Source organism: Sardina pilchardus, chromosome 16 (assembly GCF_963854185.1).
Source record: "Sardina pilchardus chromosome 16, fSarPil1.1, whole genome shotgun sequence".
Lineage (NCBI taxonomy): Eukaryota > Metazoa > Chordata > Actinopteri > Clupeiformes > Clupeidae > Sardina > Sardina pilchardus.
Genome location: NC_085009.1, coordinates 11793609 through 11863799, shown reverse-complemented (window position 1 = coordinate 11863799; position 70191 = coordinate 11793609). Strand labels below are relative to the sequence as shown.

General features: G+C 45.0%; 4 protein-coding genes across 9 annotated transcripts; 3 read left to right on the top strand and 1 right to left on the bottom strand.

Moving 5' to 3' along the window:
• Positions 1–36: 36 nt before the first annotated feature.
• fam81b (family with sequence similarity 81 member B) lies at positions 37–12304 on the top strand. The gene is made up of 7 exons (XM_062517263.1): positions 37–237; positions 1837–1955; positions 4285–4414; positions 7111–7217; positions 9813–9948; positions 10888–11086; positions 12171–12304. Exons 1-7 carry the CDS (start codon positions 37–39, stop codon positions 12302–12304), a joined length of 1026 nt encoding a protein of 341 aa, XP_062373247.1.
• A 9356-nt stretch (positions 12305–21660) lies between these two features.
• cert1a (ceramide transporter 1a) lies at positions 21661–53379 on the top strand. Of its 4 annotated transcripts, XM_062516345.1 has the most exons (20): positions 21661–21738; positions 21992–22089; positions 22301–22432; positions 23205–23339; positions 29221–29337; positions 37878–37985; positions 38945–39080; positions 39451–39531; positions 40137–40297; positions 44573–44665; positions 44821–44907; positions 45032–45127; positions 46036–46113; positions 48115–48210; positions 49096–49228; positions 49687–49757; positions 50212–50340; positions 50529–50658; positions 50954–51090; positions 51319–53379. In XM_062516345.1, exons 3-19 carry the CDS (start codon positions 22340–22342, stop codon positions 51079–51081), a joined length of 1872 nt encoding a protein of 623 aa, XP_062372329.1. In that variant the 5' UTR covers positions 21661–21738; positions 21992–22089; positions 22301–22339; the 3' UTR covers positions 51082–51090; positions 51319–53379. The 4 variants fall into 4 exon arrangements, with proteins under 4 accessions (XP_062372329.1, XP_062372330.1, XP_062372328.1 ...); XM_062516346.1 differs by having other exon boundaries at positions 21675–22089; positions 38948–39080; XM_062516344.1 differs by having other exon boundaries at positions 21676–22089; positions 51316–53379.
• A 757-nt stretch (positions 53380–54136) lies between these two features.
• LOC134060212 (uncharacterized) lies at positions 54137–55787 on the top strand. Of its 3 annotated transcripts, XR_009935144.1 has the most exons (4): positions 54137–54441; positions 54559–54581; positions 54803–55635; positions 55741–55787. XR_009935144.1 is itself a non-coding variant. In XM_062516839.1 (3 exons), exons 1-3 carry the CDS (start codon positions 54247–54249, stop codon positions 55545–55547), a joined length of 963 nt encoding a protein of 320 aa, XP_062372823.1. In that variant the 5' UTR covers positions 54137–54246; the 3' UTR covers positions 55548–55723. The 3 variants fall into 3 exon arrangements, 2 of the variants coding, with proteins under 2 accessions (XP_062372823.1, XP_062372824.1); XM_062516839.1 differs by lacking the exon at positions 55741–55787 and having other exon boundaries at positions 54803–55723; XM_062516840.1 differs by lacking the exons at positions 54559–54581; positions 55741–55787 and having other exon boundaries at positions 54137–54281; positions 54803–55723.
• Positions 55788–58375: 2588 nt separating this feature from the next.
• hmgcra (3-hydroxy-3-methylglutaryl-CoA reductase a) lies at positions 58376–69833 on the bottom strand. The gene is made up of 20 exons (XM_062515959.1): positions 69613–69833; positions 68648–68827; positions 68157–68268; positions 67935–68022; positions 67759–67843; positions 67515–67620; positions 67273–67379; positions 66871–66990; positions 66474–66634; positions 66050–66294; positions 65632–65813; positions 63824–64018; positions 63391–63549; positions 62967–63124; positions 62085–62190; positions 61623–61793; positions 61323–61463; positions 60665–60823; positions 60077–60231; positions 58376–59565 (listed from the first exon to the last, which is right to left on the bottom strand). Exons 2-20 carry the CDS (start codon positions 68810–68812, stop codon positions 59511–59513), a joined length of 2670 nt encoding a protein of 889 aa, XP_062371943.1. The 5' UTR covers positions 68813–68827; positions 69613–69833; the 3' UTR covers positions 58376–59510.
• Positions 69834–70191: the final 358 nt, after the last annotated feature.

Below are 70191 nucleotides of genomic sequence, written 5' to 3'. Positions count from 1 at the left end.
TCTATCTATCTATCTATCTATCCATCTAGGCCGGTCATGCTGGAGGGTCGCTTGTCCAACCAGGAGCGGACGTTGGCAGCTCTGCTCCAGCAGGCGCTGCAGATAAAGGAGGAGATGGCGTCCAGCCTGCGGTCCACTCACGGCTCCCTGTTGGCCGAGTGCTCGTCCCGGCGGCTCCTGGAGAACCACATCCACACCATCACTCACATCGTCAAGCAGCTCAGCGCTGACATTCAGGCACAGTAGCATTTCCTTAATCAAACAACTCGGCAGTAATGTAGGTTCCTTCACCGTGAGTTACACCGTCAGATATTTACAAAGATACAAGGAGGTTTATTTGTCACATGCATATGATTACTAAGTTAAGAATGCAGGAAAATGGTCAGTTGTGCATTTAAAGTGCATGGGGTGGGGGGTAAGAGTAAGAGCTGCTGGAGGTGAATTTAGCACCGATGCAGATATGGTCCCAACACTGTTGACATTGTAAAATGCACAGATATCCAGTCCCTGGTGTAAGAGCACTGCATAATTCACATGTGTAGCTATTCCAGTCAAAGCCACACATACAACACAGCTATACTGAGACAAAAGGGACCCATATGCCAGCTCCCACAATAAGTGATTAAATGTTTGTTACAAGTCGTTCTTTCAACAAAGGCATATTTTGAATTCCAATCAAATAACAATAACTTGTTCAGGAGATAGCCTATACAGCCAAATCTACTTCATTGCCAAGAGCAACCGAGCCTGAAAATCACTTTCGCTCTAAGCAGAAAGTATCCCTCCCCATAATGTTCCGGGGCAATGTTAAGGTATCTCTCACTGTCAAGGAGAGACAGGGCGGCCAAATGGGATTGTTGTGAGAGTGGGGCACAGGCTCATAGCACTGTGTGCTTGGTGTGCTTTCACATTGCTCACATGTAAGCAGGGGGGGAAAAAAAAAGAAAAAAAAACGTTTTAATGGAGGCCAACAAATGCCAGGAGATGGAGTCCATGCCAGTGAGACCATTTAAGCTGAAGGAAATACATTAGTCAAGCGAGTGGGCATAAAGTAGATTAAATCATTAAATCAACGCAGAGGCTCATAACTGGAGGAGCAGCCCTCTGCCTCAGCAGAATGATGACATAACTGGCAGATTATTGGGCTCAGGAGCGGAGGAGTCATGAGTATGCTAATTTCTGCTAATTCTCCCCTCTCTCCCCCTTTCTCTCTATTTGAAATGTGTAAAACTGTACCCGTGACAGCCCTCACATACTGTTTGGCATGTTAAACTCCGAGGTCATTCACAACGAGAACAGCAAATATCAAGCTTATGAAAGGATGGCATAAAAGGTCCCAGCTCAGAAACTGCAGACGCAACTGTTCATTGAACTACTGTGAAGTACACTCGATTGTGTAATATCAAAGACTTTCGAATGAGGAGACACAGCACCCAAAGAAATGCATGGGGTTAGTCTGCAGCACAGTACCACAGCAGTAAACACATATCCCACCCTTTCCTGTAGGCCTCCCCATTCACTTGAGTAGGAAAATAGCTGTGATAACTGCCCAAAGTGCATCACCAAGATGGCCACCGAGTGGGGGCACTTGCCTAAGGACTTAGCTTGAAATCCCTGCACTAGGATAGCATAGCATAGAATAGCAGTGTGTGTCTCTGTAAAGATAGATAGATTGGGCCCAAAGTGCATGTTGGGAGTATTCACCAGAGTAGCTGTGTGTGTGTGTGTGTGTGCGTGTGCGTGTGCGTGTGCGTGCGTGCGTGTGTGCGTGCGTGCGTGCGTGCGTGCGTGCGTGCGTGTGTGTGTGTGTGTGTGTGTCTGTTCTGCCCACCTCAGGTGCTTGAGACTCAGATCGGCCAGAGAGACACGGTGGCGTCGGGCACGTCCGTCACCGTCCAGAATCTGGACCAGAAGAACCTGGTCGGCATCGGAGACCTCAGGGGCAGAGTGGCCAGGTACCGTTAATGTCACTAAACCCACTATGTGTCCCCCAGGTCACCGAGTTCACAGAGAATGGTAATGTTCTTTAGTCTGGCTAACACCAGACCAAGTTCATTTTGAGATTGAACATTAGTCTAGGAGTCTGCTCTGTATTTTCTACTGTACAAGAGGCATGATCAATGGGCATAGTTCAAATGACTGTACACATTTGGATAGCCTAGTCCTTCAACCAATCTTCAACCCAACGATCTGGGTTCGCGACGTGGATAAGCCAGTTTGTGATTGGTCCCCACAAATTTGTAACAGAAGCAGGATAGAACGATTTTGGAGATTTCCAGCCTGAGCTGCAGAGTGAAATCAAATCACCCTGCAGATCGAGCTGGGTTTACCCAGTCTAAATGTTATTCTGATTGACTGTTTTAGTCTGCATAATGTATGAGCATGTTGACAAAAGGCTTAGCAAGAGACATTCCGACAACGTAATAATAAGTGAATCGAACGCAAACGGTGAAACATCACTTACAGTTCACTTTCACAATATAACATAAGTATCTCTGTGTATGGCGAATTACCAATGGGTAAAACAATGCATAGAGGAGTGATGATACTTAAAGAAGTGGGTCATTGTCCATACAGTATTGGTACACATTGAAAAATGCAGAAATTGAAATATGAGAAAGCATAATGAGTGAGTAGTATGCGACACTTGCAACCAGCAAAGTCCAACATTTGTTTGCCAAAATTCATTGGCAAAGATGTCTGGATTCGAACACACAATCCAAAAAGCAAATGGGGAACTTTGTTTATTGGAAATAAATAAGGTATTGGGGATGTTGATCTTCTCTGGAGGACCTAATGAGAACGGCCTGACAGCTGTAAGATTAAGTAGCATTTCCTTTCTTCAATACAAAAGAAATCTATTCGGTAGCGTGGAGACATCAGCAGGGAAATCCATACTATGAATCATTCTGGTGTCAGAGTGTATGGGCATGAGTCCTCAGCATTAGCTTCCTCCATGACCAAGCATTGATCAAGCAGGAACAGCAGTGTGGCTGTGTCTCTGTATGCATTTGTGTCTGTGTCTGTGTCTGTGTTTGTGTCTGTCTCAGTGTCTGTCTGTCTCTGTGTTTGTTTCTATGTCTGTGTCTGTGATTGTGTTTGTGTTTGTGTTTGTGTTTGTGTTTGTGTTTGTGTCTGTGTCAAAACAGAGGCAGAAGGTCATCAGACATCAGTCGCGTTAGTGACGTTAGACCAATTCACAGCCACGGGCGCCAGCAACAGGTCTTATTTGAGCTTCCCCCTTGCCGATGAAAATATCATGAGTCAGAGGATTAAACACATCAGATAAGTTGTATTTCATTCATAGACTGTACAAACACTACTGTTAAGTGACTTAGCTGGCAGCAAGATGTAACCGTTAACTAGCATAATAGCTAGCTAACTAGCCAGCCTCTCCTTTGCTAGTTGGTGGCTCAGTTGGTGACGTGCATCGTTTGAGACGAGAAAATTGTAGTCCACTGAACGGATTCGCACAAAACTTAGATAACTTTTAAAGTCTAATGAAAAACAGAACTTTATTAATGTGAAAAATTATCTTTTAAATTCCCACACATCATATGTGAAATGCACGGTCCAACTCGAACGGGACCAAAAAATAATTGTTATCTCTCTATTGACTCCCATGCATAAACAATCGTAAAATAGGTCCCATAGACCGGAAGTAGAAGGGCATGACTTCGGCTCTCTATAGTTCTCTCTCACTCACACAGACACACATAAACACAAACCTTGTTTCAGCTTTTGTTTACAATTCTCATTGTTGTGAATAACATCCTCACTGATTCGCAATTACCTGTGGCGTCTGGTGTCATCAGTCAATAGGCCTACTGCAAATCTGGTCACGAAAGGCAATTTTGCGGACAATAAAAGGCTATAGGCTAATTTAACTGGCCTTACATTACAGTAATTTACTGAGCAATATTTGACAATCCTCCTTTTGGATGAATGTTTATGTTATAATTTTATTACAGCAGTCAAGCACTGGGACATAATAGATGTTGTTTATGCTCCTCAAGCTATTTTTCAGATGGACTGACAAGAGCTGAAATGTGATAAAAAGCCGCCATGGTGTAGCCCATTTTTCGCCAAGAGCTTTTGAATCAAAGTAGAATCCGTTCCGTTATTTCACCGTGATGAAGGGTCTACAGCTGTGGTCAGTTCAGACTCACAGAGTCACTGCAGTGAGTGCCATAGGCTGTGTGTGTGATGTGTGGTGGTGATTACGCAACGGGGGGCTCACCCCCCTCCTGCTGAGTCACGATGACATGCTTGACATGCCTTCAGGTGTGACGCCAGCATCGCTAAGCTCTCGGGGGACGTGAGCGCCGGTTCCAAGGACGCCCTGCGCCTGCAACAGGAGATCCGGGAGATCCGCTCGACTCTCGAGCTTCGCCTGAAGGACACGGAGCTGAAGGTGAGGTGATACGACACACGAGTGGAGAAGGACGCAACACAAGGCTGACTTGTCTTTAGGTCAACAACCGCTGGTGCTCTATACAGCCGTCATTCGAGAGATGGACCCCCTCCTCCCCTCTCTCCTAGGACTAGGGGACTGGACCCACACACACACACACACACCCTTGTCTGTCATGTTCTCCCTTTGTCTTGTCTTGCTTGTCTTATATGTTGTGCGTCTTACAGTATGTGTCGCTATGCCTGCAAGGAGAAATTGCCCCCTCGGGGATAAATAAAGTTTTTTTTAATTGAATTGAATTGAATAAAGGCCACCATCAGTGCCTTGCCTGTTCCATCAGCAAAGACTTGAACTCACCATCAAGGTCATTTTTATGTTTCCTTCAGCTGAGTAGGGTGCGCGTGCCAAAAACGATAAGCATCTCCTCCTCTCTGCTGATTAATTTGAGGATTTGTGGGAAATTGCCCATCAGCATTTCACACTGTGTGCTGCATCGTCCAGTTTACAGAGACATAATTAAGGGAGCTGAAAGAGGTACAGTTGCAAAAACAGATGTACAGTGCATTATTAATATATATATATATACAGTGAGGAGCACATGTATTTGATACCCTGCTAAAACAGGAATATAAAATCATCATTTGACAATTGATCTTAATGCCTTAACTCAAAAAATTAGTACAAATCAAACCGCCAAGGACACCAGTTTTCTTTGTGATTGAAGAATGTATCGTAAATAGATAAATGTTTTCCTTAAATGCTAGGGGAAGGAAGTATTTGACCCCCTATGTAACCCTATGGGAATTTAACACATAGGGTTAACATAGGGGCAGGCAGATTTTTATTTTTAAAGGCCAGCTATTTCATGGATCTAGGATATTATGCATCCCGATAAATTTCCCTTGGCCTTTGAAATTAAAATAGCCCCACATCATCACATACCCTTCACCATAGCTAGAGATTGGCATGGTGCTTTTTCCAGTAGGCCTATTAGCCTGTTTGATTTGCATTGAGCTCAATGAGCATCAAACAGGCTAATAGGCCTACTGGAAAAAGCACCATGCCAATCTCTAGCTATGGTGAAAGGTATGTAATGATGTGGGGCTATCTTAATTCCAACGGCCAAGGGAACTTTATCAGGATGCATAATATCCTGAATCCATAAAATAGCTGGCCTTAAAAAATAAAAATCTGCCCGCCCCTATGTTAACCCTATGTGTTGAATTCCCATAGGGTTACATTGGGGGTCAAATACTTACTTCCCCCTAGCATTTAGGAAGAACATTTATTTATTTACGAAACATTCTTCCATCACAAAGAAAATTGGCGTACTTAGCGGTTTTATTTTTACTCAATTTTTGAATTAAGACATTAAGATCAATTGTCAAATGACGATTTTCTATTCCTCTTTTTAGGCAACTTTAGCATGGTATCAAATACATTTTCTCCTCACTGTATATATATATATATATATATATAATCTCTGTGGGGCATAGATTAAATAATTTGATTATTTCAGGGGCTGTATAGATTGGCCAGCAGTGGACTGACGGTAGCACCAATTCATTTCCTCGTTCTAACTTGTTCCACTCACGTGTTACTCTAAAGTAATTCCCCCCACTGTCTGCCCCTTGTCCTCTGTCCGGCAGATAAATCACACTGATAGGAATACATTATGTCTAGGGGAGGACGCCGGTGGGGGCTCCCATAAAGGTAATTGCAAGTGCAATTGAAGTGCAAGTGAAACTGGGTCATTTGAGATGAGCATCTCCCCCAAAAGGGTAGGACCACTTACCCAGACCAACATGGAGGACAGAAATATGTCACAATGTGTGTCTATTACACACAAAGTATAATAGATGAGAAAAGAAAACGGCACGCAGAGGCTGATGCTCAAAATTTGTGTTGTGTTAAAATAAGCTTTTCGCAAAAGTAAGAGAGTACAGCCTGTACAGGCGCTTTGAATGAGTATACTGCAGATGCAGCTATTTTTGAAAAGCAACTTGGGAGAAGGAGGAAAGAGAAACGCAATACTGCATCCTTCACAGTACATCCAATTTACTGAAATGAAGTTTCGATCAGTCAGACCTACAGCATTAGCCGAAACATGGAGAGTAGTGTCCTTAAATGTGTGTGAGTGTGTGATATTAACATGACATAACATGACAAAAACATGACAACAATAAGAGCAGGGATTTGTACAAAATCAGTTGCATGGATGTATGAAAGCAGAACTATTTGTTCAAAATAGGGAGAAACTTCTTTCTGTATGATGATAATTATGATTTTGTACCAGTGGGATATAATCCTGAAAGTTATATGTCCTGTTGGGGGGTAAAGAACTTTGAAAATCAATAGAATTGTGAAAAAAAAAAAATGGGGAGAAACTGCTTCAATGATGTGCGCAAGTGATAAGATGATATGGAGTTTGAACAAACAGTTTTGAGAATTACCATTCTGATCTGAGAAACGTGGCAAAGCAACTGAGAAGAACTGTAATTTCAGACATGAAGAACATCAGTGAAGAAAACGATTTGTTGTAAGAATGTTGTAAGAACAGTGGGGTTGCATTTCTGTTGACGCTGTGCTGTGCTGTGCTGTGCTGTACTGTACTGTGCTGTGCTGTGCTGTGCTGTGCTGTGTTGAAACGTGTCGTTTTATGGTGGAACATGACTCTTCTCCCTTTCTTGTCCCAGTTGTCTGAGGCCATGACGAGATTAGAGAGCACACAAGCAGAGCATCTACTCATGCAGAAGAACACCAGTGGAGACCTAACCAGGGAGATCCAGCGCTTGGATGGGAAGTAGGTTAACTTCATCCACTAACACTCTTCAGTGTCAAATGAAATCATTGCCCAAGAACTACTGAACTCCTCCCAAAATTGCTCTTGGCCCATCAAAACACATCATCGTACTGTAGCCTACTTAGTTTTGCAAGAAAAGGCCGTTATTTAACATGGGATACGGTTCTCTATTGTAGATCTTAAACGGAAGTTTGCCCACAGTAGCACATTCTTCCTCCACTTCCTGTTGGATACACTGTAGCTGCAGTGCAGACAGGAAATCAATAGCAATTATTAGTGGTTGCAGCACTCAATGCGGCTAAACGCATTAACATATAGTCTTACACCTTGATAATACAGCATGCTTTTACCTTCCCAGTCTTAACCATTTTAAAACACAGAAAGTTTTAAACACAGAAAGTTTTAATGGGCGCTGACGTTTCTGGGTGCAGACGGAAGATGAGAGGTCGGGTCCGAGTTAAAAGAAGGGGAAAAACAGCACCCTTTGATGGATGGGGTCCATTCATGTATTCACACCTTATTGGCCAGTTCACGGTGCAGGTTATGAAATGGCAGGTTGGTGTGGGGGTGGGGTGGCATGATCTCTCCCCATCTGCAGTCCGAGCACGTCTCACTTCCTGCGTCTCTTGGAGGAGAGCGAGACAAGCGTGAGAAAAAAGGAGAAAAAGAGGACAAATCGAGGGGAGAGTAATGGGGCCTATACAACAGAGAGGAAGGGAGCAGGAAAAAAAGAATAATGTGCTGAAAAGAGCACTTGAGAGTCTGTTCTGTCAAGGGAGCGCTGGTACTCCCAGTGACAGAGCAGCGGTGGAGCAGGAGAGATGCTGTTGGGAGCCACCTGGTATTTCCCACAAGAGACATACCCTCAGAAGAGCCAGCAGCACTTTGGCGATCCACGTGCACTTGGCAAATTGTCCCAACAAAGACGAATTGAGGAGCTGACGCGTGTGACAGCCGATCTCGAAGGTCCCGTCGGAAAGGGGATGAGGCCCAGCGACTTTTGACTGTCTGAGTGGTGGGAACAGATGGCACCTCTCCGCCGTTAAATGCCAGCCAGCCAACCGACCTGATGATGTAGCCAAAGGGAGCATGACAGAGCAGAAAAACGACACAAGAATGCTGTCAATTAAAGGAGCGGATTCCAAGCGCACTGTCTGGCTAAAAGACAGCTGTTAATGTCTTGCGTTGCCAGCAGTGATATACACACATCTCCAGTACGCCACAACAAAATTATAAAAATGGATAGATAGATAGATAGATAGATAGATAGCCTAGTTAGATAGATAGATAGATAGATAGATACTTTATTGATCCCCAAGGGGAAATTCAAGATGGGTTTATTGTTTAAAAATGGGTTTATTGGCCTAATATAATATATCACTGCTTGCGACATTCACGGATGAGTGTGGCAGCTAGTGCAATCAGTCAGACCACTGAGAAAAGAAGCAAACAGTACAGGAAGTCCAAATGTTACAAAGGATAACTGAGGAGCTGATGGCATAGTCTTGGTATAGTCTTACGCAAACATGTTTGGGTTTTGATGTCGGCCATTCATCTTGCCATAATAACACTGCTCAATGTGTAGCATTTAGTGCTTTTTAAAACATTTTTGGGGCTTTTTATGTCTTTAATGTGACAGTGAAGAACGACAGGAAGTGAATGGGAGAGAGAGTAGGGGTGGGATCCAGAAAGGACCACGGGGCGGGAATCGAACCCGGGTCGACAACATACAGTGCAGGTGCCCCAACCATCCGTGTCACAGCTGGGGCCAGCATTTAGTGCTTTTGCATTCACTGTGGTCACCTGTATATATTGATGTTGTTAGGAAGTCATAGTCTGGCCACAAGTTCAGAACAGAACCAGAGTCCCTAGGTGTGTGCAATTACGATAGTGTAAGGTGACCAGATGTCCGAGACCAAAATCGGGGACATAATCCCAAAATGTGGGGAAAACTATCAATCTGATTGAAATATACAAGTTTTATCTTCAAAAACCGGGGACACAGGTAGTTTTTCTGGTCACCTTCAGTCAGTGTGTACGATCTAATAGTGGATGAAATGAAGGAAGGCGCCAGCTTACTGTACCTCGGTGTCTTGGACCAGCCCACACATTGTTCCCTCGAAGATCATCAGACCGCACGCAACATCGTACCATCAACATTCACAAAATGTGGGGGAAACTAAACACAGAATAAATTCACTGGTGAGAGGTCAAATCCAACAAAAGGGTTCAGGGCTGAATCATAATCATCATTGAAGGAAGGAAGGAAGTTTATATTCAGAGCAACGACGCTGCACAGAGCAAATGACATGGGCCCACTTTGGAACCCACGGACAGTGCCATATTGGACCCATATGGGCCACACAATGTGAGGACCACTCGTTATATTAAGGAGTTGGTGTCACGTATGAGCATTTACCCATGTGACTCTTGGCAGTGTTGGGAATTGGACACTTTTCAAAAGTATTCCTCTGCAGATTACACAACACATGCCCCAAAAATGTATTTTGTAATGTATATATATATTGTATTCTGATAGATTACTATGTATTCTGATGTACAGTATGTAATGTATTCTGAACACTGTGTGTCCAGAGCCTGCGAGGATGTGCGGGAGCTGCAGCTGGAGGTGGTCAGACTGAGGAGGTGGACGGAGCAGCAGCTGCAGACGACAGCGCAGACGCACACACGTGGCGCCCAGCAGCTCCGCTCACTCATGCAGGACCGGCTGGTAAATCAGAATCAGAATCAGAATCAGAATCAGCTTTATTGGACAGGTTGGCGTAAACAAACAAGGAATTTGACTCCGGTTAATCTTTGCTCTCACAGTCCAACACTCAAACAAATAAGTTAACGCATAAAATAATAAAAAAAAAACAGAACAGTACAAATATAATGAAGGGCAGTAATAATTGGAAATCCTTAGAATGGGCAGAAGAGAGGGAAAAGGAAAAGATGCATCTACACTGCAGAATTTCTTTTATCTGACCAAGTGTTATTTATCTTATATAAGATGAAAAAAAATCTGTATGGTATTGTGGTATAGGAAAAGACTTACCTAGCACTCTCTCAAAAGATAATTTTGACTTAATTGGCTGGTACAGTAAATCCAGAGAGGTAGAGGGAAATATAGATGCACCAACAGTGTGTGCCTGTTCCTCGTCCCTGCCCAGTAAAACACAGTGTAGCATCAAAACATAGCCTCTAATGACCTTTAGAATGAGCCAATCATTCTTCAATATGAGAGTATAACGTTCAGGCACATATTCTGATTGGCTGGAAGTGAAGCTCTGTTATTCAACTGGCTCGTTGCCACTCCTGTGAAGAACGACTAGAATACCTCCATAAATCAGATGGCAGCGTACCAAGCTTGGCATAACATATATCTCAGTGAAACGGATAGTCATAGTGTGAAGTGGCCCGTGTGGAAATCAACAGAAGCAACAACAGACAGAAGACCATTTTATTGTGCGAGTTTTTGACCTCATAAGCAGTCCACTGTAGACCCATTTGTTCTCAAGAGTGATTGGAATCTAAATCTTCTCTCTCTTACTTTCACTCTTTCCCTCTCTCTCTCCCTCTCTCTCCCTCTTTCTCTCTCTCTCTCTCTCTCTCTCTCTCTCTCTCTCTCTCTCTTGATCTGTCTCTCTCTGATGAATGTGTTCCCCAGGGGGATGTAGAAGAGAGGTGCAACAAGCAGCTCTCCCTCCTCTCCGCTCGGCTGGAGGCTGTGGAGACCAGGCTGGAGCTGGAGTCCTCCTCCGCCAAGCAGCTCAGGCGCTCAGAGAGCAAGCACACGACGCGTCTGGTCGGCCTGGAGACGGACCTGAGGCAGGAGCTGGACGACATCAGGAGCGAGTACCGGTCCGGTGAGCCTGACCAAAGCAGCCCGCAGCCCTAGAATGTAGTTTTAGGATTTATTCTTTTAGGATTTATTCATTTATTTATTTATTTTGTGGACAAAAGAGGATAGGAGAGGGGTTAGAAACAGCTAATGGGTATATACATATGCAGCTAGTGTTGTGTCATATATAAGGGGACAGGTGGAACAGTGTGAGTTTTGTTTACTAGACTCTCAGTCGCCCAGTGGGAATGTCTGCCCTCTGCCACCCATCCAATGCCAGTTTCCTGCCAACCGCACCCACAGCAATGGCCCTGGCACAGAGGTCACGTGGACGACTAGAGCTTAGGGTCTATTTGCTCACACCCACATTAACTAACTTGAATCGGCGCACAAACACCCACTCCTACTGCTGCTTAGCTTGGCTTATTTGTCAGCTATAGCTAGCTGATGCACATGGAGAGATGTTTGAGTCAGTCGTGAAGTGATGCATAGTTGCCAAAGTTGCCAAAATTCCAATTTACGCACCTGCCAGACAATCAAACACACAGACAGACAGATAACACAGAGACAGACAGACAGGCAGGTAGGCAGGCAGATTCTCAGAGAGAGTAATGAGACCAGCCATAAAACACACTTCAAACACTTTTCAAAAAGAGATTTACTGTAAAGCCGTCCTTCTACATCGAGCATTGGATGTCCATGAGAGTCTAGTGGGTGTAAAGGATATAATATTGAGGGGAAAGGTATTGAGTATTGCATTATTGATGAGTCACAAATTACACGGCACACATGGCACAAAAGCAATCACCCTGAGTGGTGAAAACGCTATAATTCAAAGTCTCTTCCCTGTGTCTGTGTGTGTGTGTGTGTGTGTGTGTGTGTGTGTGTGTGTATGTGTGCGTGCATTTCTGTGTGCGTGTGTGTGTGTGTGTGTGTGTGTGTGTGTGTGTGTGTGTGTGTGTGTGTGTGTGTGTGTGTGTGTGTGTGTGTGTGTGTATGTGTGTGTGTGTGTATGTGTGTGTGTATGTGTGCGTGCATTTCTGTGTGCGTGTGTGTGTGTGTGCGTGTGTGTGTGTGTGTGTGTGTGTGTGTTTCCCTCGGATGACCAGGATTCCAATCGATCCACGACTCCATCAACTCCCTTAAGCATATCGGGAGCACCAAGGCTGAGCTGGACAAGGAGACGCTGCAGCGGGACCTCAAGCAGATCCGCAGGAAGATGGCGGGACTGAGAGACGTTTAGGATCCAACACCGAGAGCTGCAGCCTATTCAGACCTCAAACTCTTCCTATAGATCCTATACGACTGCATCCTATAGCTGTGGCCTAAATGGGTCTGAAGCACATTCCATTTATATCTGCCACTTTTATGACTGCATCTGATCATGCATAGCTACTGCTATACGGCTGTATCTCAAACCGCCTACTTGAATACTTCACATACTTAGATTAAGTATACCTGTGTAGTGCAGATATTGGGACAATAACTAACCATTGAAAAGTGTGCAGAACGGATGTCAGCGCTCAGTGCACACTAGCAGTATACTGAGTGAAGTATGCGATTGGAGACAAAACCTGCTACTACGACTGCTTAAATTGTCCTGAATCACTGCATGAACTCCAGGTAATTCTCTTTTTCACATTTGTCTATCAGCAGCCATTGTTTTCGGTCATCATAACCATAAAATAGTCCACTGGCCATGGTGCAGTGTAGAGATATTGATCTGTGGTTAGGCTGGGTGAGACAGGAAGGTTGTGGTCAGTGATTACAGGCTTTTTATGTGGCGAATGGCCCCATGCAAAAGCTGAGAGTAGGAAACAACATTACACTCCGTCTCTCATGCTGTAGTGGGAGGTGTATTGATGTATTCTGAAATAAATTGCTCTGAGTGATTTCTGACATTTTTATCTAAGAGGAAATAATGCAATGATATTTCAGATTAACCAAAAGTTAACAGACAGGGACAATTTAAATCATACACTTGCTATTAAACCCCAAATCAGCATCTGTTTGATTACCAATGGACCGCATGGTCTCAATGAGCAATCAATAGAAATGGGAGAGCATATGATTTTTTTTTTTTTAAATAGATGCATTAACTTACAAAATTGCACAAGTGCATTATTTAATCTTCATAAACAGCAGTGTAAATCAATGAAAACAATACATTTGTTGGATGCTTCATTTTCAGGATGCTTCATTTTTCGCAGTTCCATATCAACCATTTTATTGTTCATGTGTCATAATAGATCACTGTTTCTTGTGTTGTCACTAACAAAAGCATGTCTTTGATGCATTCTTTACAATTCCAGTGGTTGTTGCTGTAATAGTGTGACAAAGATGATTGGGTTGGAAGTAGCCTGTGCTTGATGTTTTTGAAACCTCTTCCAGCAATGTTTTTTTTTTTTTTACATTATTCCCTGTTCTCTCTCACACACTCACATGATTGAACTCACACACACACACACACACACACACACACACACACACACACACACACACACACACACACACACACACACACACACACACACATTCAGGGACATGGAACATAACCTCTGACCTAGCGTGCATGTTTTAGCCTGCAACAATTTGCATGTTTGTTCTGCTTTATAGCATCATTAGCAGATGCCTCTGTCCTAAACAAAGTGCATTATATTTTAACCAAGGACCAAACGAAACACATCAGAGAGGTAGCTCACCCCTCCATTCAGTATACACATAAAATTCACACAGGGTTTTGTTTTTGTTTGGGGGGAAGGTTGCCCCTACTACTTTGTTTGGATCCAGTTTTTGGCGCCTGGGCCAAAAATGACAATCACTTGAAGTACACAGTGCACTATGACATGCTCCCACCAGCAATAGTATGTTTGTCCACATCTCTAAGACCAGTTGAAGCAGTTTCATGTCTCTGTTGCTAATGTAGCCTAGTTTCTGGCGTCAGGCAAAATTGCCTATGGCTATTTGAACCAGAAAAAAGATTTCCATATTACAAACCATCATCTATTCACACCTTTCACATACTTCCTTGTTTTTCACGTACAAGGAAATAAATATGATCTCCCATTTCCTCTAATTATCTCATGACCTCCCCTCTATCTCATGTTCTCCATTCTCATCTAATCTGATCTCACAACTGCAATCTTACACTGCTATTTCCCTCTCACTAAGTGGATATTATGGTAAATCCGTCTAAAGTTGTGGAAATGCCAATACAACATGTCATGAGTTGTCGTGGCACCAAATCAGGCCAAGGTTTGGTGACTGCACTCTCTTCACCACATGGTTCCTTCACTGGAATGGAACTGAGAGTATGTTAGTGAGGGAATGAACGTCAGTATTACAGTAATATGAGAAATTGTCCAAATGTCGTACGTGTCACCTGATTTCAACAGCACACCATTTTTATCTAAGAGGGAAATTATATAATTTAGTTCACACCTTTCGTGCTTACTTGTTTTGCAGGTGCAAGATAGTATGATCCTGAAATACGGGGTGCATCCCAAGCTCTTTTTGGGCGATACGCATGGAAAGACAAGAGCATCCAGCGATTCCAGTTGGAATTGTGCGATCATTGGTCCAAGCTGAGGTGGAAAGCTCCCTCCCACGTCTGTCACCTTTGGGATTCAAAGAAGTTCGTAGCAATTTATTAGCTACAATAAATGAGTAGATAGACCCCAAAAAAATCCTTTAAGTCTCAAGAACTATCAAACATTCCCTAATTATCAGACTGAATAAGTGGGAATAGTCCATGTTCATATGATATTTGGTATAAGTTCATATTCTCTGCAAGTTGTGTGTAAAATAGTCTGTTTATTCTAGCTGAAGAGATGATGCATTAGCATCATCAGTAATGAATGTCTCTATAAAGTGATGCGTGAGCGAGCATGACATCTCATTTCTCAAATCGGCCTCTCCTTGATGCTTCCATCCTTCTTACATTCCTTCCTTGTTTACTTCACAAAATGATTTAGGAGGTTAGGACAGGAGGAAGAAGGAGGGAAGGAAGGAAGGAAGGGATGGAGGATAGGCTGGGTGAACCCTGCCTGAACTTCCACATCTATCTTTTCTGTTCCCTGCCAGAACCTTTGAGCTCCAATCAGAAAATAGCTTATCCAAAAGACGCATCGGATCGTTAGTCTGATTGGTTGAAGGACTATCCAAGCATACAGAGTCATTTGAACGATGCCCATTGATCACGCCTCTTGTGCAGTAGAAACAAAGCGCAGCCTCCCCATACTAATGTTCAATCTTAAAAGATTGAGCTTAGTATGGTGATAGCCAGACTAGATGGAGGATGGACAAATAGTGAGATGATCAGCATCCATGATGTCCCATTTCCTCTAATTATGGCCACTCCTATGTTCTCAATTCTCAAATCTCAGCTCACAACTGCTCTCTCACGTCTTAAAGGTATGCATGGCATGATATTGGGCAGCTATTTTGAAGTGAATGGGCAGGCCTACAGGGTGGGATATGTGTCTGTCTACTGATCATTGTCTGAAACTTGAGACAGAGACTTTCTATAATGAGGAGACACAGACAGCACCAAAGAATCCTCCACAGAAATGCATGGGGTTAGTTTGCAGCGCCAGTACAACAGCAGTCAACACATACCGTAATTTCCCGACTATTAGCCACGGCTTATATATTGATTTTGCAAAATAATTCTTCCACTATGAGGTTAATACAGGGGGGCAGTTAATATGGTGTTAATATGGTTTTGTTTCTTTTAACTTGCATAAAACACTGTCCTGTGGCTTATACGCGGGAAATTAATGTATCCCACCCTTTCCTGTAGGCCTCCCCATTCACTTGAATAGGATAGCTGCCTGATAACTGCCCAAAGGGCATCACCAAGATGGCTGCCGAGTGGCGTGACTTGGTTAAGGACAAACTGATAGGACAGGTTGTGTCTCTGTAAGCATCACAGACAAAAGGCAGAAGAATTTATGAAGATCACAGGAGTTTAATTGTCAGATTATGTTGCATGAAACAACTTGGGAATCACAACCATGGGTTCCATCATGAAGGGGAAGGTCAAAGTTAGAAACCAGGTGTTAAAGAATGTATGGCAGTAGTATGCATGTGGCCAGGCCACTGTTTAGGAGTGGGAGGTGTGCGGTGGAGTTAGATAGATAGATAGATAGATACTGTAGATACTTTATTAATACCGAGGGAAATTTTAGGCGTCTAGTTAGCTTATACAACCACAACACAACACAACACAACACAACACAACACAACACAACACAACACAACACAACACAACACAACACAACACAACACAGACCCTGTGATGTATTGACCATAATAAGGTGATATGAGAGTGTATGCAATGTGGTAGTGCACTGTGAGTGTGTCTTTGTGTGTCCGTCTGAGAAAGGTTCTCGGATACCATGAATGACCCACACGCTTGGGTGAATCTTATGGATTTTCAGTCACACAAACGTAGAGACAAAGCTGATATTTACCACAGTGTGAGTGCTCAAAGAGGCTGGCAGAAGTTAGAAGCTGGCAGAAGAATAGCATAGTGACAAAATACTTAAAATATTACAAGGAATGGAATTGAGCTCAGTGAATTTAATCACAGAATGGGCTGGAACTGTTGTTCTAATGTAATTTGGAAACCAAGCTTTAGCCAGAGTCAGCTTTAAAAGAAATCAGCAGAAGTCGACCTGAGGCAGTCACCAAGAAAAGAGAGCATTTGAGTTTGTCATTGTGTGTGTGTGTGTGTGTGTGTGTGTGTGTGTGTGTGTGTGTGTGTGTGTGTGTGTGTGTGTGTGTGTGTGTGTGTGTGTGTGTGTGTGCGCGTGCATGCGCGCGCAAGGTTGTGACAATTAGACCACATGTGCACTGGCATGCTATTCCCCTCAAACACAGACAGATCAAACTAGATCTGTTCCTATTAGACTAGACCATCTCTGCCATCTGACTTTCATTATTGTGACAGTGATTAGGATAACATCGGAAAAGCTTTTCTCCCCGTGTGTGTGTGAAAGCTTTTCTCCCCGTGTGTGTGTGTGTGTGTGTGTGCGCGCGCGCGCGCGTGTATACCATTACTCTCATCTCCAGAGTTGCCTACCGAAGGCCTTGGGTGACACGGCTGAATGGAAAAGCCTGTTGATCCTCACTCATCCCTCTGACATCTCTGTTTAGCCTCTGTCAGCACCTCGGTCTATATCTATCTCCTGGTTGGGCTACATAATCGTCCAGCTCGTCTCCGACAATGCCTGCCTCAGGTTAACCAGCTGGAGGGATGTTTGCTTTGTAACACTCTCCATGGTGCCATTGTTTTGTGTGGTGTGTCTGTGGATGTGTGTGTGTGTGTGTGTGTGTGTGTGTGTGTGTGTGTGTGTGTGTGTGCGTGTGCACACATGTGTGTGTGTCTGTGTGTGTGTGTGTGTGTGTGTGTGCGTGTGCACACATGTATGTGTGTGTGTGTGTGTGTGTGTGTGTGTGTGTGTGTGTGTGTGTGTGTGTGTGTGTGTGTGTGTGTGTGTGTGTGTGTGTGTGTGTGTGCGTGCGGGTGTGGGTGTGTTAGACTGTCTACTGCGCACTATGCTTATGTTATATCTCTATTTATTGTGTAGATCTTGTTTATTATTATTATTATTATTATTATAACACAGGGAAGGCTTATCATCAGTACCAGATGTGATTGATGTGATGTGAATGTGATTTTTGGAATAGATTAGAGGCTTTATTTGTCATTGCATTGATACAGTGTATGAACACAACGAAATTCAAGGTGCTACTCCCGATCGGTTCTTCCTTTTAAATAATAAATATAATATATAAGTACCAAAACATAAGACATTATACAATTTACCCCCTCCCCCCCCCCTTCCCCAGCATTTACCACAGATATTTCTATCACTCACACATTTCAATCACTCACACATCTCTATCACCCACTCACATTTGCCACACGCATTTCTATCACTCACTCACACTCAGCATTTGCACCCATATGCAGACAGCGAACTACAGGATCTGGCGAAAGTCAGGTTAGGCAAAGCATATGGCACTGACAAAGACATGACAGTTAAGGGGGGGTGAGGTATGGCAAGTTCCAGAGGCTATTGTCTGTTCAGTGTCCGTATGGCCCAAGGGAAAAAACAGAAACGGAAATACATACGGTTAATGATACTTCATAATGGTTAACGTTAATGGTTTGATGATCATAAACAGGGTAATGTTGAGTAGGCTACACCCTGATCGTGAAACTACCCACATCCAAATAACAAGTCTCTGAGTCACAGTGCAAAGGCAATTAGTTATTGTGAAACTTGAGAGCATTATGAGTGTAAAACAGTACTGTCTGATCTTGATCATGTATTTTTAACGTGTTGTAAGACATAGTAATCCATCTTAGTTAGACAATGGGGAAAGGAATATGAATATGCTGGAGAACATTGCAATAACACTTAAACGTAGAAAATATGTTATGAAAGTAGGTGGGGAGTGCCAAGGCATGATGAAGAAAGACATAAGGGGAAAAAAAGACTGGAATCTACAGGGACCTCTTTTGGGAGTGGTGCTACTAACCCATTTTAGTTAATTCCTTTATAGCTTGCATCAGATGCTGTGGGCAAAACTAGATCCAAGTCTGCATCCATCTGCAACACCCAGGAAAGAGGGATAGAGAGGTGGTGGGGGGAGGGGTGGCAGGAAATATGATGAATGCAAATCAGTGTGTAGTCAAAGAGGCCGTTTGAACACAAGCGAGATCATTGAAGAGGAAACAAAAAGAAGAAAAACTAAGCAGGCATTGTATGGCACACCTGAATGAATGGCTCCAGCCAGAAGCATCCTCTATGGAACAAGGTGTTCTGACAGCGTACTGATGGAAGCGCTGAATATGACATTGTGTAAAGTGTGCTGCGGTGCAGTATATCATCAAGCTCGTTTGTCACCTACTATGGATCTTTTCGGTTTAGAGCCTTAGGGGGGACACAGGATTTAAACACAGTACTGATTCTCAGAATAAAAAATAGAATACAGAACAGGAAACGTTTCTGTCTTCAGACATCCATCTGCTGTACAACCTGACAACTGTTACATGGCACTTTTTCATGACTGATGGTAATGACTGAACAAACTGAATTATTTGCTGAGCTGTATGTCATTACAGTGGGCGCCTAACTCGCTAGAGGATTTGAGTTTGTGTAAAGGAAATCTGTCAATGGAATCTATCCGTCACTGGAAATCGAACTGGTACACTGGTGAACCACCATTCAAACCCAAATGAACATACGCAACCTATTACGCCGTCTCCGGTTACTCCCACGACGAGCAATAATCAAGTGTCACATTCGATCAGATGCCTGCATGCTGTGTATGTGTGTGTGTGTGTGTGTGTGTGTGTGTGTGTGTGTGTGTGTGTGTGTTTGTCTGTATGGGTGTGTGTGTGCGTGTGTGTGTGTGTGTGTGTGTGTGTGTGTGTGTGTGTGTGTGTTTGTCTGTATCTGTGTGTGTGTGTGTGTGTGTGTGTGTGTGGATCAGGTGCCTGCATGCCGTTTGCCGTATCCAACAGTAGCCCCTTTGCTGCACTGCAGGAAGAGAGCAACGTCAGCATTACAGACATGTGCCAGATATATTGAGCAGAGCCCAGTCAGCAGCATACAAGGCCACTGCACACACCAACACACACTGACAAAGATTCAGACCGCACCGCAGCACACCTCAGCCGGCACGTTATCCCAGGCAGTCACACATGTTGAACTCGGGGGACACGATAGACTAGGCCTATATAATACACAAAAGAGTCTGAAAGTACAGAGTTTCAGAGGAAGTACAAAGGACTCCTATTTTGTAAAAGGAAGTGCTAGGATGTGAAAATGTGCACCTACACGCTTCTGCATTTACTTAGGGACCTTCTGGACAGACATCTCCAGCAGATCCATCAGTCAATTTCACAAATAGGCTGCATTTAAAACGCAAATTAAATTAAATTAAATTAAACCAAACACTGATGGTGAATAGGATGGTGAAAGGGTAATAGGTTGATAATCTAACCTCTCACTCTAACAGAATATCCCTGGGTCATATTGACTGGAGTGGGTGGGTCACAGTCCATCAGTTTTTCCTGCGTTGCACAATATCGCCCTCTAGTGACCATCACAATTACAGAAATCTGTTAAGTCCAACTGTATTTTGACTTTGTTGTAGGCCTACAGTTACAGAAAGTGAGTCATCAGCTAAATGTATTTGGCTATTCTCATTTCAGTATACTGAAAAAGTTCTAGAAGGACTAGCCTACATTTGGATTAGTTTTAGTAAGCAATATAGCTTCAGTAGTTTCAGCACAGTGTATGATCCATAATATCTTACTGTTTATGATCTATTCTTTCCACTGTGTGTGATTTCATCTTTTCAGTGCCAAAGAAAAGTACCAGCCCAGCAGAGAAAGACTGTGAACATTTGGAAATCTTTAGGAAAGGGGTGGGGTAGGAGATTTATGGCACCCACACACACGCACGCACGCACGCGTGCGCGCGCACACACACACACACACACACACACACACACACACACACATTCAGAGGCTAGTACTGGTCACTGAAAATATAGACAAGGGGAGAAAAGCTTTTCCGATGTTATCCTAATCACTGTCACAAGGATGAAAGTCAGATGGCAGAGATGGTCTAGTCTATAAGAACAGATCTAGTCTGCCTGGTCTAGGTACCTGTGTTTGAGGGGATTAGCATGTCTGCGGCTGCCCACATGTGGCGTAATTGTCACAAGCTTGATAGGGTTTACGTAATGTACTAACTGGAGGTCATTAAGGTTCACCCAATATCAGAGGTGCATTGACGTCTGGGTTGAGGTTCTTTCAGAAATGGCTCTATCTAACCTGAGGGGGGCGCCATGGACCATGCAACTTACAGCTGACGATTTTGAAAACCTGCGTATGATCTAATGTCGAGACCTGCTGGACTAAAGATAATCGAACAATTATTCTTCCTGAGAAGAAATAACGAAGGAATTTGGCCCACATATTCAATTTGTGACTGTTGATACCAGACTTATTGAAATATTTCACCTGATGACAGTGATTTCATAAATTAGACCTCTGCAAAAACCAATGCTTGCTCCAATACACTTTGGTTGATGTTACTTGAAATCTAGGGTCTCCACTGCCTCCGTGTCGTTATACCTAATGTCCACCACTAGGCTCCTTGCCAGCCAAAACATTTGCTATAATCAGTGCCATCAGTGCTCATATTGTCTCATCATACCTGGCTGTTTCATTATGCTGTTCTGAGTTTATTATAGGCTAGATTAGCCTTGGCCTATGATCACAGCGGCTTTAAAAAAAAAAAAAAAAAAAACCTTAGCTATGAGGCACGCACATTAAATAATTGTGCCTGTATTTTCACATATCTTGCTGTGCATTTCTTCTGGTCATCACAAAAATATAAACCTTTGGATAAATTGTTCGTGACAGTTTTACAGCAGCTTCATGTAAACGTCACTAGAAAATAACGCCTTGGCCCTCCTCCTTGAGCAGGCCACGTGCTCAACCATCTGACAAGACAGCTCGCTAGGCCATTCTGTATTCCATAAACAAACGTAGGCCAAATGCGTATGTAGAAACGCTGTAAACCGGAAGGGGGAGTCTGAAGACATGTGTTCAGACGCAAGCTCTGAATGCAAAACTTTGGCAGTCACGTACGTTGCACTCATCATGTGCTCCCGCTGTGTGGACACAGATTGAAAATAATTGAATGAGCATTTATTCGATTTACTGCCGTAGATTTACATGATATTTGGCAATGCCCTCGTAAAGAGTGATTTTCATTACTGTCGCAAACACTTGGCGACTAAGCTCCGAGGTAGCTGGCTAGCTAGCTCGCTAAGGTTAGCGGACTGAGGCCAGGATTGCGCTCGTTTTCACGGACTTGGGGGAAATGTTCTTTCGCAGGTTGCGGTGATAAAGCGAAACTCTTGACCTACACCGACGAGCTAATTATTAACAGCTCCTGGCTTTCAGCAAGAACACGGCAGGAGCCTCCACCACCAGTGAGTACTCTATTCCACCTTCGGTAGCAAGCTAGCAAGCTAGCTATGTATTTTGGTTAGGTCTCAGGTGTTTTTTGAAATGAGCTTCCCCTCTAAGGCAACGCCTTTCTGGCGCTAGCTAGAAATGTTTTAAACGCAACTTGCTCAAGTTTGGGCTCTCTGCTGTGATTTACATTACACCCTCTATCCATTTTTGACCTGTTTTTAATAGTATTCCTTCGGTGTGACATCCAACCACTCCAAGACCTAAATGTCGGATCATAGCTGGAATTCATCTGGATCGGACGAGGATCAGGACCCTGAATTGGGACAGCCTGTTGAATTCGGTGGCGTCCTCAGCAAGGCAAGTAAACAATAACGTTACTCATTCGGTGTTTGAACACATCTCACAGTGTATTCGTTTACAATGTAACAGTAATTGCCGTTTGTGAGTTTTACTTGTGATGGGAAACACAGGCGTTGCCAAATTTTGTCAGGATTTCGTAAACAAACTCGAGGATGATCAAGTCAGGTGACGTGTGTTTTCCACTTCCCCCTGGGTCGAGCTGCGTTTTTTTCCACGCGCAGCTTTCAGTCACTAATACCAACATTCGGACAAAATGTGCATCTGTTTCTATTCCCCCATCATAGCCTACGTTTCGGTTATGGGGAAAGTGTCGAAGTGGCGATCGTCGATGTCCAGTTGTTGAACTGATTAGCATAGAGGCTGTTCCTCTTTCGCATTATATGCTGTAACTGCACAAGGGCTGTTGTCAATTGCATCAGGCCATGATCTAACTATAGCGGATAATCTTATTAGAATGTTTTGTAGGAGATGATTGCTCTATGGCTCTCCTGGCATAAAGCCAAAAACACACTCTTCTGGCATCATGATGCTGTGCAAAAAAGCACTCTGTGAATACGGGAGGCTCTCTGAAGCGTTTCCTCTTCCTACACACTACATAGGTCTTGTTTAGCCTTTGATGTGATCTATGTGCACTTTAAAGTCATTGAATTGTGCTGTGTTGTCGATGTGACAGTTGCAGCATCACTCCACAGTTGCGTCAAGCCTTGCATTCAGATGTGCCCTCACATGGCCCCCTGCTAAAATAGCGTATCTTCTTGTTTTTTTCCAGTGGACCAACTACATTCATGGCTGGCAGGACCGGTGGGTGGTTCTGAGGAAGAACACCCTCAGCTACTATAAGTCGGAGCATGAGCGCGAGTTTGGCTGCCGCGGCTCGCTGTGCCTCAGCAAGGCTGTCATCACGGTAAGTCCACAGCTTGGCAGCCTGTTTTGCCAGCTTAAAGCAGGACCGGGTCTGGGTCACGGCACTGATCTAGAGCGGCTGGTGACCCACTCCCGTTTCCCTGGCTACCACATCTGGGTTTTTTTTTCTTTTTTTTCTTTTTTTTTCCGTTCTTCTTTCTTTCTTTTTTCAACGGCTCACAATTTAGGATTATAACATTTAGGACAGCCAAAACCTTCAGGGTTTTATGTATATGTAGCAAGATAACTTCTCATAGTGACAAATGCACTAGCATTGCGCTGTGCCCTGTCGTGCTGCGTATTCACACAGATTATGTGGTTATGAGTTAAAATAAGGTTGACTTCATAGAAATCTGTGCACAATAGTTAACAATTGTGTAGTATCAAAATAATACAGCAGCCAAGAACACAAGACTTTCACTATACAATAGACGGTAGACTTTTTTTGCTTTGAGGAGAATACAAAGACTTCCTGCACTGGAGTTAGGGGCTTCAAGAGTGCAGGTTCACTGTTGGAAAATCCTGTCTGTTACTCCTTAACTCATGTAAACATTTCAGACAGAAACATCTGATTGCATAAGTACTGTAAATCTAGTACTCCCATATAAACAGTCCCGTGTCAGTTGATGAGTGGCAGAGCTTGTTTATGCCTTTCTTTTTATGGCATAGTGTTGGACCCAGTCATGTGAACCAGAGGATGGTTTTTGAGGGTACGCCTTTTTATTTTTCCAGTTTTTACATGTGAGAAGTATAGCAGGTGTTGTGACACACAGGGCTATTGTCAACCTCTGACAAAAATGTTCAGGCATACAGTTTTTTTTTTTTTTTTTTTTTTTCTCAATTCTCTCTGGGAATAAAGGGAGCGCTGTGTACTTGTGAGACACGCCCATTTCATATGTGCCTGTGTTTGACTGAGCACGGGAACATCATGGAGGAGGAGGAGGGAGGGAGGGAGGGAGGGAGGGAGGGAGGGGGTTCAGGTTTTGAGTCGAGTCGAGTTTGAACAAGCGATAGTATGCTGTCATTCAAAACCTTCCTCTGGAAGTGTGTGTGTACACTTCGCTGTGTGTTGTCGGCCAGTTTCTCTCAACTATTGTCTGCGTACTGAGGAAATGTGTCCTTGAGTCAGAAAGGATATGGAGCATTGTCCAGCACTTCTACGGTAGACTCTATCCAGAAAACTCCACCAACCCCCCCACCCCCACACACACACACCACCCTCCTGCCACCCAATTTGTTTGTGAACACACCCACAGACTGTATAGTTACATTTAAGCTTATCAGTGTGGTAGTCTTAAGAGTGGTGGCTCTGTTTGTAATTGTGTCAAAGGTAATTATGTTAAAGGCTCTTGCGAGAGGCCACAGGGCCGATGGGGTTCAAGTCCAAGCCGCCTGCCTATCTGTCTATCAGCGTAGTCCAAACCTGTTGTTATTACTCAAGAGCAGGGGGACAGGCTCACGTTCACAAAGTCTATTTAAGTACATGTTTGTGCTGCGCTATACTATACTTCCCTGTGTGTTCCCCCTCTGTGGTTTTTACAACGTTGCGCATAGGCTCTTAGGCCTGGCCATGTGTGTTGTAATGAATGAGTAAAGGATTAACCCAAACAAAGTATACCAGTCACCAGTGTTGTGGTTCTTTTTTTTTTTTTTTCTTGGAGTGGCTCACTGATTAGCCGCAAGTAACCTTCAGCTATTACTGTTTACCCTCCACGCATGCAGATTATCGGCCTTAGGGGTTCTTTATCTCGTTTAGTTGAGAATGGCGGAGCAAGCAGGTTGACAAGACAACCAAGTCCAAAGGGAGACCTGAGAGCCGTGTTAAAATGTACAGTATATCGTAACTCTTATCTGAGATGTTTCCGATAAAATGTAAAGGATTACATGTGGCCAGTAGCAAATATGCTTTCGGGACCTCTGTGCTGCGTGATGTTAATTGTTAGCTCAGCTTAGTTCCAGGGATTCCTGACCGGCTCTGCTGCTATGCAGAGAGCCCCTTTTCACTCTGGAAGGCGAGGCAGCGTTTCACAGTACAGCGGTCAGCACAACACGAACAGAGAGAACAGCCGTAAAAAAAAAAGGAGGTTTTATCGAGCGTGTCCAAGTCAAATTGTGTGGCAGTGCCGCACCGCACTCCAGCGACGGACACTAATGGAGACTGCAGATCATCATCGCCCGTCCTTGGTGCTCGAAAAGGGGCGCAGTCCATTCCGCCTTTGCTCTGCGGAGGAGGGAAAAGGGCGTTGTGTTGTGTGTCCAGGCTTGGATCCCTTCTCTGCTTATTTTTGGTGGTGAACCCAGGATAGAGGGATAGTCAGGTCCCAACACATTGTTGTAACCCATGATTCCAAAATAAAGCTTTTGTTTGTGTCTTGTGTGGGCTGGCCTGCCAAGACGACTCTTTGCTCAGATCAATAAACATCGAATTAGCACACACCAAATGCCCATTTGGAGCTATCAAATGCTCACAGGCCTTAGGGGAAGGAGATCTAATGGTCCATGTAAACGCCCAGAAAAGCACAATAAGCTAAATTTGTTTTGATAGTTGATGATCATTACCCATTTTAACATTTACTTTTTTTTGTCAAATTTGGATATTACACGTATGTTATTGTTACCTCTGTGGCTGTGGTACACAAACAGTAAACAATATTTAGTGTGTCAGGTAACGTTTTGAAGAACAGTGAATGGTGACCCCTTAATGGTCTAAACAAGGTTCACCCTAGTTTAATTGTGCGCTCATTCAGGACGTCCATCAGATTCGAGGCTTACTAGTTGTGACGGTGGCACGGGTGACATTTACAGGAGGCCTCCCTTTCTCGTTCGTTCGCTCGTTCGCTCACTCGCTCGCTGGCTCAGAAGGTTTTGAAAGGGCCACTGTGTTCTCCCATTTTCTCATCCTCCTAATCCCCCTCCACCCACCCCCTCCTCCTCCCCCCGCCGCCCCGTCTTTTCTGTCTGGGGCCAAGTCAGTCATGTGAAGCTCGCAAATCACCTGAGTTACAGGACGTTGAGTCAGCCAAAGGGAGTCATTCTCCTACCATGTGCCAAATCCCGAGCGCTAGCTAGCGTGTAGGGGTCGGAGGGGCATGCCTCGAGTGGCCCTGGGCTACGACCGAAAACCCCGCAAGAGGAATGCGCCACGGCTCCTTGTGGAAGCCGCCGAGGCCCGAAGAAGACCATGTGACCCACAGCATGCTTCTAATGAGGTTCATTTGTCAGGACGGGAGATGCATCGTCTCTCCCACACATCACGCCCTTCTATCCCATTCTACAGTCATTTCCTGTATATAAGCCACAGGACGGTGTTTTATGCAAGTTAAAAGAAACAAAAAACGTATTAATACCATATAACTGCCCCCTTGTATTAACCTCATAGCTGAAGAAAGTTTGCTAAATCAATGTATGAGCCGCGGCTAATAGTGTTGGGAATTTATAGTAGTTTCCAGTTCTCACACAGTTTAGAATTTGATAGTTCTTGCTAACTCTTCAGTCTATTTTACTGTCTTCCATTGATTTGCTAGACAGATGGACAGTGAGTACAGTGAGATATACTGATTGCCCGTATGTGTGCACAGTAGTCCTTGAAAGTACATGGGATCAAATGGTCCATGAGAAAGTTGCTATTCGCCATCATTGTTTATTGTGTATTTAATAATATATTTATTGTGTAAATAGCTCCATTAGGGGTGGAGGTAGCTGAGCCAAAGTATTCCATGATGGTTGTCCTTTATTTAAAACAGACCTATTTGCTTATGTTTACTTGAGTGTTTTAGGAGAATGAAGAGTAGACCCTTGATGGTTAGAAACAAATGGCCATTCCATGGAATGTATCTTAATGTTATTCCCTAGCTTGTTTGTTGACACATATCTGTGCTGTTCCAGTGCGATAGGGAGAGCAAGGGAATCCAATGGAAATTTGTGGAAAAAATAGCTATTGACTATAAATAGCTATATGCTTTCGGAGTCTGGAGAACTCTCGGCCGAACCCGCAGCACATGCACTTATATGGACTTGAGGAGCACTAAGAACTCCGAAAGTATCTTAAACAAGCTCCTGTGTTTCCTTTGAAGATCTCACTTAAGGCCCCTCTTGATGTATGTATGGCACTCAGTTGAAATACAAGCCAGGTTTGTGTGTAGGGTCCTGCCACTCCAGAGGTGGGCCCCTAGCCATCCATCTCCATCTCCGCTTCAGGTTCATCACTCCAAATCACTCGCCTTTTCTTCAGTATTCTGTGTTTACATAGCCAGATGCTCAGTGCAGTGTGTCTATCTATAGGGTCCATGTTCAGAGATCTTGTGTTGTGTTTTTCATAGAATGCCTACCGTAATTATTGACTGTAAGTATTAACCGCGGCTTGAACATTTCTTCAGCTATGAGTTTAATACACAGGGATAATCAATATGATATTAATATGGTTTTGTTTCTTTTAACTTGCATAAACTTCCATCCTGCGGCTTATACACAATGTGGCTAATACACAGGAAATGACTGAGTTGTGTTTTTCATAGCAAGTTCTATTCTGTTGTCATCAAAGTTCTATAAGGGATATCAAGACAGAGATCTGACACGAGACGGGCAGTTCATGGTATATTTGAGTTCTGAGCCTCATCTCGGTTCCCGTATTTCTTTAATTTGCTCCTCTGTTCGTGTCTTGAGTATGACCGCTTAGTTATTCTGCACGCCATTGTGCCTGAGAGGGAGGGAAAGGAACAGCGAAAGGTCAAGACATTCAGACCATGCTCCCTGGGCAGAGTTAATGTTTGTCACTGCTGTTTAACAAGACTGTTCTCTGAAGAAATGAGATTTTGAATCACAAGGGGTCTAACCTGGCTGAAGTAAAGGAGGGAAGGGTTGGAAGGGTTGGGGGGGGGAGTACAAAGAAGGCTTTCTTTGACAGTGGTGATTAGTGAGATGTGTGAATGATTTGCTGCTGATGTTGCCTGGAATTCAGCTTGATCTTTCAGTAACCTGCAGCCACGGTGCTAAAGGTATTTGTTTAAGTTTATGCAAGAAAAAAATGGGGGGAAAATGCTAACTACTGTAAATGTACGTCATGGGCTGATCATCTGAGTGTTGCAAAACCCTTTCTGCTCAGTTTGAAAATGAGAACAAAGGTCTTGTGGCAGTGTGCTAAAGGATCACAAACTACAATTCCTTTCAGCCCCTAAGAAATGCCTTCAAGTAGGTGATAACTTAGCGTGAGTGTAATGAAATAAACATCACAAATCAGCCCAAGGCTGTCAATTTTCACAAGAATCCTGTGCATTTTGAGCAGGAAATGAGATTTCTTTTTTTCCAGCAACAGAAATCTCCCTAGTGCTTTTAGCACGGACATGCCATTCCAACTGTTTTCATCAGCGTCTGCAAAATAAGCAAGCAAGGCCTTGGGTATGCGATGACAAGGCTGGTGCTCTCCCCCCCTGTGAAATGTCACACTGTACCAGGAGCACACTAATTTGTCTGTGATGGCAAAGGAGGAATCCAAGAATACGAGCGAAGCTCACAAACACTTGAGGTGAACCTGGCAGGTGCCAAGGCAGTTTCTATTTGATCTGTGTGTGTGTGTGTGTGTGTGTGTGTGTGTGTGTGTGTGGTGGTTGGGGGGGGGGGCAACTCTGGCAGTCATTCGTCACAGTCCGTAAGCTTCCTTGGACACGGCGACCTTGTCTGTTTGCTTCGCAGTGAAACTCACGGTTGTGTTCGCATGACCTGACTTGCCATCAACAGCACAGCACAGCACATCCAACCCCCACACCACTCCACCCCACCCCACCCTGCAAGCACCACCCAGTCCCCCATTCTGGTCCCAGGTGGAGCTGCCAAACTCACTTTGTGTGTGTGTTTTTTCTCCCCCTTTTTTCCCTCTTCTCTTTCAGCCTCACGAGTTTGACGAGTGCCGCTTTGACATCAGCGTGAACGACAGCGTGTGGTACCTGCGGGCAGAGGACCCCGAGCATCGGCAGCAGTGGATCGAGAGCATCGAACTGCACAAGGTAACCCAGGCAACAAACACGCCCCCCCCCCTCCCTCCCTTCTTCCCCCCTCTCTCCCGGGCCAGAGCCTCGAGATTAAGCTTAGTCATGATGTGGGATGACGTGCTGCAGGTCTGTTGTAACCGCAGCTTCTGTGATCTTGTGAGATTGTGACACCGGGTCTTGCTTCGGTTGCATGGTCACTCGGCCTGCGGAATGGGTGGTCAAATATTGCCTCAGTGAGTGTCCTCTCCGCTGGGTCATATGCATGTAGCTCATGTTTTCCACGTCGGACGTAATTGGCTAATGGTGCCGTACAGCTTCCAGGATTGACGAGCCCAATTTCTGACCCGATGTCTTGTGACTTCGCATGAAGAGAGAGGCCTCATTCTCCTTCCTTGTCCTCGAGCGCCGCGGAAGAGCTCTCTGCCAAACGAACGAGGCGGTTGATACTAGCAGCACTCCTGCTCCTAGCTTTTGCTCTCCTCCTTGTGGGTTTTGTTGTGCGACGGAAAGGAGAACAGCGTTTTTAAGCAACGAGACCTCTCTCTTCATGCCTGTCTCAAACCTCTTAAACAGCCCCCCCCCCGACCCGCCCCCTAAAAAAACCCTGCACCATTTTAGCTACATTAAGGCAGTTGGAAGTAGCGTGCATCAGACGTTAGTGGTAGTGAGTCAGTTTAGTGCTTTGTAAATGTGGTTGTTGTGGTCAGGCTGCAGTAGGGGCCCCCACCCCCCCCCACCCCCTCTCTCTCTCTGCTCTCTCTCTCTCTCTCTCTCTCTCTCTCTCTCTCTCTCTCTCTCTCTCTCTCTCTCTCTCTCTCTCTCTCTCTCTCTCTCTCTCTCTCTCTCTCTGCTCGTGGCCACATGATGGGGCTCTCCAGGGCCAAGCCTAATGGCTGCTCCACAAATCTCCAGCAGCCCCCTCGGCCTCACTCCGCTGAGAAATGCAGCCCAGTATTGGGCAGTTTCATGTCCGCTTGCCCTGTCCATGTCCGAGGAGGGGCTCACAGGCCCGAAACGTCTCGGCCTTTAGATAAAGAAATGGGAGCATAACTTTGGTTGCAGCGGACTTTTTTTCTTGCTTTAGCACTTGCTTGCCCTTTCCACTCATTGATTTCTGCTTCACTCAGATTTGGATTTTATTTCAAGAGAACACGGTCATGTTTGAGTTAGCTTTTTTTTTCTCTCATTGGTATCTGTTGGTGGTCTGGTGATCCACATATTCTCTCATTGGTATCTGTTGGTGGTCTGGTGATCCACATAATTTTGTCTGTAGAATTTAGGCTAAATTATTATGCGCACACACAGCAGACTTTTTTTCTTGCTTTAGCACTTGCTTGCCCTTTCCACTCATTGATTTCTGCTTCACTCAGATTTGGATTTTATTTCAAGAGAACACTGTCATGTTTTGAGTTTGCTTTTTTTTCTCTCTTATTGGTATCTGTTGGTGGTCTGGTGATCCACATAATTTTGTCGGCAGAATTTAGGCTAAATTATTATGCGCACACACACAGGAGGCAGGATTCTGTTTTGGACAGACCCTAGGACAGTGTTCATTGGCAGCAAGGCTACCAACTAATGGTAGGCGTCTTGTAGGTGTCTTGAGGTCTTGGAAGACGCTTTCATTTTGACTGAATTTGAAGGCGGTGTGAATGTGTCCATGCTTCCTGTTGACTTTGAGGCCCAAAATTCAGTTTAATTATGAAGTCAGTTGGTGGGTATCTTGGCAACGGTGTCCAGTAAAACAGTAAATAAAGGGAAGATGGAACTCAGTGATGCTATCTTGTTGCTAGGCCGACTGAAACTGAAAGTTTTATAGCTGGTATCTTGATGCCTGCTACGTCAAGTGACTCGGTGTACAGTGGAAAGGCAGTGAGGCTGATGGCCTTCTGTTTCAAATAGATCCACAATATCGGGCTGTGCCGTGGCATTGTATGTTGTCCTAATGTGAGGGAAATGATCTCTGTGAAAGAGCTGGCTAATGGATCCCTATGTGTCGGTGGATGAGAGGGTGGTGGTGGTGTTGGGGGCGGAGGGTTAGGGAGTGCTGCGCTGTGTTATACAAGTCTGGCTTCCCGTTGATGGATCCCGCCTGTGGCATTTCCAGCTGACGCTCCCAGTGCTGGGAGAAGCAGAGAGAAAAGGGCGTGGTCCCCCCGGAATGTGGCAGGGTCGTGATCCCCCCCTTAGTCACTGGAATGTTGGGAATCACCGGAATGGAAAGAGCATTGACTCACTCCTGATGACTATTTGTCCAGTGACAGCTCCTGTTGGTATGGGGCTGGTGAGTGTGTGTTAATGTGTGTGAAGGGAGCATGTGGGTGTTTCCCCCTTAGGAGCACTGCTGCTGGTATCACCGAGGAGATATTCACGGATAATTTTGGATTTTAGGATTTAAAAGTTCTTGTTTTTGGTTGACTGGGCAAATGTTAAAAAAACGATTTTTCCCCTTTTTTTCCCCCTTTCTTTCTTTTTTTTGGGTAAATGTAAATTCTAGTTCAAGCTGTTTGTAATCCTGTGTACTTCACAGCACTGTACAAAGCCACCCTGTGAAAGAATATCCTCTATTTACACGGGCGTTCTAATCTGCTCTCATTGCATTCAGTTCCAACACCCCCACCCCACCCCCCCTTAAATAAAAAAATAAATAAAAAAATAAAAACAGGGCATTGTGAGTGTGCCAGGGCTGCCGTGCGGGTGAGTTACAGTAAAGCCCTGGCTGGCTGACCGGCTGGCTGGCATGGGGTGGTGTGGCGCAGCATAGCGTGGCCTGGCCTGGCGGAGGAGGAGGAGGTGGCGAGGGAGGCAAGGCGGGCGCGGTGCCAGGGGAGCTCTAGCGCTCCTCATTAGCGTGCAGTGCAGGCGAGGCGGCGCGAAGAGCTCAGGGACGCTCCGCTCCGCTCGCCTCGCTCGGCTCCTCTCCTCGCCTCTCCTCTCCTCTCCTCTCCTCGCCGCTCCTGACGGGGTTACTCCTGGTCTTTGACCAACAGTGTCCCCGCAGGGAGCTGCAGAAACCAGGGAGCGACGGAGCCCCCTGGTGGCAGACGGTGGCACTGCCTCCACCCCCCCCCCACCCCCGCCGGTTTGCACACGTCTTTTCCCCCATAGCTGTCATTGACGTTGTGCAATGTACTCACGCTGAGATTATGTGCCTTAGTCACTAAGCGCTCTGTTGCTGACCATATAGTTACTGGGAATACATTAGCGTAGCCACGGAGACACCCGCTAATGAGTCATGAGATGCTATAATGTTTTGTAATAGCCTCTTGAGACATTAACAGCTTGAAGGCTACTTGGTAATTGTCGAGTGTTTTTTTAGGGAAGAAGTCATTACAGTAAATGTGGTAATCAAACGCCTCACCCCCCCCCCCCTCGCACAGTTGTTCGTGGAAAATGAGTGTCGCGTGGGTAGTGTGTCTTGGCGATTATGTAATGCGCAGGTGCTAAGGCTGCTTCCTCAGTCAAGGTAACACTCCTCGCCTCTCCTGTCGCTGCTGGGCTTCAGCGCAGCCCAGATTCCTCGCAGGGTCCTAGAGCACAGCGGTTTCCTCGACCAAAGTTCACTCATAAAAAACAGAAATCATTGCTAACATGTCCCCGGCCCGTGACAAAATTATTCCTAGGCGCGTGTTTCTGTTTGTGTTTTGTGGCGTGGCGTGTCGTGTCACGTCGGGCTGTGTGTTTGGCGGAGGCCGTGTTGTTTGGTTGGCATGGCGAGCGGTTTTCCCAGCAGTGCTATTTGCGGAGCCTCCCGCGTCTGTTCTGGCCACTCAGCACCGGGGCTATTGATCCAGCTCCCTGCTGAGCAGGTGGAATGGACACGGAATGGCCCGAGCTGCGGCGTGGAGGAGCGGCCTGGCGGGAGTGATGAATCACGTCTGGATGTTTGCTGTCCGGCCCCCCCTGCTCCTGCTCAACAGGAAAGGACAGGGGAGGGGAGGGGAGGGGAGGAGAGGGGAGGAGAGGAGAGGAGAGGGGAGGGGAGGAGAGGGGAGGGAGAGAGAGGGGAGGGAGAGAGAGGGGAGGGGAGGAGAGAGGGAGAGAGGGTGGTCGCCATCATAACACACACCAGCTGCTCGCTCTCTCCCTCATTCTGACCAGTACTGCAGTGGTTTTCTTTATTTCTACGGCCTCTCTCTTGCTATCTGTTTCTCTTTCTTTCTCTCTTTCTTTTTTTTTCTCTCATGCATATATATTTATATACAGTACTACTTCTATGTCATCTCTATATGCTATTTGTTTCACTGTCTCTCTCGCTCTCATGCATATATATATATATATATATATGTATATATGCATACATGCGTGAGAGCGAAAGACGTAGCAACAGAGATGGTGTGTGTGTGTGTGTGTGTGTGTGTGTGTGTGTGTGTGTGTGTGTGTGTGTGTGTGTGTGTGTGTGTGTGTGTGTGTGTGTGTGTGTGTGTGTGTGTGTGTGTGTGTGTGTGTGTGTGTGTGTGTGTGTGTGTGTGTGTGTGTGTGTGTGTGTGTGTGTGTAGAGTTCAAATGCAAAAACCTCCAAATGCCACCTCTGTCAAGAACGATATAACGATGGTGAGTGAATGCTCTCCACACAATTTCGCTTCAAACACTCCTTAATCACCACTCTCTTCCTGGTCTGAAATATTGATTATAGGCAAAAACCTATAGGGGCCTGTAAAGAAAGAAAAGTGGCCAGACAGAATAAAAGGGTATTGCCTCTGAACTCTTCATATCTGGAAGGATAGATAGACGCCATTTTTATTTCTTTCTGTCTGATTCTCACTGTCGGCGGTTTCTTTTGTTTTCTGATGGCTCATTTGCATCTAAGAACAAGTGTTTTGATCGAGGTGAAGTGTGTTGCTTCAGTTGCCCTCCATCAACTAAGCGAAAGGCCAGTCTGGAGTGGTCTGCTTGGTGTTTAGCGCGCAGGTCAGCGATGTACCATGTGGTCAGGCACTCTCAGTGGGATAATGGGGACGGGCCCGGCCCGCGTGTGGGCGTTGGCATTGGGGAGCGTCAGGACCATCTCTTTTTCTTTTTTTCCTCTCTTTCTCTCTCTCTCTCTCTTGTTCTCTCTCCGTTTCTCTCTTGCTCTCTCTCTCTCTCTCGTCTACTCCCACTTTCGCTCTATGTCTCCCCCTTTCGTTCACATATTCTCTCTCTGTCTCTGTCTCTGTCTCTCTCTCTCGCACACACACACACTCACAGAAGCTGATGAATAATGCATTTGTTGTCTCCTGTCGTCATCTACGGCACATAAACACACATACACACACACACACACACACACACACACACACACACACACACACATGCTCGCTGGCTCCTCGCATACACACACCCACATGTCACACCCACTGCACTGCAGCTGCTCTTTAAAGCACTGCCCTCACCGACAGGGTTCTTCGGATGACAACACAAAGGGAAAGCGAGGTGGAGGGGAGGGGGATCGGGTGGAGATCGGGGGCATTCCTACGAGCTTTACTCCTCAGCAGGAGAGAATTCCCCCCCCTTGCCCCGCTTCGGTGGTGGTACGTCCCACTCGCCGTACCCACTAACCCACTTAAGGATGGGCTTCCTCAAGACGGGAACGGGGGTTAGCGGGAGGAAGAGACAGACAAACAGCAGGAAGGATGCTCGCTGCTCAGCCCATTTTCGTCTGAGGTTGGACTGAATGCTGCTGCATGGACACACACACACACACACACACACACGTGCATGCGGATACACACAGTGTAGCGGTGGTCTGCTAGTGTCAGACAGTAGTCTCAGACATACACTCTCACCCACTCGCACTTCTCTTCCTCTCTCTCTCTCTCTCCTTCCATCTCCATCAATGACACACCCACACACGCTCTTTCTCTCTCCCCATCTCTCCTTCCCTCCCTCCCCTCTCCTCCTTTCATGTCACTCTCTCTCTCTTTCTCTCTTTCCTCTCCTCTGCTCTCCTCTCTCGCTCTCACACCAGACCACTGCAGAGATGGATACGGTTTGGCGTCTGCAACACCAGCGGGAGGCTTCTCAGAGCTGTAATAATGTCAGTGGTGGTCTGTGTGTGTGCGTGTGTGTGTGTGTGTGTGTGTGTGTGTGTTTGGCAGCGTGGAGACATGGAGGGGGTGGAAGCATTCCGAGCATCCTGCTTGCATCGCTCTGCTCTGCCTCAGCTTTCACTCCATCCTCTGTCACACTCATGCTTTTTTTCTCTCTCTCTCTCCTCTCTTTCTTTTCATCTGCAACTCCTGTCTTCTCATCTCTGTCTACTCTTTCTCTCTCTCCCTCCTTCTCTCTCTCCTCTCTCCATCTCTCCATCTCTCCTCTCTATCTCTCCTCTCTATCTTTATTTGTCTTTTTCCTTTTTGTCTTCTCTCTCCCTCTTCCCCTCTTCTCCCTTCATCCCTCTCTCCCTCTCTCTCTCTGCCACTGTTTGTTTTCTTTCACCCCTCATGCCATGCCGATCCACTAGAGAAACGCTCCAGTCTCACCGCTCGCTGGATTTCACTCGTGGCTCAACTCAACCCCCCACTCTCTCTCTCTCTCTCTCTCTCTCTTCCCTTTCGTCTTCCTCTTCTGCCTTTCTTTTACTCTCTCTCTCTCTCTCTTTCTTCCTCTTCTTTAGTCTCTCTCTTTCTCTCCTCTCTCTCCTCTCTCTTCCTCTTTCTTTTCTTTCCTTAAAGGGGGAGAGTGGCGCTTTTTCCCACAGGTTTGAGTTGTTGATCCCGAAGCGGCTGCTACACTGCTGATCTCGGGGCGGGGTCCGCAGTGCATTCTGGGAGTTGCAGTTTTTCCACGAGCTGGGAGAGTGAACAGCAGCAAGAGCAGCAAGAGCAGCAGCAGCAGCAGCAGCAGCGGCGTCCAGCCGGGCCAAAGGGAGGGGAGGGTCAGCCATGTTCCAGCCCGTGGGGCGCGACTGCGGCAGCACCTTTTTCTGCTTTGGCTGCTGGAATGGCCGAATGGTGGGGCTTTTGGCACGTTAGCGTCCCTTAGCATGCACGGAACACGCGCAGCAATGGGGGCCGGTGCTCGCACGCGCACCTGGCCGCCCGTTCTCTCGCTCGCTCGCTCGCACTGACCACCACGCACATCTGCCCCTGGCCACTGCAGCCGTGTTGTTGTGCTGTGCCAGATGGCTGCGTGGGCTCTGGTCTCTCTCTCTCTCCATCTCTCTCTCTCTCTCTCTCCCTCTCTCTCTCTCCATCTCTCTCTCTCTTGCTCTGTCCTCTTTCTTTCTTTCTCTCTCTCTCTCTCCCTCTCTCTCTCTCCATCTCTCTCTCTCTTGCTCTGTCCTCTTTCTTTCTTTCTCTCCATCTCTCTTTCTTTCTTTCTGTCTTCTGTCTCTTTCTCTTTCTTTTTGTCTTCTGTCTCTTTCTCTTTCTTTTTGTCTTCTGTCTCTTTCTCTTTCTTTCTTTCTCTCTCTTTCTCTCTCTTTCCATCTCTCTCTGTTTCTTACTTTCTTTCTTTCTCTCTCTCTCTTTCTTTTTGTCTTCTGTCTCTTTCTCTTTCTTTCTTTCTCTCTCTTTCTCTTTCCATCTCTCTCTGTTTCTTACTTTCTTTCTTTCTCTCTCTCTCCCTCCCTCTCTCTCTCTCTCTCTCTCTCTCTCTCTCTCTCTCTCTCTCTGTGTTCACCTCACACCACCTCTCATCTTGCTCGCTCCATAAATCACTGGGCTGCGGTGGCCGAGCCGAGGCCCGTCAGGGCGGTGCATGGCTGCATGTGCTCGTGACCTGTGATCGTAAACATCAGCGTACAGTACGTACATACGTGGCCAGCGTCCTGGTGTTTTATTGTGTTGCGTCCTCTCGTTTTGTGAAGTGGCACTTCCCAGAAACGGGAGAGGCAGGGCTGTGGTTCTTGTTGTAGTCCTAGTGCTTTTTCCTGTGTTCCTGGGATTGTGTTGTTCGCCCGGGCGTTTTTTTTTTTTTTAAACCTGGCGCTCGTAAAAGCGCTCGGCGGGATGCGAGGTGGGTAATTGAACGCTTCCTGTGGCCACTCCGCGGAAACTGGACACCTGAAGTTTTAAAGGCGCCCCCCGGCTCCTTAGGTTACTTCAGGCCACCCGTCAGGAGTGCAGTTAGTAAGCTCCTAGGACAGGTGTCCGGTTACAGCGGCAGAAAAGACCTGCCTGTTCCAGGGAGGCCTCAGACCCAGGGCTGCAAACTTCTCCACAATGTAGTAGACTATGGCATGTTTTTTTATTTATTTATTTATTTTTTGTTTATGTAGTGGTTTCTGTATATATACAACAAAGTGTGTGCCAAGCAGGTAAGGATGGTTGAGGAATTCAAAACATTTACCCAGTGACGGTTTACAGTGTTGTTTTCTTGATGGTCAATGGAAATGTTTGAGATGTTCAATGCATAGCCTATTTGGGATGCCATGTTTTCAAATAGACCCTTTGGTTGGTCAATAAATGAATTGTAAATATATTCAAATTTAGACTTTAAGATGTTGTTCAAAAGAATATTTGAACTGGAACTCTGTTGAAAACTCTGTCTGTGTGTGTGTTTGTGTGATATTTCTGCCGTTTGGCTGATGTTTGTTTGTCTGTTTGTTTTTGTGTGTTTGCTTGTCCGAGCAGGCCGAGTCCGGCTACGGGTCGGAGTCCAGCCTGAGGCGCCATGGCTCCACACTTTCCCTCACCTCCGCCGCCAGCGGCTTCTCCGCCACCTCCACCTCCTCCTTCAGGGTGAGCAGGAAGACTGGTGTCCACACACACACACACACACACACACACACACACACACACACACACACAAACACGCACAGAAAGACTGGTGTCCGTCCGGCCCTTCATCCGCTTTTGTTTTGTTTTGTTTTGTCTGTCTTCCAGCGCCGCATCCCATTGCTTGAGTAATAGGCACCTGTCCACTTTGCATTTCAATTGGATATGTGTTGTCTATTTAGCCCACACACACACAAGCACGAACACACAGATACACACACACACAAGAACAAACACACACACACAAGAACAAACACACACACCACCCCCTCATTCAAACTGCAGGCTACGTTCGGCATATTCATTTTCATCAATACAGGAGCTCAGTAATGTGTTGCATGTTTGGCACAGGTTTCTGTCTCGGCCCTGTAAATGAATCAACATGTCACACCTGTGTTAGTTCAGATTCAGTTTGAAGTGCACTTGAGCCACGCCGACACCTAATGCCCCTTTGCATACATTTCTGCATTATTTCCACTCCAGAGCCTTTAAGTGCATTTCTAAAACCCATTCTTTTGCCCTGAGTATGGTCATCTGACCGAAAGCAAAAGGATTGACCAGTACAGACAGTTCATTTTAGAGATTTTCAGTTTTTGTCTGTCTGGCACCTTCTCTATGGTGAGTGCAGTGTAACTCCATAATTAAAACCCATTCTTTTAAAAAAAGGAGTAGATCCTATGCGCTTCTGCAAACAACTGGTGCATCTGCGGCATTAACCCATTCTTTTTAAAAGTCTGAGGATTTTGATGGATACTTGATCAAACAGCCATGACCTCAGATTGCTTGTGGGTTGGTTGACGTGAACTGAAAAGGAGGTGTAAAAGGCATTCTGATCTCCTCCTCCACTCCCGATGGGTGGGTTGGTTGATGTTGAGGTGTAAACGGGATTCTGATCTCCCCCTTCACTCCCGATGTGTGAACAGAAGGGCCACAGTCTGCGGGAGAAGCTGGCGGAGATGGAAACCTTCCGAGACATCCTGTGCAGACAGGTGGACACGCTGCAGAGGTATTTTGACAACTGCGCCGACGAAGACAAAGACGTGTTCCAGAGAGACAAAGGTAGGAAGGCTCCCTACTCCAGACACACTCTCAGCCCAAAAGGAGTCCTTCAGCACTGTGTGCTGTTATACAATATTACAAACTACCTGTAATAGTGTTTTTTCACTATAGTTTGTTCTGCCTTTGTATCATTTCTCCTCCTGGTGTGTGTGTGTGTGGGCGGGTGGGCTCCAAGCGAGCTCACTGCTCCGTGTGTGTGTGTTTGTGTGTGCGTAAACTACCTCTGGATGGGTTAAATGCAGAGAACAAATTTCCCTTCGGGACAAATAAAGTATAACTTAACTTCATTGAAATGGATATCTTGTTGTAATTCATGCCTTTTGTTTGTTTGTTTGTTTGTTCATTGTTATTGTTTGTGTCTCTGCCTCAGTGGTAGAGGACGATGAGGATGACTTCCCCAACACCAAACCAGATGGAGACTACTTGCTCAACAACAGCAGCAAGGAGAAATGTAAGGGCGTGGCCTTTTCCTTATTACACACGCATGCACACACACACACATATGCACACATGCACACACACACACGCCCATTCACTTGCATGCACGCATGTCCATTCACTTGCATGCACGCATTCACTGTCCAGAATCAATGTGCAGATTCTGGGTCAGTTTCAACACTGTTCTCAAGTCATTTGATAGCTGAGGCGACCCTTCAAATCGATAAGATTCCGCCAAACGGAGGATCATTTTCAGCTTGTTATCATGCCTTTTAAGGAGCAATCTGGCGAGTTTTGACATAGATCTCCGTTTCTCGAGGTCACAGAGAGTTTTGTTTGGTACGACACAAATGAAAACAATCGGTTTTAGCTAGCTCGAGTTGCTACACCCAGCAGCTAATGCGCTTGGTTGTAGCAACCGCTAGGTAAAACCGATTGTTTTCGTTTTGTTTTGTTTCGTACTGACAGTACTCGGTGACCTCGACAAACGGAGATTTATGTGAAAACTTCGCAGGGTTTCTCCTTCAATCTCCCTTTGTCTGCATGTGGTTGAACTCTATAGCTACGTTTACACGTTTACCGACACTGACACTCCGTTTTTGGGTTGTTCTCCATCAGTGTGTTCACAGGGGACCCTAGTTAAGGAGGCGAACGGGATCGATTTCAAGGGCGAGGCCATCACTTTCAAAGCCACCACGGCGGGGATCCTGTCCACCCTGTCCCACTGCATAGAGCTGATGGTCAAGCGCGAGGAGAGCTGGCAGAGGAGACTGGACAAGGTAAGGCACACAGATCACGTCATGTCACGCCGTTTGGGGTCATTAGGTAATACAAACTTGGACTTTGGACTCGGGTTTCCTCACCGGACTGTGAGGCTTAGGCCATTTTGACAGTGACTCTGTGATTTGATAACGAGCTAAACGTCGTCAGTGAATCTGACTAGAATGGAGCTTGACAGAAAAGTCACCCGTCACATTAAGCTTGATGTGTTTACTCCGGCTGATTAGGTCACCTGGCTTGAGAGGAATGGGTTTGCGACGGCCAGTGAATGTGTTGATAGGTGTCAGATCTGATGCGTCACCCTCTGAACTTTCTGTTCCCGTATGACACCGCACTATCTGCGTTATGCAATCTGCTCTCTACTGAGAGCTAACTGAAGTGCACCGCATATATGTGTCGACACCTCTCCCAAGCGGGCCAGTGACGGCATTTTCGACCGACGAGCGCTCCGTAAGTTTTTACTGAGCGAACGTCGACAAAAAATGGAACCGAGTCGCAACCGGCATGGCAACGGTGAAAGGGTGAGGTGGTAGTGAGCGTGGTTGTGTTGGAAACAATGGAATCTTTTAAGTAAACAAAGATGGAAAGTGGAATGTGCCACACCATGTTGGCGCCGATGTGCAGGACCCTGAGACGCAGGAACTAGCATGCTGCTAGTGATGTTACTTTGAAATAGCAGTGGAGAAAATCTTCCTCACTCTTCCTCATTCGCCCTGTGAATTATATGCATCTTGACAAAGGGGGTCTCTGTTTCGACTGTTCATAATCTTAAAAGGAAAGCAGAATATAGCATCATGAAATAGATAGAAAGGGCTGTGGGAGACTTGTATGTCCAGAGCAGGGATTTCCCAAACTGTGGTACGTGTACCACCAGTTGTACACAAGCTTCCACTGGGGGGTACACGAGAGTGTCGTAAAAGGTTTTTAAAAATCTTAAGCCTATGTTGTCTTTGTTTTTATGTGTTGGATGGTGGGGGTACGCGAGCCGAGTCAGGATGTAGGTGGTGGTACGCAGGGGAAAAAATTTTAGGGAACAGCCGGTCTAGAGGATCCATATCTGGAGGACCTTGACCAGTTTCCACTTGACTGACACAAACACACCCTGGAAGCATTGTGCTGCAAGTGATGTTACTTTGAAATAGCAGTGGAGAAAGATTTGGGTAACACTTTACTTGACGGGTTCATTCATAACACATTCATAACAGCTGTCATGAACTGCACATGAAGCATTCCTGACTGATTCATGAAACGTGACTCAACATTCATACCAACACTTTCATGAATGTGGAAGACAAAATGACGAAAACTTGTCAAAATAAAAGTCCAACAATCTAGTAATCCATATACAGGGTATTATGAATCCTCTCCAGCGTTTGTAAACATCTCATGAATATTTTATGAAGTCTACTTCAAATGTCACTTTACGATACAAGTTGTGAAGTATTCATCATACTGGGAAGTGAACTACTGTAGGCTACTGACCATTTGTGGACCTCTGAATGGTTGGACATTCCTGTTTTATATATCTATTTACAGACAATATTGCATTCTTCAGAGGTTACTATCATAAAATAAACAAACAGACAAACTAAATTCTCCTGGACACTGGGCTTCCCCGTTGACTAAGATGTGACATGATCAGGTTGGCTAAAACAAAAAAGACAGCAATGCTCCTTTGCGATTGTTGGACTTTTATTTTGACAAGTTTTTGACGTTTTGTCTTCCACATTCATGAAAGGGTTGGTATGAATGTTGAGTCATGCTTCATGAAACAGTCATGAATGCTTCATGTGCAGTTCATGACAGCTGTTATGAATGTGTTATGAACGAACCCGTCAAGTAAAGTGTTACCAAGATTGGTCACTATCCCGGTCACATTCTGCCCATACTGGCCATGCTTGACCCCTCTGCTGCTCCAGGCAGCAGCAGCAGTGGCATCTCGGTCTTTGGGCCCGAGGTGAAACACCCGGGTGTGGTGAAAATCTGTTGACCCGTCCCCCCCCTCCACACACACACACACACACACACACACACACACCCACACATACACACCCACACATACACACCCACACACACACACACACACTCTCTGTAGAGTAGAGAACAGGGCCACGCCCCTCTTTGCTGTCACTCACAGGAGCCCGATCCGAGTGGCCTGTGGCCACGTTGAGGGTCCCTGGGAGATTCTGTGGGTGTGAGGTCACTTTCACCTCAGCGTCACTTTCCCCAGCAGAGTGAGGGAACACCCCTTCACCCCCGCACACACGGGGACACACACACACACACACACCAGCTCAACTTCTGTTGATAGCTCACTCTCTCCACACTGAGCACTGAGCCAGTCTCAGAGTCCACTCAGGCTTTCCTTTGGTGCTGCTGACTGTTCAAAACCTTACCGGAGGTCCCTAGCGGTTGAGGTGATGGCTTGGCTGTATTATTTGTTTAATAATTAATAATAGCGTTGTGCAGTGCTTCAGGCTTCTTATTTAGAGGGTATTTGACTTGAGTTGAGTCAACACTCCCGTGCTGTTGGGTTTCTGTACTTGGAGATTTCAACCCTCCTTATTTTAGTTTCCTTCTCTAGAACTACGTGAAATGCCAGTCTCGCTTACGCAAATAAGCCCTCAAGTCAAACAAAAAAAAAAAGTCTTGATCGCTTTGCATTTCTGCGATGAGTCCACCTCCGCAAATGAACGAACGTGCAGGGCGGCGAAGACATGGCGTTTGTAATTCCGGTTGAAACACGGCTCTGGTATGCCACCCGCGCTCGCAGCCGTTTGCTCCAACGTCATGAGTGGCCCTTTTGTCAAGCCTGCCTCCATGTGACTTTTAGTCGCCGAACCAGTTTTTCACCCGGCGAGCCAGTCCTGAAGAGAGCACTGTGCAGGAAGTCACAGCCTCGTCTTCCCCCAACCCCCTCCAACCCAACCCCCCCTCCTCCAGCAGTCACACAGGAGCTTTTGTCGGGTGAGGCTCGACGGCAGTGGGTGGCGGCGTGCGCCGGAATCGGACGACTGGAGTTGGACCAGCGACCGCCAGTGTTTTTTTTTTGTTGTTGTTGGAAAATAGAAAGTGTCCCGTCGGTTTGAAAATCTTCAACAGCCGGGTTTGTTCAGTGAGCGAGTGTGTGTGTGTGTGTGTGTGTGTGTGTGGGTGTGGGTTTGTGTGTGTGTGTGTGTGTGTCGGTGTCAGTCATGCACGCGCGCGTCCGTGCGGGTAAGGACACGTCGGCGTCGGTGCACCGGCACCGTGTTCGGGGCGTGAAGCGGCACCTCCGGGCCGCCGAGGAGCAGCGGCACGCCGAGCAGAAATGGATCCCGTTGTGCACGCAGAGCCGCTTCTACGCCGTAGGTGATCCGCTCCGCTGGCCTCGAGCATCCGGCCCCCTCGATCTCGCTCTCTCTATGACCCTGAGTCATACCTACCTGCTCACCTGGGGAACCGTGGGAACTTCTGGGAACTTTGCTTCCTCCTCTCTTTGTTTCCCATGGCTCTTGTCTTGCATGGGTCTTTCTGATTTGATTGACTGACTGACTGATTGATTCGTTTATTGATTGAATAATTGACAGCTTGTTCACTTCCTCCCCTCTTTGTTTCCCATGGCTGTTGTCTTGCATGGGTCTTTCTGATTTGATTGACTTACCGACTGATTGATTGATTCATTGATTGACAGTATGACTATCTGTATATCTGAGCTGTAATGGGTGAGTGTAGAAATAGGGCTCTTCTATTTCCGTTTCTGTCCGGTAAGCCCCACACAGCTCACCTGGACCGCAGAAGGTGGTGGTTGTCTTGCGAGACGTGTCTCTGTGTCTGGCTGGAGGGTGTTTTCCCCACAGGCTTGGCTGCCGAAGCCTTCCTCTGAGAGAACAGACAATAACCACGTGCTCCCTACTGTCCACATTCTTTGCTGAGCAACACCTACTGTAGAGGTTAACCTGCATGCCAGAGCTGGGTCTGTTGCGTGTGCTGTACCTGTTTTTGTGTGCTGGAGGGGAGTCCTGTGCTCTTTGTTATGTAAGGGGATCCGTCCTGTTTGCTCAGAGTTTAAGTTGTGCTGACATGGACATAGAACAAATCCCCCTCCTCCTCCTCTTCCTCATCATCTTCCTCTTCCTCATCCTACTTCTTGGTGCTTCTTTAAATGCTCACAACTGTTTCTGTTGTTGTTGTTGTTGTTGCTACTGTTGTTGTTGTTGTTGTTTATCAATGCTATTGACCCAGCTTGTGAGATTCACCCAGGTGACCGGTCATTTTCTCATCTTGTCTTTAAGGAAATGGAGAGGAGGAGACGAACGGAGGATGCCTACAAGGCGGCCCTGTCCGAGCTCAAGAAGAAGCCACACTACGGCGGACCAGACTACGAGGTATGCGTTGCCCGTCACAAAACGTTTGTTTACTAACGATGTTTACCCGAGTTGCCATAGTGCTAGTGACCGTTTAGGGTTGCGTCCTGTGGTGCGATAAAGTTCTTGTGGTTTTTTTCGCCCCCACTCAAATTCTGATGTTCTTTTTCGCACAGGAAGGACCAAACAGCCTCATCAACGAAGAGGAGTTCTTCGACGCTGTGGAAGCTGCCCTAGACAAGCAAGACAAGATCGAGGAGCAGGTACCGGCCCCTCCCTCGACGTCGCCCTTTTTTTTTTTTTTTTTTTTTTTGGCTCGTTTGTTTCACTTTTTGTGGCTCTGCAAATGAGTAACCGATCCCCCTCTGTCTGTCTCTCCATCTCTAGTCTCAGTCGGAGGCAAAGAGTCGCACTTTGTTGTCACTTCCGATGACGCCCGGTGACACCCACTCCACCATAAGCACTCACAGATACTCCACCAAGGTATCAGCAGCCGCCTTTTTCTCTGTTCATCTACATCCTGGTCACACACACACACACACACACACACACACACAGACGCACAGAGAGAGAGAATGCCCTATACATACACAATCATTCGGTATATTTAGTCTTTTAGTCTAAATATTCGGTATATTTAGTCTCATGTCTGTCTTTTATTCTTCATACATAATCGTCCTGTGAATGTGTTGCAATCCTTTAAGTCAGCAAGTAAGCTCGTTCTCAGTCAGTGAAGTGAAACTCCAAAGCACCAGACATTACTCACTGCCGCCCCAGATTAGTCAGAAGCCACGGCCCATAGTCGCCATGCTAATTCAAGCTCTATTATTATTATTATTATTATTATGAGAGTCAAATGTGTCTCACCGGAGCAGGTCATCAGACACTAGTAGTTCATTGTTAGCTAGAAAGCTCTGATAGTATCATACACACACAAAAACCTGCCACTTGCGCCTACCCACTGATAGTCTTTTTTTTTTATATATATATATATATATATATGTGCCTGGTTCTGTGAAACTATACATTCTGTGTGTGTTTTGGTGCTGGAATATTTGAAGAGCTCTTTTTCATAAATGTATTTATATTTTTCATATTTAACTGTCATCATTTTATTGGAACTATTAATTGATTGGTTGATCTTTACACAATCAAAACAACACAACACACTTTTTTTTTATCTTACCTGAAATACATAATCAAATAACATGAACAATATTTTAGCATTTTTTCGGAAAAGAGCTCTTCATGTATTTTTTGGGGTGATATCTTTACCTGCTGTGTTGATTGTGTTTTGGGGGCTCTCCTGACTATCTGTAATCTTTGGGCCTCTTGGTTTTTCTCTGTCTCTCTCTCTCTCTCCTGTTGGTGTCCGTCTCTGTGGTGCGTAGCCTCATAGCCATACTTCCTCCCTGTCCTCCGTCGAGCTGGTCAGTGCCTCGGACGATGTGCACAGATTCAGCGCGCAGGTACGGTAACGAGTCCTCCACTGTTCTGACCTCTGAACCCTGAACTCTGAACTCTGACCTCAACATCAGTGTAAATGTTGATCTGTTGCCCTCTGGGGTTTTTCAACTCACGAATGACTCTGTGGTTATTTATCAGCGAGAAACCACCGTAAATAGAGTTGAATCTGCTAAATGGGAGCAGCACAAGTTGGGCAATATCATATTTTGTAATGAATGGTTTTTGTAGTACCGTAATTTCACAACCGTTAGCCGCAGCATTTACATTGATTTCTTCAGCTGTGAGGTTAATACACGGGGACAGTTAATATGGTTTTGTTTCATTTAACTCGGATAGAACACTGCCCTGCGCAACAATGCGGCTAACGCCCAATTCACACCAAAGATTCCCGACGCAACGAGACCAAGTTGCAGCAGTGTGATTTAGAAGTTGCACGTAGTTGCAAGCCGTCGCAGAGCATAATTTTGCATTAATTTTGCACCTCGCATTCGCAAGGTTTTAGAATGTTCGGCTCGTCTCGGCTCGTCGGGAGTCTTTGGTCTGCACCCTACTTGATACACAGGATATTACTGTATATCATTGAAGGAATTGTAAAGGTGGATCTGGAGTTGATATTGCAACGTTTCCCTCAGTCCAGTATGCAAGCACTGCGCATAATGTAGTGAGCTGCACCAGAAGCCTGTGGGAGTACTGAAACAGGAAATGACTTGTGTGTGTATAATTAATTTAGAGGTTAATTTGTTTTGATCTAATCAATCAATGTAGCGTCCAATAAGTCATCTGAAGCTATCAGGTTTCTGTTGAGCAACTACAGCACAGCAGAAACATGTCAGTTTTTTTCCCAACAACTCACCACAGTCTTGTCATCACTGTGGCTGCTCATTCCATGCTCCGCTCCAACGCCTTCACCACAACCCTCCGTAACGCCGAGCCCAGACATTTCGTAATCGTTTTAAAAAGGAGCACGGCCAACATTTCGGGGCGTTTAGATCATTCACTGTATCTCCCAGAGTTAGTATCCTCCTCGTCTCCTTGCGTGCAGTAACTCGGTTTGTCACACCCAGCCACCCAGCTTAGCTCAACTCCTCCAGTTGTCCAGTTCCAATTAGCCTACAGCTCCGAATAGTGAATAGTTTCCTATTTACATGCTTTAAAGCTAAGACAACTTTTAATGCTAATGACACTTAGTCCTCTATTATTCCCTTTATTTGAGTACTAGACACATCCATCGCCCAGCTTAGCTCAGCACCTCAAAGTGTCCAGTTCCAGTTAGCTTAGCTTACAACTCTTAGCTTTTTGTAACCCACCGAAGCACTGGTGACTTAAGCTAGGACAACTGTTAATACTAAAGATGCTAGTCTTTGAATATTCCCTTTATTTGTGCTAAACGGAGAGAATTCAATTTGAATTCCTAAAGGTTATAGCGAGAGGGGTTTTAGTTTCAGATGTCATACTGCAGTTTTCGTTTCAGGTTTCATAGTTTTAGTTTCGGGTTTCATTCTTACTTGCTGCACTGTAGCAACTGATGAGTCGTTGGTGGTGGTGGTTGTTCTTATGCAAGACGATGGGAACAGCTCATGCTCATGCTTCTACAGGTCTGTCACAATTAACTCCTGAAGCAGAACTGGATTTTCCTCCCCTTTTCCTGTCTGCACCTCTCTCTCTCTCTCTCTCTCTCTCTCTCTCTCTCTCTCTCTCTCTCTCTCTCTCTCTCTCTCTCTCTCTCTCTCTCTCTCTCTCTCTCTCTCTCTCTCTCTCTCTCTCTCTCTCTTCTCTCTCTCTCTCTCTCTCTCTCTCCCCCTCCCTCTCTCTCTCTCTCTCTCTCTCTCAGGTTTAGTAGCTCTAAGTATGATGTATTTTAACCTCTCTCTCTCTCTGACTCTGTCTCAGCAGGTTTAGTAGCTCTAAGTATGATGTGTTTTAACCTCTCTCTGTGTCTCTCTCTTGCTCTCTCTCTTGCTCTCTCTCCCCCCTCTCTCTCCCTCTTGTTTTCCATCCATCAGGTGGAGGAGATGGTGCAGAATCACATGGCGTACTCCCTGCAGGATGTGGGCGGAGATGCCAACTGGCAGCTGGTGATTGAGGAGGGGGAGATGAAGGTGAGGAGGAGGAGGAGGAGCGGGACCCTGGAGGCCTGCGCCGGGCCGCAGAGCTGAGGGGCTCAGGGGAGGGGAGGGGAGCGCGGGGCCGTGCACCGAGCCACTGGGGAGGGCTGGAACGGGTGGGCTGAGGAGCGCTGGAGTGTGTGTGTGTGTTGGGGAGGAGGGGGTTGGATGCACACACAGTGAGGGGGTGTTGTTGAGGGGGAGGGTGAAGCAAAGGACAAGACCCAGCGTTCACAGCTGTAACAACATAAGTCTTTCACCATGGCCATATGACAAGTCTTTGTGCTTGTGGCGTGTGTGTGTGTGTGTGTCTGTGTTTGTGCCACCGTGACACTCTCAAATGTGCAGAGCTGTGCAGTACCAGTTAGACATAGCAGATTGCCTGCTTAAAGTAATCTTGTTAGATGTAAAGTCATAATGCTCTAGTAAGTAAATGCATGCTTGAGCAGGTCTGGAAATGTACAGAATTATGAAATACTGCTCCCCGTTTTGAAGAAGAGGATGAAAGTCTTTTTACTGTCTGGAAACTTTGGTCATAGGAATACACATGCAAAAAAAGCTGACAACGTATCAAACAGTATCAAAGCCCAAACATCAAAATCCCAGTAAAAATACACTCTTATTTAAGAAGTACAGTATTTAAGAAAGCTACTAAAAAGAGCATCCTCAAAAGGAAGAAATAATCAACTTTGAAAAAGTTTGAACTTTACAGCACTAATATGGGAATATAGGATATGGATTTAATCCTTTGTGTGTTTGTCCCATTTGTCCCCCTCTGAGGGGCCAGGATAGCTATGTTCCATCCAGTCTTACCCGCACAGTTAGCGCCGAACTGGGCCCCCTTGACCGTGTGTGTGTGTGTGTGTGTGTGTCTCTCAGGTGTACCGGCGCGAGGTGGAGGAGAACGGGATCGTTCTGGACCCCCTCAAGGCCACCCACGCCGTCAAAGGGGTCACAGGTCACGAGGTGTGCCAGTACTTTTGGGACACTAACTTCCGCTACGACTGGGAGAGTAAGTCCCTCTCACCGTCCGTCCATCCACCCAGCTGCTCTAACATGCACTCTGTCCTCTCATTAGTCTATGTGGTATCGCTTTTATTTTTAGATTTGTTTTTTTTTTTTAAATAGTAAAACTATTGCCCTTCTATGCTTTTATGTGCCATCACTTTTTGCTTTTGTTAAAGTAAAGCACGTTTAATTACCGCTTTGTATGATCTTGTGTGCTATATAACTTGCCTTGCCTTGCCTTTAGAGGTTAAGACATGTAGATACAAATCAGAATACTATCCTCCTAAACTGATTCCATGGTTGTGTCATCTTGTCTTTATTAAGCTAAGTAGTGCTTGATAATGAGCTTGATTTTAGAGTGAGCGTTGTATGTCGTTTAATGTAACATTTCAGTGTGTTGAAAGAGTAAAGACTGACAGTGACAACAAAGCTGACTTCTCTCTCTCTCTCCCTCTCCACCAGCCACTGTTGAAAACTTTAATGTCGTCGAGAGATTGTCAGACAGTGCTGTCATTATCTACCAGACACACAAGGTAATCATTTTGTAGATCAAATTAAGCACGAAAGTCTTGCAGTTCTTTGATGTATAATTGCATTTTGCTAGGGTCAACCTTTTGCTTTTTAGATAAAGGATGGGGTAGGCAAGATCTCAATGTACACATTGTATTCAGTGCATTTACTAGGTTTCCCCACTTTTAAAAGTATGGGTTAACTACAGTTGTGTGCCCCATGCACTATATACCCCCCGCTTCCAATTTTCAAACCAAACCAGCGGCAAGATGTAAACTGTTACTGTAGGTGGGGGAAATTGGTTTAACCAATCAGTGCCGTGTAAGAGATGCTCAAGGCTGTAGCGTTTGTTTATTAAGTCTGTGACCATGTAAGTGACCATGGAATGTTTCGGCCAGCATGCCTGGTGTAGTGTCTGCTGTCCTCAGCAGTGTAAGTGTTCGCTCCTCACGATTTTGTGTGTGTGTGTGTCTGCAGAGGGTATGGCCCGCCTCCCAGAGGGATGTGCTCTATCTGTCAGGGATGCGCAAAGTCCCGGCAAACAACGAGAACGACCCAGACACATGGCTCGTGTGCAACTTTTCCGTGGATCATGACAGTTCTCCTGTAAGTGTCTGCCGAATGCCCTCACGTTTCAATAAATATTTAATGATATTTCTAAAATTAGTTTTGTCAGCTTAAAAAGTGTTGCATATTTATTGTAAATGTTATTAATGAAAAAGATCCAATTACAAACTTTCTTCACTGTGAGAATTTGTGTGTGTGTTTTTTGCCTCTCTTCTTTTTCCATCTAGCCCACTAACAAGTGCATTCGTGCCAAAATCAATGTGGCTATGATCTGTCAAACCCTGGTCAGCCCACCAGAGGGCGATAAAGAGATCAGCCGGGACAACATCCTCTGCAAAATCACTTACGTAGCCAATGGTGAGAGACACCACTTCAATCTCTTGCATCAAAGCACACATCACACACACATAGTATTTTTATTTTTACAAAGTCTCTACTCCGTCGATATTAAATCATACCTTTCAGCCTATTTTAGTTTTGTTTGTTTGTTTATTTGTTTGTTTATTTAGAGACGATGTGTTTATGTAAAGTGTGATGTTGCTCCATCGATATTAAATCATACCTTTCAGCCTATGTTAGTTTTGTTTGTTTGTTTATTTGTTTATTTAGAGACGTTTAGAGTGTTTATATGAGGTGTGCTGTTGCTCCACAGTGAACCCTGGTGGCTGGGCACCGGCCTCCGTGCTGCGGGCGGTGGCTAAGAGAGAGTACCCCAAATTCCTCAAACGTTTCACCTCCTACGTCCAGGAGAAGACCAGCGGAAAGCCCATACTCTTCTAGAACCAACCGGTAGGTTCCAATATGTGCATCATTGGTTGAGCTTCCCCTTGTTTATCTTACCCGCCCCCCTCAACTGTCTGTGACTCTAAAGTATGAAGTATATTAACCTCTCTTTCTCTCTTTCTTTCTTTCTTTCTTTCTTTCTTTCTTTCCTTCTCTCTGTCTTTCCCTCCATCTCTCTCTCTCTCTCCATCTCTCTCTCTCTCCTCACCCCCATTTCCCCTCCTCTCTAAGCAGGCTCTGGGCACACATGGCTCCCAATGTCTGCCGATTCGAAGCCCACGCCGGTCCGGTCTGGTCTGGTCTGGTCTCCCGTGGACCACACTCCCCACGCTCCCTCCCCAGCCTCAAAACAGCTGCTTACATCGTGATCATCATCATCATCATCATCATCATCATCATCATCTCATTTACCAGCATGAAACCCCACCTGCCGGAGGCTGCGTCGAAAGGGGTGGGGGGTGGGGGTCTTCGTGTCTCTCTACAAAAAAAATAACTGTTTATGCATAGAAAGTATTTGTATAGCGTGTCATGCCATGCCATGCGCCAAAGGCAGTTACAACCATGGGAGAGCGTTTTTTTTGAAAGGAGGAGTTTTATTGAGCCTTGTTTACTACTTGAACCGTTTACAGTAACATCGCTAACTAAAAAGCCTTACTCGTGCATCCTAAGTTCAGAGTCGGAAAAATCCCAACTGTACCTCTGGTACAGCATAACCGGCGGAGTGGTGAGATGGGCTCCAACCCTAAATGCTTACCATTGTGACTGAAGGCTTGTATAAAACAACGCTTTAAAAGAAATTCTGCTGCTCCTTTTGGATGCGGAGCTGTGTTGCTTTGTTTTATATGTAAATGCTGTAAGTATACTGAAATAACAATTTGTGGGTGTTTTGCTTTGATCCTTGTATTATGGATTTTTTTTTTTTTTTTTTGTATTCATTGTTAAGATTTCGAAACCGAGAAAAAAATGACATAGCTAATGAAAGAATGAACTCCAGCTGAATGCCTTTCTAGAAGTGACTTCAGTCACGCAGCTGTGCATACCTTTCAAGCTTGCTATCCTTGAGTTGCTGTCCGATTAGCATCATGTGGCCCTTAGATGGAGAGGAGAGGAACACTTTGACTCGTTAAGATGGCATAAGGCTTGGATTCTGTGGAATAGGCTAGCTGCGTAATCTCAGTTGAACTGCGTCATGGGACGTCAAGACACACAGCAGTTACTTTGTTTCTGTACTAATGTCTATAGTGAACCGCAGAGGAGATTTGAAAAGTATTTTGTATTTAGCTTTTAAAGGTTAGTTGTGTCTCTTTGCAGTCAACAATATTTGAGATTACTTTTGTCATCTTGTGTTTCTAATAGTTTGACGACAGTTAGCCATCTTCCAAACAGCGTGCTTGGACAGGCCTTGTAATTTGAAGGGGCACAATCAGCAATCAAAGTAGTTTGTGGAACAATCATTTCACAGAGACGGGCATGCAGTTGTGACTGTTGACATATCTGCCTTAGTGTCGAGGGGAAATCCCTGCAAATGTTGTACCAGATCTATATTTTGTACAATGCACATCAAATGATCATATACATGGATTTTGTATATGAAGGCTATATACACCAGATCACCAAATGAAAAAAAAATTGTCAGCATTTCATATGATTTCTTTTTATTATATTTTTGTAAATGTGTGTGTTTGTCTAGTACACCCTACTGTAACAGTTCACAGAAGAAAAAGAAAAAAAAAACAATACTGCGATAAAAAAATTACTGCTATGAGACCATCTTTACTAGGTTTGTTATGTTAGTGATTCTAAGAAATTGAGGGGTTGGATTTCTGTGAGTATACCATTTGCACTAAATGCTATGCTATGGCATATTACCATGTCATTCAAACAAAAAAGGTTTGATATTTCATGGCTTTTCAGAAACAGAAACCGCTTTTGGGTCTGGGTAGCCTAGAGTCTGTGGGTGATTCCCATATAAATAAATGAATCTGTGCCCTGGCCATATGTCAAGTGAGGGCACCGATAGACCAGGTGGTAGCCTACGAGGCTGCGCTTAGTGCTAGTCAGAGCGCAGACGAGTGAGAGAAAGCTGGTGTTCAGTCAGTGGTTGATCGACATGGTCACAGAACACCTTCTACAAACAGTTGGTCATTGAACTGAAGTGTGGAAGGGAAAATGGAGATGGCTAGGTATGACATTGACCAGTGACAAACACTTGCAGAAGACATTGTTTCAAATCTTTTTATAGACGTAATGATTTTCATTTGTATAAATAAATAAACTCTAAATTAGTAAAGTGAATTCGTGTCTTCTCATATTTAACAGTCCACTGCACTGATGACTGAAATGGTCTACACTTCATCACCAATCGATACCATTATGTAATTGTAGTAGCCTAACAGATGTGAATGTGTGGAGCGACATTTTTACTCATTTTCACTCTGTCATGTAGCCTAGCCAGTAGGGCCTAGGCTACGTGATTTTGCTCAGTGAACCTCTAAATCAAAACGTAGCCTACGCCTATTTGGCCAATTTGTCGCCCTATGCTATTTTATTTATCTAAAAGGTTCGTTAACTGTAGCCCTAGGCCTATTGATTTTACAAACGTGTCCATTTAGCCAACGCCCACGCGTCTCCTCTAATAACTCATGGCCTACAGGGCGTGGGCACACTGTAGGCTATAAATCAGTCAATTTACAAATTATTGATTCCAGGATGAGACATCCGCATGACTCATGGACTTATAAACTGAAGAATGAAAAAGACAATTTCTCTTACACCCGAATAAAAAATCTCCATTTATAGGCTACAAGTTGGATTTAGGCTAGGCCTTGAGGCATCGCCTCCTCGCTGTCTGTCTCCACAACACCAAAGATTCTAGAACAGAGCCGCTTTGCACAACACCAGAGCCATATATGGCTCTGCACAACACCTTCGAAAGATATTTATATCAAAGATTCTAGAACAGAGCTCTGTTCTAGAATCTTTGATTTATATTTTTTTTGTCACTTAGGATGGAACGTTTGCTAAATTAGTGTATTTACAAAGCTTCGCTACGTTCCGTTTAGATGTTATGCTTGGGAAATTAACACTATAGGCTACTATTTGCCCCCATGGCTTTACAATGTGTCAGCTGTGGTGACAACATATCCGACTTGACAAGAAGGAATGGAAATAGACGGCAACATTGATGCGATGTACAAGTATGTATGCCACAGTGTGCGTTGGATTGTATGCCCTTTTTGTAAGTGCTTTGCTGAAACTCTAGTAGTCGCCAAGGGCGTCATCAACATGATCTCAGCCCTTTCGCCTCTCAGTTGGTGGAGACCTTTACAAAAAGGCCTTGGTCCTCACATGCATGCGGTAAGAGACCTACTGAAGGGGAAAATTCTCAAGCTTTTACACTCATGCAAGTCTTTAAATAAATCCTTGTAGCCTATATAAGGCCTATCTAATATTTCTTTCTGCATTTCTCAAAAGGGTGAAGTTTTCAAGGAATGCTTGTAAGTCTTCTACAGTAGGCCTACTACTGTACCTAGTAAAATGGCCTGACATCACAGTAATCCTTAATAACATAATAATAAAAATAATAACAATACATTTTATTTTTGTTGCACTTCATATTATGGCAATGTGTTACAAAAATAGAATGCCAATTAAAACAGATGAAAAATAAATAAATGAGGGAACATCATCATACATAACACTATTTTATTTTGTGCAGTGAATGGCTGGAGTTCAGTCGACGAACAACTGTCCTTTCCGAGTCCCTCATACAAGAACTTGAGGACCTACTTGAACAACTTGAGGAAGACACTTACTCTGAAGATGGCTCTGAAGACTGCTCTGCAGCCACCATCACACAATGCAGAAGAGGATGTCATTTGACCAGTGGTAGCCCTAAAGTGGACACAACTGAATATAACATGGTTGTGTGCCAAAATTCTGCCAAGGCCTTGCTGCCAAACACCTCATCAGGTCACACGGAGCCTAAGTCTATGACAGCCAGACACAAACTCATGACTGTTGCTGCTGGGGAAACAAGGCTAACTCCCCTCCTCCGCAGTCATCAACGGCAGCAAGCCCACCAGGGAGGAGGCCGCAAGCGCTGGAGACGTGTTTTGCTGGTGATCCGTATCGTGAGGGTGCTGTGTACTCGTCCGGCCAAGTCAAGGGTAGGCCTATATACCCCGGCCAGGCCTCCCCAGCTGCCATGCCCCCCGGCACGCATAAAGACACGGCCGGAAGTAGCTGAGGCCAAACCTGCGCCCATCATGATGTTCTCCGAAGGGCCCCAGATCAGCCTGATTTCACAGGAGCTCAGAGGGAAACTGGAGTCCCACGTGCGACGCAAACTAACACATCGCTTGTTTGGCTTTCCTGCGAGGCTTGAGAAGCTCCTAGGAGTCAGTGCAGAATCTTTGCTGAAATGTCAGGGCGCAGGTGATGGAAGGCGTTTGAAAGTTTGAAGCAAATCCAGACATGCTGCTGCGGACGGCCTGGAAAGCCTGGAAGAGGCCAAGGCTTTATGAAATATTGCTGGGGGAGGTTCAGAATGTAATTAAGAACTTTAGGACTCTCAAACTCCAAATAGGCTTCTAACCCCTGTATGGACTTAATTATGCTTTATATTCAATTATCTTTTCATTTATCTATTTTCAGATTAAATATTATGAAAGGAACACTGAAGGAGGGTCATTTTTGAATGTAGGTAATGATTTTTACCACTAGGTGGAGCAAAGGTGCTATAAAGAGGATTTTCTGTGTAGGCCTATAGTATTCTTCAGTAGAATTTGCAGCCACCAACTCTCTGCTATTTGTGATCAAAATGTGTCTATTTTTAGATGAAAGATATGAAAGGAAACCTAAGGGTAAGCTTCTGTGTCTAGAATAGGTCCTTTTTGAATGTAGGTAATGATTTATTTTCAACACTAGGGGGAGCAATAGTACTATACAGAAGAATAAAGAGATTTAAATAACTGAATGCACCAATTTAAGGTTAATGCACCGACTTAAGGTTACGCTGTCTGCATATCTGGAAGTAGTAAGTCAGTGAAGTCTTTCCAGACCCTCTCTCTCAGTCTCAATGGAGATTTGAGTAGGGGTCTGGTGTTAACCAGGCTAGCAGCCCTCAATAGATAGACCCTTTCAACGGTTCCTAGAGGGTTTACGGTTGAAGTGTTCAAAACCAGCGCAGATACTTTTAATTGAAAACCAGACTTTAGCATAGTGCTCTGCAAAATGTTGATATTTATGTTTTGTTTTCTGTGCACCGGAAATACTTTCTGAACACATACTGTATTTGTTTATGTGATTGAAATGATCTATACCCACTAACTCTAGACCATTTTGTAACCAACATTTTCTTGTTTTTAAATTAAATTATGAATGAGTAGAAAAGAAAACTGAAGGATAAACTTGTGTGTGTAGAAGAGGCCCTTTTTGAATTTAGGTAGGCTAATGATTTATTTCCAACACTAGGTGGAGCAAAAGTGCTATAAAGAGAATTTTCTGTATAGGCCTATTCTTCAGCAGAATGTGCAGCCCTTACAGTAATACTCACCGACTCTTGACTATTTTGTGACCAAAAGCAGAATAATAATAATAATGAAGGCTATAGAATTAGCCATTTATATGATGTATAGAGGCTATTTTGAGATGGTGTAGAATGCTAATAAAATGAAGTTGAGTGCCAAGAGTTAAGTTTAATTTACAAAACCAGATTTTTAAAGGAATATTTCTAGTAATGACAATCAAACTGAAGTTGGGCTGTTTTACTTAGATGTATTTTTGTAGTAATAACAAACCAACTTCAGATTGATTGATATTACATGCTGTACAATATAAATGCTTTTTATTTTCTTCAGGCAGTAATGCCATGTTATTAACCTGCAATTAAGCTCATGCTAAACATAATAATGGTAATAATAATATCAATAATAATAGACATTTCTTCATTTTTGTAATATTAACCCATTTCATGCAAACACTTTAGTATTTGGAACTCGTTGCCCTATTTTTCTTAAGCCTATCTGTCTTCCTTGTTTCATGCCTTCCTTGTTTCATTGTTGATCGCCCTCAGGCCCTCCTAAAGGTCTTTTTGTCCTACTTTTATAATTCCAGATTCTTTATCTGCATTTCTATTACAAACAAATCTTTATCTAAACAAACATCTGCTTTTGTGTATTCCTGAGGCTGCTATCACCAAGACATATCAACCATGCCGTTTCTATTGTACCAGATGTCCTGGTTAGCGCTGTTTTGTGCCAAATATAGGCCCCTGTGCTCTGCCTCCCATTCCACACGAACCCACGGTCACGGTTTTATCTCCTTTACTTAATCTCTGTGAATGTCTTTCTTTTTTTCCTTCCTCATTTTTTAATCTATCACCTTGTTGGACAAATAGTCCTGGAACAGAGATTACAGGGGTTTTCTTTTCGTGGTTCGTGTCAAACGCACCAGTTTTCCTCGTTTGCGCTGTAAATTTGCCAAAAGGATGATGGCTTGACCTACTGTTAACAGTAGAGAAATGGGTGGGGGTGGGGGTAGGTGCGGGGAGAGGAGGGGAGGGGAGGGGAGGGGGGTTGCACTGGTAGCTCAGATTATCCCCTGTCTGTATACTCTTCATCCCCGCAGGTCTGTCTGGGCCTCTCTGACTGTCAGCCTATCAGTAGGCCCTTCCCTGGTGAGATGTGATGCACCGCGTGCTGATTGGCTGAGCGGCGCTCTGGTGAGCCTAGTGCCTATGGTGACGTTGGCCCAGGAATGCCTCCACCATCCCTCGAACCTGTCCATCGGGTGATGGGGAGGACAGTTTACTTACTAATCTAACATTCATTTGCTCACTGATATTTGTGCCTATGATATCTCACTATACTCAGACATTCTTTTGTTCCCGTCATGCTTTTTAAAGTTACATAATATATCATGTATATAAAAAAAAGAAAAAGAAAAAAAGAGGCAATAATGTTTACATTTGTAGGTTACAAATTCGCATGATCTATTTGTTGTAGAGGTTCATGAACTTATTTCTGAAATTACATTTAGTCAAGACCTTCAACTTTTCTCAGGTTGTAGGGTATGCTATGCATATGTAGGTGAGGCCTGGGATTTGTCAGTAAGACTCTTTATTGGATCAAGTGCTTCCACGTTGCTCTATTAAGTTGGTCAGAGAAACCCTTGAGGGTTTTCCTTTCAAAAGAACATTCCTTTACAATATCTAACCTCAGTGTTCCTGTTATACGAGTCCAGAGTGTTTTTGTATGTTTGATGCAAGTTAAAACACCAATACACAATGTACATAATTCAAAATTCCCTTTATTTTTTTATTACAAAAATATACAAAAAGAAAACATTCTTTTCACTTTTGTGTTCTACCAGTTTCAGAGAAATATAGCTTTGGTGGGGAAAGTTCTGCTTTCTCCACAATCACCTCTGTCAACCACAGGGTGAGCACGCACACACGCACGCACACGCACACACACACACACACACACACACACACACACACACAGGCACGCACACACTCACATACACACACACATTGCAGCTTTCAACACACATGACAATCAGCTGAATATGTACCTTCCTTTATGCATGTCAAAGACACTTGTGAAGGTGCTGTGCTTATTGTGCAGTTATAATAAATTACAAGCAGAGGAACAGCTTGGATCAACCGTATTCTTGCAGGAGGTAGGGCTTCCATTCATCTTCCCATGGGTGGCACAATAAAGAGTGGAGAGAAAACCACCTGGCTCCTTTCACACCTTATTACAGCACCGTTGTGAAATATTTTGTGCACTTGCACTCGGACTTATGCTTCTTAAAAAAAGAAGAAAAAAAAAAAACGATACGGAATACAGAAAAACAAAACGTACCTAATACCTTCAATCGTTTCAAGTTCTGTGAGAACATACAGTAATTAAGCACATTCTGCAAGACTACGCCCACGAAGGCTGTATTTGGCAAGTTCAAGTGTAGTGAATTAGCGCTCCCATGTTTCATGATGGTGAGCATTTGACAACTGAACTAGCGCACTGTACCATGTGAATCATTGCTTTAGAAGCTCCTCTATGGTGCTAACCAGTCCTAACTTAGAGAGTATTTAAGTGCACAGCAGAGAAATTTGACCCCCAACCTGCAATTTTTTTGCAAATCATCAATTAGAAAAAAAGAAATTAATTTGCTATCAAAAGACAGGAACACAGTAATAAAAAAAAAAAACGTGATTGTTGTTATTATCTTCCGCCTCCTTTATGGAGCCGAGAGAGAGAGAGAGTCTGTGAGCTTCCACAAAAGTTCGTTCAACATTCCACAAAAGATCCTCCTCAGTCTCGCTGCTTCCACACAGACCAAGTGACGAGTCCCCTCGAGGTGTGGAATCAGACGGCAGGTCCAGAGACCTCATACTGCAGCCTGACCAGTCCGCTTCTTCAGGAGGCTCCCTTCGTGCATGTTCCTGCAGCGTCCTGCAGATTCACCTTTGACCTGCAAAAAGGTAAGCCACATGCTCTTGTTAGTGTACATTCTATCTGTAGTGCAGTGTGTCCTTGCAGTCAGTTTTCTGCCCCCTGTTTTTATCACCAAGTTTCAAACTGAAGTTAGAGTTTAGAGTATGGTCAGAGTATATGACCTTCATCCAGCACTAATCAGAGCCCATGTGACCTTGAAACAGCAAATGGCTGACAACTGAGACTTTCTTTTCCACCCCTTCTGCTGCCAAAAGTTGACATGTGAATATATCGCGGCAATCATGTGGTATGTTGTGAATACATGGTGCCAATCATGTGTTGTGATCTCGCAGCTGGAGCGAGACCGGTATCAGTTCTGTCCCAAATAGATGCCTGATAAGTGCCCAAAATGTGTTTGCAAAATGTTCGCCAAGTGGAGGGATTTGTCTAAAAGGACTTTGACTGAACCACTGGACTACTTGGGCTGAATCAGGCCCGGAAACAATTACAACTCCACCTCAACACCAGCAACCCCGTCCTCCTCTCACCTGTTGTGGGCCATGTGACTCTTGACCAGGTGTCCAGCAGCGAGGGCTGCCATCAGTGACAGTTCCCCTGCCAACACGGTGGCGCACACCACTTGCGCCAGGTTCCGGGCATTGTCCCCAGGGCTGTCCTGATTGGCTCCCTGCACTCCCAGCATCTGTAACAAAGTGTCCATTGTTAGCAACGCCTCGCTCTCCGACACTGACGCAAGTGTCACATCAAGACACAATCCCCCCTTTGACCGGAGGGCAACACTAGGAAATGAGTTAAGTGGCATGTTGAGTCAGAAGCCTGAGGTGCGTTTAAATGCGGCAAGCAGAGGCATGCACATGTGGTGCTTGCCTTTCTGCTTGCCATTTTGTGGTACGATTTAAAGCTAACAGGCTAATAATTTAGCATAAAAACCTCCCAATTTAAAAGTTAAAAGAAATAAAAGTCCGCAAAGAACATTCATCTCTATTTATCAACTTTGAGCACACACTCAACATACCAGTAATCTCACACTCACATAGTACACCACAAGCCCCCCAGCTTTAGCAAACTTGAGCAGACATGTTTTTTTTTTTTTTTTACAGCATCAGAACAGTTACCTTCAGACAGGACTGCTGTGGGGCCAGGTTGGTGCCTCCGCCCACTGTGCCCAGCTCCAGAGAGGGCATGGTGCAGCTGATGTACAGGTCCTCTCCCGTCGGGCCCGAGGCCTCCATCAGGGTGATGCAGTTGGAGCTGCTCACCGTCTGGGCCGGGTCCTGTCGAAGAAAAGAGAGACCCAGTTCAGCTTCATGCGGTTCATACCTCTGTACTGTACATACCCGTCATTTCCCGACTACTAGCCGCGGCTTTTACATTGATTTTGCAACATTTCTTCCGCTATGAGGTTAATACAGGGGGGCAGTTAATATGGTGTTAATATGGTTTTGTTTCTTTTAACTTGCACAAAACACTGTCCTGCGGTTTATACACAATGCGGCTTATATGCGGGAAATTACTGTACAGTTAACAGCTAGACCATACTCTGCAAAGACGTTTGCTATCCCATGCTGCTACATGCGTAAATAAATTAGAGGGGGAAAAAAAGAAAAGATTTTTGGAGTGCAACCTTCTGTTTGATCTGCTATACAAGGTATAATGACAGAAAGTTGTTTCATACTTTATAGACCCTTTTTAGTGTTCGTCTGGTATCTACTAGGTGCATCATGATGGTACACTGAGCCATGAGTGGGAGAGGAGGTACAGTAGGAGTCTTACCTGGCCACAGGCGATGTAAATGGCTGCCACGATGTTGGCGGCGTGAGCGTTGTAGCCCCCTATGCTGCCAGCCATGGCAGAGCCCACCAGGTTCTTGTTGATGTTGACGTCCACCAGAGAGTCAGTGGAGGTCTTCAGAACCTGGGTCATTACAGGACAAAACAGCACCAGGGCATTAGGCCAGCGATTCCCAGGAAGTAACAAAGTACAGATGCTACTTGGGTATGCTGTAATGATTACACAGGCGAGTGTATGTGTGTGTGTGTGTGTGTGTTTGGGAGAGCAGGGCTGAGTGTTTACCTCTCGGACAACTTTGGCTGAGATGGTGGCTTCACACACCACCGATTTGCCCCTCCCTTCGATCCAGTTGATAGCAGCAGGCTTCTTGTCAGTGCAATAGTTCCCACTCACGGCCAGCACTTGCAGGTCAGGGAAGTGCTCCTGCAGTCTAGACAGAGCCTGCTCTGTGCCCTGAAACAGCAAGTAGCAAAGTTATTTTCGTTTCATCAGATGCAATTATGTGACTTTTTATGACTAGCTTTAGATAGATAGATACTTTATTGATCCCCAAGGGGAAATTCAATTCAAATTCAATTCTTTATCATCAGTGGAATGAATGATGAATGAATCAATGAATGAATCATTCCTACATGATACCAAAAAATAAATCTTTAATCTTTACCCCTCCCCAGCTACAGTACATTCTGAGTTCAGTGATCTAAAATACACTCGGTTGTTTTCCCCCCCCTGTCTCAGACTGACCTTTGAGATCATGTTCATGCCCATGGCATCTCCCGTTCTGGACTGAAAGCGGATGTAGAGGTTTCGTCCAGCCAGGCTAATGAGAAGTTTCTGTAGACGGGCAAATCTGTAAAGAAGAAATATCGAAAGAAGTTAGTCTCTCCAGTGATTTTTCCCATTGAAAAAAAACAAAAACAAAAACCTTTAACAGTAAACTAGTTTTAGCTTTTGTCATGTGCATCACTCTGAACCAATCAAATAAATTCTCCAATGACACCCATCCTTAGCTTAGCATAAGCCATTCTCATTCACTTAACATGTAGAAGACTGGTCACCTGTCTCACTAATTTACTAAGCTGAGGGAAACACATTGAAAATCATAACAGTGGTAGTGTAGCTGAAAGGGGCCCAACTGGTCTCTCAATAGGAGTTAGCACGGCGTACTTTAGCTACTTTCCTCACACGATTCCGTTTTTTAAAAACCTACTTCCAGTGATAAAAGTCCTAGACCCCCACTACAGTTGCGCTTTTACACCGGAGGCTTGAACTCTCCCTTTGTAGATGATCTCTGAGCCTCTCCCCTCACCTAACCTCACCTAACATTATCTCAGCGTCAGACAGCAGGCCAGGACCCATCAGGGATTATGAGCAGACAGCTGGGTCAGGTCACATTTTGCAATAATGATTGTACAAATAGAATGTAATGTTCTCTCAAACACACATCCTGCAAAAATGCTTGTTCATAACCACATGATCCTGAACAGCATTTTTTCCATAATGCATCAGCTACCAGACTGCGCCTCTGTTCGTGGTAAGAATGCCCTATTGTCACAAATGCGCTTGACACACACTGACACATGGACAGTCATTATCAAGAGTACAATGTTTCTCTCATCTCCTGACCTGCTAGTGTGGTCGAAGGCCTCCTTGATCTTCTTGAAGCCCTCCACGCTCTCCAGCCAAGCCTTGACCTCTGCAGCCATGCAGGCCGAGGGCAGGCGCACCACAGGTCCTCGGGTCATCCCGTCGGCCAGGACCTGACTCCGGGCACCACTGCTGAGCTGGTGGAGCAAGAGGGGGGAAAAGGGCAAAGTTCAAATGTCGCGTCCAAATGTCTACACTATAACTCAGCTGGGTCTACAGCCCCGCATTTAGCTACTGATATTTCAAACTTCTCTGTCGTGCGACTGTTACTATTTGCATGTGTAAATATTGTTAGGCCACTTACAGACAGACACTGTCAACATAGTGTGTTATCATTGCGCACGTCACCGATTATTGTTTTATACGTTTATTTTGTTGGATGTTCATTAGGAGGAGTTCTTACAGCAATTGCTCTGCAACCGCGGTTGGTACTGGCCACAAGACAGCCCTCAGTCGTCGCCATGGGGACTTGGAACTGCTTTCCGTCCAATAGGAGAGGCCCTGCCACGCCCACTGGCACGGGCATGTAGCCGATCACATTCTCGCAACAGGTTCCCATCACCTGGCCAACAGAAGAGTTAGAAATTAATTGACAGGCTTTTTCCCCCTAGGATCCAAGTCATGCTATGTGGTGCACTACCGCATAACTGTTTACAGAATGAAAATATACACAGCTCTTGAAAAAATGAAGAGACCACTGCATATTTTTCTGATGTCATCCTACGGCTGCGGAGTGACATTCGAATTCGAGTTGATGGTCATATTCAAATTTGGAAGTGGTCTCTTCATTTTGAATATGACGAAGGTACGGTACATTGTAAAAACGTGCAGCTTACCAGTGAGTAGTCGTAGTTCCTGTAAGGCAGGCAGGTCAGGGCGGAGGGGTTGGCGAGGCTGGGCGAGAGCATCTTCCTGCGGATGACCACGCCCCGCTCGGGCGTCTCCATCATGCTCTCCAGCTTGTAGCTGGGGATGTGCTTGGCCTTCACCAGGCTGATCACCTCCTCGTCACTCAGATACCTCGCACCCATCTGAGAGATCACATAGGGGGGAAAAAAAAGAGAGAAAAACGTCAATATCGATGTTGCACTTTGCAAAATTATAAAAATTACATTGGGGTCTCTTTTTTCGTTCTGAAACCTTGCACCCATCTGAGAGATCACATATAAAAAAAAAAAAGGAAAACTTCAGTATCCATGATGCACTTTGAAAATTGCATCGGGTCTCTTTTTCTTCACTCGGAAACCTTGCACCCATCTCAGGGGATCGCATTTCGTAATTCACATCACGTTTCTTTTAGACGTATAAACCCCCTGCTTAAGCAGGGGGGGAAAGTAAGTTTAAAGGGTAGGTGGTGTCACTGCTAGACTAGCTTCTGCGCTAACGTCATACGCTAATGGTTTAAGAGTAAGCGAGCAGGTAAAGTGAATAAGCTCATTAACTCACGATCACACCATACAGGCATTAGCTGTGGAGTAAAACCACCTAAGGCACATAGGCTAGAGATGCACTATACGGGGGTCCAGAAAGCTAGCCTCAAAACCACCATTTACTGAATTTATTCTGCAGGTGCATAATGCCACTTTCCAAAAGCACAATGCTAGGATATATTCTAAAAGGCACCCGATATATTTCCTTTTTAAAAGATATATATACAGTGAGGAGCACATGTATTTGATACCCTGCTAAAACAGGAATATAAAATCATCATTTGACAATTGATCTTAATGCCTTAACTCAAAAAATTAGTACAAATCAAACCGCCAAGGACACCAATTTTCTTTGTGATTGAAGAATGTATCGTAAATAGATAAATGTTTTCCTTAAATGCTAGGGGAAGGAAGTATTTGACCCCCTATGTAACCCTATGGGAATTTAACACATAGGGTTAACATAGGGGCAGGCAGATTTTTATTTTTAAAGGCCAGCTATTTCATGGATCTAGGATATTATGCATCCCGATAAATTTCCCTTGGCCTTTGAAATTAAAATAGCCCCACATCATCACATACCCTTCACCATAGCTAGAGATTGGCATGGTGCTTTTTCCAGTAGGCCTATTAGCCTGTTTGATTTGCATTGAGCTCAATGAGCATCAAACAGGCTAATAGGCCTACTGGAAAAAGCACCATGCCAATCTCTAGCTATGGTAAAGGGTATGTAATGATGTGGGGCTATCTTAATTCCAACGGCCAAGGGAACTTTATCAGGATGCATAATATCCTGAATCCATAAAATAGCTGGCCTTAAAAAATAAAAATCTGCCCGCCCCTATGTTAACCCTATGTGTTGAATTCCCATAGGGTTACATTGGGGGTCAAATACTTACTTCCCCCTAGCATTTAGGAAGAACATTTATTTATTTACGAAACATTCTTCCATCACAAAGAAAATTGGCGTACTTAGCGGTTTTATTTTTACTCAATTTTTGAATTAAGACATTAAGATCAATTGTCAAATGACGATTTTATATTCCTCTTTTTAGGCAACTTTAGCATGGTATCAAATACATTTTCTCCTCACTGTATATAAAGAAATATAGAACCATGAATGTATATTACAAGTGTCAATGCTACCGTGTCTTTGCACTGCACATGATATTTCCACCCAGGTCTATGATCCCAGAGTGATCGTAAACTCTTACCTCCGGGCGTCTCAGTATGGACAGGCACTCGTCCACGGGCCGAGGTTCTGCGGGAAGGTTGGGCTGCTGCTCTGCCTCTTTGTCTGCCTCCATCACCTCGCCCACTGCAAACAGGTTCTTGGGCTGCTGGGGCGTGGGGGTGGGGGTGGGGGCGTGGGTGGGCAGTGGCCGGATCACCTCGGCTAGATCCAGACAAAAAGAGTGCGTAAGTCTGATGCAATGTGACGTTCATACCATTGTCTTTTTTTATTATTATTATTGTCGTTTTATTTTTATGGCTGGCGCCATGTAAATCAGTGACTCACAAGCAATAAGCAAAACACATGCCCATAAACAGAGAGGATATTGGCACTACACAAACAGAGAGGCTGTAAAAAAAAAAAAAAAAAAAAAGTGACAAATTATTCTCTGGGAATACCTCTCTCCTCCTTGCTGATGGGGACGGGTGTGGGAGGGGACTTCTTCGGAGTCTTGGGCTGCGGCGCCGGCTCCTGTCGGCAGCACTGGTCCGGAGTCCATTTGGGGTTCCGCAGGGAGCCTGATATGGGCCCCTTCAGGGAGAGGGTGGACTCCGCCTCCACCTGCTCGAAGAAGATGTACTTGACCGCCAGCAGGAGCGCCAGGCTCAGTGTGATCAGCTGTTCGACGTCCATACTTATCATCCTATGAGGGCAAACAGCAAACATCGGTCAATTTCAGAATTCAAAAATTCGAAACATCAGTCCGCTTCAGAATTCAAAAATTCAAAACAGTCAATTTCCAAATTTCAATGTCAATTTCCAACCAACTCATGGCTGATATCTTCTGATATACAGTATAGTCAACACTAAAGAGTAAGCTACCTTGATAGGTAGAACTGCCACAGAGGCCGCTCTGGGTCAATCTTCGTGGGTCCATGGTCTGTCAGACTGATCCCTGCTGGCGGTATCTCTATGGTGCTGTTGCCAGAACTTGGCTCAGCAATCCAGCGGCTGTGGGCGTGAACCATAACCAGGCCAAGGGACTATGAGAGAGAGAGAGAGAGAGAGAGAGAGAGAGAGAGAGAGAGAGAGAGAGAGAGAGAGAGAGAAGAGAGAGAGAGAAAACAACACCATTACCCTAATGGACAACACTCACACTTTCCGTTCACAGACCAGATGATGACAACAACCAAGCCTACACAAGCACATGAATCCTCAATGCCTGGGTGTGACTGGAGAGAGCCATTGAGAGGCTGGGGTGTGGTGGACCTCTTCTTACCATGATCATTTTCACCCTCTGCGTCACTGGGTTGGGCTTATTGTCCTCTTCCTCTTCTAGGACCCGGGCAAAGTGACTCAGCTGCCAAATGGGATGTCCCTCACGACTCTCTCTGGACAGCTGCAATGGTGAGAGACACATTCAAGATGCAGCCCAAACCACACAAGGAGGAACACACAGGGTGCCTCTCATTTGGTCTTTTATACACCCTCCCTTCCTTCCTTCCTCGATCCTCGTCCTCACTGATCTAGATAAAGAATGATGGGGCGGCAACAATGGGATAGTCTATCCAATGTTAGTTACGGATCAGTGGGAACGAGCCTCGAGGACCGAGGATCGAGGATCGAGGAGAGTGTTTGAGAGCCACCCATAGAGTGGAGTAAAGCAGAAGATCTTACTCACCTCCAGCACCAGTGAAACACAGGCTGGGAAGAAGGTCATAAAGACAAAGTAGTTGGCCAACACGGACATGCAGCCGAAGCAGCACATGATCTCCAACTGCCGCACACCTGAACAACGACAAGCCACAACACAATGGAGACATTCAAAATCATGACCAGTCGCATTTAAACATTCAGTTTAAAAAATCCATTTTGGACTAGGGAAAAATCCATCAGCCCTAAATGGCTTTTGCTATGGCGTACCTGACATAGTGCCCACGCCAATCACCAGGCATTCGACCACAGCGTCGAGGGTGAACGTGGGTCCCAGGACTGCCATTCCACGGGCAATATTTTCTCTTACTTCATCCTGCAAAGCAAACACCACAGATATTCATCACTGCTGCCACTGCTGCTGTGGCTTATCAAACAGCAGCTCAAGCCCAACTCTGCGGAGGCAGATGAAAACCACACCGTTTGTGGGAGATTAACAAAAATGCAAATATACCTGAGAGTTCGAACTCAACGCGAACTTGGCAAGGGCACTTGCTTTGGAGAGGTCAATCAGCAGTAAGAAGAAAGGTAAGGCCTCACTGAGAACAAACAAGTCATCGGGTTACATTTTATTCCTGCATGCTATCTGTATTCTGGTTGGGGCCGTTACAGTTCAAATGCGAGACTTACTTCAGTCCTGTGAGCTCTTTGTCGAGAAAGTGAATGACAACTGTGCTGAACACAAAGCTGGAGAATATCGTGAAGAGTCCTGCAATACCTACAACCACAGTTTACATACAAAAATTAATTTCAGTAGAGAGCATGAATGGCAGCTTCCATTATCACTGACAGTGTATCATTGACTCTTGGTATGGTGCATTCAGGAGCCATGATAGTAAAGAGGCACCTCACCTAAAATATATTTTGACCCCAGCTGTCGTAGATTTTGGAACTGAAAGTAAATGTACACGATGGCTATGCAACGGGTGATGGTCAGGATGATGATGTCACTGCTCAGTACCGGCTGTAACAGACAAGATAAACACCAAACAGGACATGAATCACCAAGATCAGGTCAGTATTATCCCTCACTATTATAATGCATCTAGATCAGGTCAGTATTACTCCACAGTATCAAAATTCAACCTAGTTACAGCATCTAGCCTGAATCCACAACAAGTTTTAACAAAAGCTCAGGAGACAAAACAGAAACTCATATTATCACTGCCATTATATAACAGACATAGCTTGAGGCAGATCCAGTCAACACAACATTCAAAGAATGACAAGAGTCATTTATGAGGGATTCCTAGAATAGAATCTGATGATGGAACGACAGGAATGTACCTGTCCCAGTCAAACATGTCAAAAGGACGTCACATAGTCACAGTGCTACACCGTACCTCTTCGTGTTTCTGGCACACATAGTTCCAGCCACAGATCTGATCGTTGCCTGTGAACATGTTCATGGACATCATACAGATGGTGAGGGTGACGGTACCCACGATCACTTCCCATGGGTGGGAGGCCACAAACATGCCATGCATGCGGAAAAGTCGAGTGAGCATGATGTCTGTTTTTTTCTGAGGAGAGAGAGAAAGAGAAAGAGAGAGAGAGAGAGAGAGAGAGAATGTAAGAATTTGGGGGCTGACAAAAGGCGAAAACGACAGGCCAACTCATTTCCATACACCAAATTTCCACAACATCACTGATCCTAGTACTTGGCCCTAACCCTATTTCAATACAAACTGACCGTGCCTCGGATGCAGGTGGCCCTGAATGCATATTCACATCCATCACCATGTAAATGAGCAGGTCATGCACGCTTACTCAGCCCGTGTGGGTCATGATGTCCACAGCAATGGAATCAAAAGCAAGGAGGAGAGGAGATTGGAACTCCCCACGAAATAACAGAAATTATCACCCATTAGCTGTCATCTCTTGCTAGGACAACAACCCACTCCTAAGCTTTAGCACAGCTAGAACACTAGCCTAAGCAGCCACCACTACTACTACTACCACTACAACTGCTGTCCGAGTATGGTTGGGCGCGATCACACAAGTGCTGTTGGCATCTGTTCACCAGCATGACTGCGCTTAACGTTATGTATCAGAGTTACAAAGTCAACGCGTGCAGTTACGAGTGTCTCTCTTCCTGTCTGATACCTTCCTTTCGGTGGTTCTTTGAGAGCGTTAGTCATCGAACAGGACAATCAGCGTTATTAGCTTACATTAAGCCATATAATCACCAATATAATGACTAATATAACTGAATAACAACCGTAAGTTCATCTGAAACTCTTTAAACCCGTTAAAAGACTGTAATAAAAGCTAAGTTTAGAAGATCAAATAGAGCTACTTAGCCTACCAATGTCAGGGAGGGTCAAAGAATTAGGACGTTTCCTTGTTTCAGTTAAGTCCTCAGTGGAAGCTCTGCAGATTGTGAACACTCCAATAACTCTCCATGTATCTTCTCATATAATGTTCCGAGCTCCAAACATGTTATGAGCTGACGATAAATAAATACAGACGAGAATAATCCATGGCTCCTCGCTTGAGAAGGTACTCTCAGGCGAAGACCAATAGGCCAGCGACATCCGGGAGTAATGCGTATGGAGCGATGGCATGTGACTGCGTCAGCACATAGTCAAACCAATCATATTTCAGCACCATATCTGTAAGAACAGAGGACACGCCCAGTAGTCAAGGCGACAGCCTCGGAGGTGTTGCTTGCTAGAGGACGCGTGATCTCACCATCAGCTCTTGAGCCAATTTGAGTGACTCACATTCAATACGGGGCCCCATCATTGGCTCGGTTTAAACCAGTTTTAAGAGCAGCGATTGACTATACCGTTTAATGTTACAAATTCAGGCAAAATGTTAATTTTATTCCAGGATAGGTACTACACTGTAATAAAGATAACATTTTTACATGCATTTTTTTTTC

Coding starts and splice junctions, on each gene's coding strand:
- fam81b (XM_062517263.1), top strand. CDS start 37: ATGCTGGAGGGTCGCTTGTCCAACCAGGAGCGGACGTTGGCAGCTCTG. Junction 9,949..10,887: donor CACTCATGCAGGACCGGCTG/GTAAATCAGAAT, acceptor TGTGTTCCCCAG/GGGGATGTAGAAGAGAGGTG. Junction 11,087..12,170: donor CAGGAGCGAGTACCGGTCCG/GTGAGCCTGACC, acceptor TCGGATGACCAG/GATTCCAATCGATCCACGAC.
- cert1a (XM_062516345.1), top strand. CDS start 22,340: ATGTCGGATCATAGCTGGAATTCATCTGGATCGGACGAGGATCAGGAC. Junction 39,081..39,450: donor CGTGTTCCAGAGAGACAAAG/GTAGGAAGGCTC, acceptor TCTCTGCCTCAG/TGGTAGAGGACGATGAGGAT. Junction 44,666..44,820: donor ACGGCGGACCAGACTACGAG/GTATGCGTTGCC, acceptor TTTTTCGCACAG/GAAGGACCAAACAGCCTCAT.
- LOC134060212 (XM_062516839.1), top strand. CDS start 54,247: ATGGAAATAGACGGCAACATTGATGCGATGTACAAGTATGTATGCCAC. Junction 54,442..54,558: donor TTGGTCCTCACATGCATGCG/GTAAGAGACCTA, acceptor ATTTCTCAAAAG/GGTGAAGTTTTCAAGGAATG. Junction 54,582..54,802: donor GAAGTTTTCAAGGAATGCTT/GTAAGTCTTCTA, acceptor TATTTTGTGCAG/TGAATGGCTGGAGTTCAGTC.
- hmgcra (XM_062515959.1), bottom strand. CDS start 68,812: ATGCTCACTCGACTTTTCCGCATGCATGGCATGTTTGTGGCCTCCCAC. Junction 61,794..62,084: donor GCATGAACATGATCTCAAAG/GTCAGTCTGAGA, acceptor TTGCTGTTTCAG/GGCACAGAGCAGGCTCTGTC. Junction 61,464..61,622: donor CAGCCAAAGTTGTCCGAGAG/GTAAACACTCAG, acceptor GTAATGACCCAG/GTTCTGAAGACCTCCACTGA.